This window comes from Oncorhynchus tshawytscha, linkage group LG03, assembly GCF_018296145.1.
Source record: "Oncorhynchus tshawytscha isolate Ot180627B linkage group LG03, Otsh_v2.0, whole genome shotgun sequence".
NCBI lineage: Eukaryota > Metazoa > Chordata > Actinopteri > Salmoniformes > Salmonidae > Oncorhynchus > Oncorhynchus tshawytscha.
In genome coordinates, this window is record NC_056431.1 from 48,011,223 (window position 1) to 48,083,311 (window position 72,089).

At 41.8% G+C, this 72,089-nt stretch overlaps 1 protein-coding gene across 1 annotated transcript; it reads left to right on the forward strand.

Annotated features, from left to right (window-relative positions):
• The first annotated feature begins 22,412 nt into the window (after positions 1 to 22,412).
• On the forward strand, positions 22,413 to 36,941 carry LOC112237646 (rho-related GTP-binding protein RhoE-like). The gene is made up of 5 exons (XM_042318437.1): positions 22,413 to 22,863; positions 22,991 to 23,078; positions 34,900 to 35,009; positions 35,504 to 35,629; positions 35,771 to 36,941. Exons 1-5 carry the CDS (start codon positions 22,759 to 22,761, stop codon positions 36,011 to 36,013), a joined length of 672 nt encoding a protein of 223 aa, XP_042174371.1. The 5' UTR covers positions 22,413 to 22,758; the 3' UTR covers positions 36,014 to 36,941.
• Positions 36,942 to 72,089: the final 35,148 nt, after the last annotated feature.

A 72,089-nucleotide genomic window follows, 5' to 3' on the forward strand; every position in this document is an offset into this window, starting at 1 on the left:
AGTAAACTATGGTCAGGGTGTGACATCCTGGAATTATGCTTTCTGTTAATGAGCTCTTTGATATAAATATTACTTCAAGCCAATTCCTTCCCTCCTTCCCCCATCCACTCTGGAAATATAATAGAGGTTCTGAGGGACCTGTGGATCTCTGAAGCCAACGTAGCACTTAGCATCTTTAAAGTTGACTGTGAATGACTGTTGGTTATGCAAGCTTCTTTTTAGACCTGCCAGAGAAGCATTCCTCTCTCAAAACGTCAAAACCTAAGAGAGGGAAAACTTACTGTAGGTACAGTGCATTCAGAAAGTATTCAGACCCCTTGACATTTTCCACATTTAAAAGGATAAATAAAAGAAGATAATTATCATCAATCTACACACAATACTCAATAATACTTACATTTTTGCACATGTGTAAAAAATAAAAAACTGAAAAATTATATTTACATAAGTATTCAGACACTTTGCTAGTTCTTTGTTGAAGCACCTTTGGCAGTGATTACAGCCTTGGGTCTTCTTGGGTATGATGCTACAAGCTTGGCACAACTGTATTTGGGGAGTTTCTCCCATTAATCTCTGCAGATCCTCTCAAGCTCTGTAAGGTTTGATGGGGAGCGTCGCTGCACAGCTGTTTTCAGGTCTCTCCAGAGATGTTAGATCGGCTTCAAGCCCGGGCTCTGGTTGGGCCACTCAAGGACATTCAGAGACTTGTCCTGAAGCCATCCCTGTGTTGTCTTTGCTGTGTGCTTAGGGTCGTTGTCCTGTTGGAAGGTGAACCTTCGCCCCAGTCTGAGGTCCTGAGCGCTATGGAGCAGGTTTTCATTAAGGATCTCTCTGTACTTTGCTCCATTCATCTTTCCCTCGATCCTGACTATTCTCCCAGTCCCTGGCTCTGAAAGCATCCCCACAGCATGATGCTGTCACCACCATGGATCAGCGTAGGGATGGTGTCAGGTTTCCTCCAGACGTTTGGCATTCAGGCCAAAGTGTTCAATCTTGGTTTCATCAGACCAGAGAATCTGTTTCTCATGGTCTGAGAGTCCTTTATGTGCCTTTTGGCAAACTCCAAATGGGCTGTCATGTGCCTTTTACTGAGGAGTGGCCTTTTTGATTGGTAGAGTGCTGCAGAGATGGTTGTCCTTCTGGAAGGTTCTCCCATCTCTAAAGATGACCTCTGGAGCTCTGTCAGAGTGACCATTGGAAACTTGGTCACCTCCCTGACTAAGGTTAACCACAGATGGACTCCAATCAAGTTGTAGAAACATCTCAAGGATGGTCAATGGAAACAGGATGCACCTGAGCTCAATATCGAGTCTCATAACTTACGTAAATAAGGTATTTCTGTTTTAAAATGGTATTATACTTGAAAAAGAAATGTCAACCTGTTTTTACTTTGTCATTATTGGGTATAGTGTGTAGATTAACGAGCAAAACATTTTATTTAATCCATTGTAGAATACGGCTGTAACGTAACAAAATTTGGAAAAAGTGAAAGGGTATTTGGTATTTTATTAGGATCCCCATTAGCTGTTGCAAAAGCAGCAGCTACTCTTCCTGGGGTCCACACAAAACATGAAACATGACATAATACAGAACATTAATAGACAAGAACAGCTCAAGGACAGAACTACATACGTAGCCTACATATCAATGCATACACACAACCTATATTGGTCAAATAGGGGAGCGGCGTTGTGCCGTGAGGTGTTGCTTTATCTATTTGTTTTAAACCAGGTTTGCCATTTATTTGAGCAATATGAGATGAAATAGAGTTCCATGCAATAATGGCTCTGTATAATACTGTACGCTTTCTTGAATTTGTTCTGGATTTGAGGACTGTGAAAAGACCCCTGGTGGCATGTCTGGTGGGGTACGTGTATGTGTCAGAGCTGTGTGTAAATTGACTATGCAAACAATTTGGGATTTTCAACACATTAATGTTTCTTATAAAAAAAGAAGTGATGCAATCAGTCTCTCGACAACTCTTAGCCAAGAAAGACTGGCATGCATAGTATTTATATCAGCCCTCTGATTTCAGTGAAGAACACAACGTGCCACTCTGTTCTTGGCCAGCTGCAGCTTAACTATTTTTTTCCTTGCAACACTGGACCACACGACTGGACAATAATCAAGATTAGACAAAACTAGAGCCTGTAGAACTTGCTTTTTGGAGTGTGGTGTCAAAAAAGAAGACCATCTCTTTATTACAGACAGACCCCTCCCCATCTTTACAACCATTGAATCTATATGTTTTGACCATGACCATTTACAATCTAAGGTAACACCAAGTCATTTAGTCTCCTCAACTTGTTCAACAGCCCCACCATTCATTACCAGATTCAGCTGAGGTCTAGAACTTAAGGAATGAATTGTTCTTCATTTTAGAGATGTTCAGGATCAGTTTATTACTGGCCACCCATTCCAAAACAGACTGCAACTTTAAGGGTTTCAGTGTCTTCATTAGTTGCTGATGCGTATATGGTTGAATCATCATGCTTTGTTTAATGCCAGTGGCAGGTCATTGGTGAAAATAGAAAAGAGTAGAGGGCCTAGAGAGCTGCCCTACGGTACATCACACTTTATATGTTTGACATTAAAGAAGCTTCCATTAAAGAAAACCCTTTGAGTTCTATTAGATAGATAGCTCTGAATCCACGATATGGCAGAGGTTGAAAAGCCATAACACATACATTTTTTGGTCAATGATATCAAAGGATGCACTGAAATCTAACAGTACAGCTCCCACAATTTTCTTATTATCAATTTCTTTCAACCAATCATCAGTCATTTGTGTCAGTGCAATACATGTTGACTGCCCTTCCCTATAAGCATGCTGAAAGTCTGTTGTTAATTTATTTACAGAGAAACAGCATTGAATTTGGCCAAACACCATTTTTTTACAACAGTTTGCTAAGCGCTGGCAGCAAGCTTATAGGTCTGCTGTTAGAACCAATAAAGGCCGCTTTACCACTCTTGGGTATCAAAATTAATTGGCTTCCCTCCAGGCCTGAGGACAAAGACTTTCCTCTCGGCTCAAATTAAAGATATGACAGATAGGAGTGGCTATACAGTCAGCTACCATCCTCAGTAGCTTTCCATCTAAGTTGTCAATGCTAGGAGGTTTGTCAATAATTTGAACAACAATTTTTCCACCTCTCCCACACTAACTTTACAGAATTCAAACGTGCAATGGTTTTCTTTCATTATTAGTTTTTTTTATGCATGAATACGATGGCTCACTGTTCATTGTTGTAATTTCCTGCCTAAGTTTGCCCACTTTGCCAATGAAGTAATCATTAAAATAATTGGCAATATCAAATAGTTTTGCAATGAATAAGCCACCTGATTCGATGAAAGATGGAGTTGAATTAGTCTTTCTGCCCATAATTCCATTTGAAGTACTCCAAAGTTTTTTTCCATCATTCTTTATATCATTGATCTTGGCTTCATAACAGTTTCTTCTTCTTTTTGTTGAGTTTAGTCACATCATTTCTCAATTTGCAGTAAGTCAGCCAGTCAGATGTGCAGCCAGACTTATTAGCCACTCCTTTTGCCCCCATCTCTTTCAACCATGCAGTTTTTCAATTACTCATCAATCCATGGAGCCTTAACAGTTCTAACAGTCCGTTTCTTGACAGGTGCATGTTTATCAATAACTGGAAGAAGCAATTTCATAAATTCATCAAGTGCAGCGTCTGGATGCTCCTCAATAATCACGTCAGACCGATAAATCTTTTTTTAAATCATCCACATAAGAGTCACAGCAAAAAATATTTTGTATGATCTCTTATACACTATTTTAGGCCCAGCTGTTGGAATTTTGGCTTTCCTGGATATAGCCACTATATTGTGATCACTGCATCCAATGGGTACGGATACAGCTTTAGAACAAAGTTCTACAGCATTAGTAAAAATGTGGATGATCTTGTTTAAAAAAATATATATTTTGGATTTAACCTTTATTTAAATGTTTCTGTAAAGTTGTTCCTGTAGTGTTTGTAAACACCCTGGTAGGTTGATTAATAACCAGAACCAGATTACAGGCACTGTTTACAGTAAGAAACTTCCTCTTGGGCAGACAGCTTGATAAAAACCAGTCAATATTCAGGCCCCCAAGAAAGTAGAACTCTCCGTTTACATCACATACACTTTTAAGCATTTCTCACATATTATTTAGATACTGATTGTTCGCATTTGGTGGCCCACAGCAACACCCCAAAAGAAAAGGCTTTAGATGTGCCAAGTGAACCTGCAACCACAACACTTGACATAAGATCTTCTCTAAGCATTACAGGGATATGGCTCTGAATATATACAGCAACACCTCCCCCATAAGCATTTCTGTCTTTTATATAGATGTTATATCTTTGTATTGCTACTGATGTATCATCAAATTAATTATCTAAGTGAGTCTCAGAAATGGCTAAAACATGAATATTATCTGATGTTAACAAGTTATTGATTTCATACACCTTATTTCTAAGGCTAATCAGGGTTATTTTCAGCCCTTTCCTGGGTCTGAATACTTTCCGAATGCACTGCTTGGATGGTAATATGTACTGTTTGCCAGGACAGCCCCAAGAGCTTTGAGGTACGTTTGTTTCCAAGTATATGAAAACTGTGTTGTGTGTGTTAGTGTGTGTCACAACAGACAGTGTTGACCGCAGGTGCATCAACACCTGAGGGTGTGTTTCATTCATTGAACCGGTGAGCCTGATGACACACTCGGTGGGCATTACCTGCTTTCTGAGCTTCCAAAGTGAGTTCCTGCCTCCACATAAACAAGGAATGGACATTTGACTTCAGCAAAGCGCATAATTATTGTTTGTGGTGTCTGTTTGATGTGTTTGATAGCACTGCAGTGTCTACACTGATACTGGTCTTTCATCTCCAGATAAGACAGCTGCTTCAGGGGGAAAGGACTCACATGGATTAAATGATGTTGCTGCTGTAAAAAAAAAGGTTATTCCTAGAGCAGCACTGGACCCCCGTGGCACACATTGGCAAAGGGTTCAGCACGTGTGGTGTGCTCTATAAAAAATCGGACAAATGTGTGACATTGGTGTTGGGCTGCGATAGCATCAATAAAGATTTGTTTTGCCTTCATATCAGTATGCAATGACCCATTTTCTCTGGCGATCTTGTCACCTGTTCTTTAAAAAACGAAACAAATGCGTTGTTAATAGGTCAACCATGTGTTGAACAAAAGGAAAGTCTTACTTGAAAAGACTACAAAGGCCTAGGTTAGTTCACACTGGATAGTGTGTGAATAAATGAGAAGGGAACTGTTTGCAACTGTCAATTAGCAGGCTCACAATAAGACCTGGGGTGGGAGTCAGTGTTGAGCTGTTCTGCACGTCGGTAAAAATCCACCTGCTGTGTTTCTTGTCCCGAGGCATTGTTTACATTTCAACTCGGTAACACTGAGAAACTTTTCCTAAATCCCTGCTGCCTCAAAGCACTTGAACACAGCTCAAAAAACTGGTCCTTGAAACGTTCCAAGAATATTACTAGACTGGAAAAATATACACTTATTCATCAATGTTAATCCCAAAATATGTATGAAGGAAAACCACAACACAAGACAGGAAATGTTTTCTTATTTTCCAAGCTGCTAAAGTAGGTCTATGGCTCACAGATTTCAGTAGCAAAATCATGGGTATTTTTGCATTCTATTTTGCCTTCTCACAGGGCTTGTGTTATTTGCTACTCAGTCAGGTGTTTTAGATTAAAATCTGAAAGACTTTGGCACACTTTTGAATACATTCTGAGTAATTCTGAATTGACCATGAAAAGATTGACCTAAGATTGCATCGATTAGATTTCCATGTCATACCACACATATATCCATACCATATCCATACCACATATACCTCCCTTGTTTTTCTCTCATGTCACATGTTCAGACAGTACACTATGTCCTATTCAAACCTGTTTGTGGTGATAAGAAGAGTGATTTTTTTTTTACATTGAAAACCTTGTTTACTCAGTTATAAGACTTGCAAGCTGTCAGAGAGGAAACACACACACACACACACACACACACACACACACACACACACACACACACACACACACACACACACACACACACACACACACACACACACACACACACACACACACACACACACACACACACACATACATACAATCTCTTCTGGTTCTGGTCTTATTGCCTGTACGTTGGCAGAAAAACAGAACAAAACTTCAAGGGCAGTCCAAAATATATTATTAGATTCACAAACAACACCACTGTGTTCTCCCAGCCCAGGCTTAAACACTGTAGCAGTATCTGTCTGGAGCAACTGGGGCAAAAGGATAGACATCTAAGAATAAGGCCTTCTTGCTTGGTTCATCCATTATAGAGGTGGATCAGATGATTTTTTAAATAATTAGTTTATTCGTTCTTTCGTTCGTATTTATCAACCAACATAGAACTGGGAGGTGTCAGGCATCCCAGTGTGTCAGACACTTTTAGATGACTTCACCTCGTGTCCCTCGACACCCTTGATACACTCCTGTGTCGCTGTGACATTATCAGCATCCAGCCCCTCCTAGGAAACCTCCCTGTCCTGGCACCACAGAGGCACCAGACTCCAGGGGAAAACATCCTTCATGCCTACACAATGTGACAAGTCCCTTAGAATCACCCAGGGAGAAATGAGAGAGAATTCTGCTACGAGAAAATTAACTTTTGGTCAATGGCTCACATTGACAGTACTTGACATATCTGGGTCTCTGCTGTGGAGAAATACTGGTAGTCATTATTCACAAAAGCTTGGGAACAGGGACCCTGTTGAAACAAACACTTTTATAAAGTAACCAAACATTATTTTCAATTTCTGTCAAACTGTAATTTAACCACCCACCTTCCTCATTCCTGTGTGAGCAAGAGTTAACTTAGAGTTTTAAAAAAACGCAACAACAAAACTTTCCTCAGTGTAGTACAAACTCCAGTAGAATGGAGAATGAGTCACATTCAGAAGTATGAAAGTATGTGAAAATAACATTGTTTTGACTAAGTTTCTCTTGGCATAGTGTCGGGTATGGTGTGTTGAAAACGCATGTCTGGGCTTGAAATAAGGAGGAGACGAGACAAACTTGTAGGCACTTGGCATGTTGCCAACACGGGGGGAGTTTTCAAAATCATTTAATTGGCTTGATGGTCTGTCTGCACTTTAACCACAAGGTGCTCTGTGTGACCATAAATGTGTATAACAGGCACATTTGCATGTTTTACTTAACGTTAGCATTCTCTTCAGTCTCTTCAATGTCTTATTTATTTGAATCTAATACAAATAACTTTATCATCCGACTGCTGATGTTGTCAAATACAGCAGGGTTGAGTCAGGTGAATAGGTTGACAAACCAGATCTATGAAGTAAACAGATGGTCTGATTTAGCCTGCCAAGTCAACCTGTATGTAATATAAATGCAAATATGCACCAACCATAGCTGCTAACCGTGACTCTCTATAGGCAAATATTTTCACTGGAAAATGACTCCACAACAATTGGATGACATTTAGTATGACAGCAGTTGGCATTTCAGAAAGGTGCCCTATATCTTTCATCTCTGTAGAGGTATGGCAGCATTCATTAATGTAAATGTATTCATTGGGTGAGTATATACCCTGGTGAAGGAGCATAAAGGCAGTTTCTGTTATCATGGAAGTACTACTGAACTCAGCTATCCCACGTTGGCATGATCATAACAAAGGAAACCGCCTTTTAATCTGCTGGAATTGATGATGACATGTTGACAATATGATCAAGGACATTCCTTTGTTAGCAACAGATCCGATTCTTTGTTCCTGTTTTGTAACATGCTATTTCACCCCTTGTCGGAAACAATGTCAGCAATGTTTTTGAGGCAGCAAATAACAAAACACCACCAATGGATGGATTTACAGAACGTACAGTATAGAAAGTTTGACTCACAGTCTGCCCTGCTAACACAATCTATAGAATGAGCCACGAGTATTCAAAGCAGTCCTTCTCCACAGCCATTAAATGCAAACAAGTTTGCCCCCCTCTCGGTCCTCCAACTAATTCTCTCTTGGACAGAGAGAGAAGAGAGATCTTCTAAAGATCCTGCACAGACATGGTGGGTGTCTCAGGATTAATGATGTTTGCTCTCCTCTCCGGTTCTCTCTGGGAGCTGGTGAATAACACAGAAGGAGAGGTCAGCAGCGAGGGTCGAGTCAGAGCTGCTCTGCTCCCTGGAGCCTGGAGCATGTCTTAGCCCAGACTCACATCCACCCGGGGTATAGGGGGGTTGAGGAGGAAGAGTCAATGGGGGTTTGGGGCTCTTGCTTGAATTTGGTGGCAGATGACCTCTGTTCTGTGTGTTACTCTGTGTAGTTGGTGTTGAGTGTTTGTGTGTTGGGGAGTGTGTGTCTGTGTATGTGTGCGTAGATGTGGTTGCGTGTGTAAAGCAACCCTGAGGGAGTCTGTGGCATTTCACACACCGATATAGAGAGAGAGGGAGGAAGAGAAGAGAGGGCCGGAGGGCGGGAGGTGTGGAGAGGAATGGGTAAGGAGTGTCACCGTAGGGAGGTCACTTTCACAGAGCTCAAGGTCTACCGCTGCTGAACACCCCTGTGAGTATAAAAAGCTGCAAACTAATTGTCTATGACTTCATTCCACTTTAGGGAAAATTAATGTCAGCGGCAGAAAAAGATGCATTGAATCCCAATGAAAAGATTTCAAATGAAATAAAGCTGGGACTACATGTATACCTAGACAGCACACATACCGTGTTCCATTTAGAACGTCGGCGGGAGGTTGGCTGTGAGTGTGGGAGGTCGAAATGCATGCGCGCTGCGTTGTCACATGGCCGCTCAGCATCACAGTCGGCCTTAGATGGTGTAGACATCGACATTGGGACGAGTGTCACAACGCTTGAATAGTTGCCTTCTCTCTATGCATAATCATTCCTCACCCGCAGGGGCATGTTTCACATATTTTAGGCATAGCCTACCAATGGATCGTCAAACATTTTCAGCTTGGTTTAGCCAGCAGCATTACCACCCTGCATCACTGGCTTGCTTTTGAAGCTAAGCAGGGTTGGTCCTGGTTGGTCCCTGGATGGGAGACCAGATGCTGTGGGAAGTGGTGTTGGAGAGCCAGTAGGAGGCACTCTTTCCTCTGGTCTAAAAAATATTCCAATGCCCCAGGGCAGTGATTGGGGACACTGCTCTGTGTAGGGTGCCGTCTTTCGGATGGGACATCCCGTGGCACTTATCTTAAGAGTAGGGGTGTTAACCCCGGTGTCCTGGCTAAATTCCCAAGCTGTCCCTCATACCATCATGGTCACCTAATCATCCCCAGCTTACAATTGGCTCATTCATCCCCCTCCTCTCCCCTGTAACTATTCCCCAGGTCATTGCTGTAAATGAGAACATGTTCTCAGTCAACTTACCTGGTAAAAAAAAAATTGGGTTGGCAATAATTTTTGTCAGAAAATATGTTTAAAGCCTATAGGCTTAAATAAATTAATAAAATCGCATTTTCTGAAACCAGTACTTGTCCCATGCCAATTTAAATGATCTAAATAAATGTTTAGGCTTTCAAAACAATGAAACTGATGGGCCATAAACATTTTATTTTGTCTCTAGAGCGACTAGGGAGCATGCAGCTTTGACATGCATCGTCCAAACAGCGACTGAAGGGCGAATGGGATCTAATGCCGACATCTCGGCGACATCTTGCCAATGTACAAACACTCTTCGTACTAAATCGGCCTGATGTATCATGTAAAGATAGGGCCGACATCGACACAATGTACAGTGCATTCGGAAAGTATTCAGACCTTTTGACTTTTTCCACATTTTGTTAAGTTACAGCCTTATTCTAAAATGGATTAAATAAATACAAATCCTCATCACACAAAACACAGTAATGACGAAGCGAACTTTAAAAAAAAAAATGTTTGCAGATCTATTAAAAACAAAAAACAGAAATGCCGTATTTACCCTTTGCTATGATATGTGAAATTGAGCTCAGATGCATCGAGTTTCCATTGATCATCCTTGAGATGTTTCCACAACTTGATTGGAGTCCACCTGGGGTAAATTCAATTGATTGCACATGATTTTGAAAGGCACAAACCTGTATATGTAAGGTCCCACAGTTGATAATGCATGTCAGAGCAAAAATCAAGCCATGAGGTCGAAGGAATTGTCTGTAGAGGTCCGAGACAGGATTGTGTCGAGGCACAGATCTGGGGTAGGTTACCAAACAATGTCTGCAGCATTGAAGTGCCCCAAGAACACAGTTGCCTCCATCATTCTTATATTGAAGTTTGGAACCACCAAGACTTTTCCTAGAGTTGGCCGCCCGGCCAAACTGAGCAATCAGGGGAGAAGGGCCTTCACCAGGGAGGTGACCAAGAACCCGATGGTCACTCTGACAGAGCTCCAGAGTTCCTCTGTGGAGATGGGAGAACCTTCCAGAAGGACAATCATCTCTGTAGCACTCCCCCAATCAGTCCTTTATGGTGGAGTGGCCAGACAGAAGGCACATGACAGCCCGCTTGGAGTTTGCCAAAAGGCTCTCAGACCATGAGAAACAAGATTCTCTGGTCTGATGAAACCAAGATTGAACACTTTGGCCTAAATGCCAAGCATCACATCTGGAGGAAGCCTGGCATCTTCCCTATGGTGAAGCATGGTGGTAGCAGCATCGTGCTGTGGGGATGTTTTTCAGCGGCAGGGACCAGTCGAAGGAAAGATGAACGGAGCAAAGTACAGAGAGATCCTTGATGAAAACCTGCTCCAGAGCACTCAGGACCTCAGACTGGGGGCGAAGGTTCACCTTCCAACAGGACAAAGACCCTAAGCACACAGCCAAGACAATGCAGGAGTGACTTCGGGACAAACCTCTGAATGTCCTTGAGTGGCCCAGCCAGAGCCTGAACTTGAACCCGATCAAACATCTCTGGAGAGACCTGAAAATAGCTGTGCAGCGACACTCCCCAACCAACCTGACAGAGCTTGAGAGGATCAGCAGAGAAGAATGGGATAAATTCCCCAAATACCGGTGTGCCAAGCTTTTAGCGTCATACCCAAGGCTGTAATCGCTGCCAAAGGTACTTCAACAAAGTACTGAGTTAAGGGTCTGAATACTTATGTAAGTGTGATATTTCTGTTTTTTATTTTGTTTAAACGTGCAAAAAATTTAAGAAAACTGTTTTTGCTTTGTCATAATGGGGCATTGTGTGTAGATGGATGATAAAATAAAAACAAGTTAATCCATTTTAGAATAAGGCTGTAATGTAACAAAATGTGGAAAAAGTCAAGCGGCCTGAATGCCTTCTGAATGCACTGTATGTGTGCTATCTGGGTACAGCTTTACTCTAGTCTAGCATTCAATTCAAATTGAAAGAACATGATTTTTTTAGTTCTTTCTAGTTTGTGATTGTGCTGATGGCTAACCATATGTTTCACTCAACTGTTATCACAGGCTTAATCTTCACAGCACTCCTGCAAATTCCATTCTATATGCAAGTGCGTTTGATTTCACTCACCAAAGGGAACATCACTTTAAAGTGCTGAAATCCTATACATTTATCAGCTGCAGCATACGAGATCAGTTCTGACTTGTTTCACAGGGATTGATGGAATAGATTTTTTTCACGGCGTGTGCACTGCCTGGTTTTCTCTAAAAATGATTTAATCCTGTATATTTTCCCTGGAACAAGTTATGTCAAAGCTACTGCAGTCTCCACTGTGAGCTCATAATAAAGTTGAAAGCGTCTCTGAGCAGTCTAGACTCCAAAGTTTCGCTCACAAGACTGTGAGCTGCCGACCATTAGAACAAGCTTTTTTTTTGTAGCTGCTAAAGTTGGCCAAGCGTATGAAAGAACTGCAATGAGAGCAACAACTTCCTTGATGACTTATCTGGCTGGCTAACTGGTTCCAAGTCAGCTTACTGTAAAATAAATTATCAAAGAAACCTCACGGGCACTCGGAATTGTCTAAGACCCAAAACAAACAACTACATGCATGGAACCCACATTAACTAACTTGTTTAAGCGCTGTCTCTTTCTTTCATTCTCTCTTTCTTTCATTCATTCATTCTCTCTTTCTTTCATTCTCTCTCTCTGGAGGCAAGAAGAGACTGTGGCAAGATGATACTTAAGCAACAAAGGAACATTCAATATCTCCTTATTTTCACAGCAAATGTAGAAACAGTGAGACTGATCACCTCAAATTATTCAAACGTTTCTCACCACAGCAAGGCTGTCACGAGAGTACATGTCCTGTAGAGTAACTATTGTTGGTCTTACCTCACTATCTTCCTGGTGAAAGTTTCAGATGTTATTGAACGGATGACAACAACAGAAAGCTCACAGTAGAGAGCCAGAGAGGAGGAGAAAAATGGAAGTGTATTAATGTACCAGGCACCCTCTTTGATACCGTATCACTAACCGTGTTTGAAAACAAAGAACGTTCATGTACACTTCAGACAGACATTTTGCATCTTTAGAGATGCTCAACCACCATTTCTCAAGGCTCCACACACACCTGCAATATCATTTACAATGACGGGCGGACAGGGACACAAACACTTCTGAAAATCACAGTCAGTATGATTGTGTTTACATGCTCCACTGAATCTGTAGTGTTTCTATGACATAACAGCATTTCTGAATGGTGTTTTAGTGTAACTTCAAAGTGTTGCTGATATACGATGACTGTCATTCCCTGACTCTCAGCATATCATAACTGATCTGTGATTTGTCTGTGGATAGATAGAGACAAGTGGGGGATGAGATGAATAGAGGAATATTACTTCACTTGGCCCAGCTGGTGATAAAACATCTGCTTGTAGACATAACAGACGGGTTTTGTTGCCATCTTTTCTCATTTCCTGTCACTTGTCATCTCTTCTGCTGTAAAGCTCTGTTTCTAATGCATATTTATTCAGGCCAATCTCTGTCACTGTGACAGCAGTTTAATTAAAGGAACATTTGTGTGAAGGTTTTATAGATGCTGCATGTCTATGTCTAACCTAATTATGAGCTCAATGTGTTGTAATTTACTGTATCAGCTGAGTGTTTAATTCATGTATTGTGTATTAATCTAGACTTCAGGTAAGATTTCTGGACAAACCAGTTCAAGGTCTCTAAGTTAGTCCCTTGCTAAGCTTCATTCGTCTCAGAAACATAGAGTATTATTTCAGGAATAGAAAGACATCGAGAAGGCCAAGGTAGCCTAGCCTACCGATTTATCTTTACATCTCGAAATGTATTCTCCCATTCAATAGACAATCATCACCAGAGTAATTTCATTTTAACCACATCGGATAGCCTGGCCCCTGTGTTTGATAGAACAGCAGCCTCAGCTTGATGGGAATGTGCTGACATTCGGGTTGACTCACAAATGGCACCCTGTTCCTGGCACCCTATTCCCTATATAGTACACTACATTTGACCAGGTCCCTATGGGCCCTGCTGAAAAGTAGTGCACTATATAGGGTATAGGGCGCTGGTCAAAAGTAGTGCTCTATATAGCGAACAGGGTGCCATTTGGGAAGGACCCATGGTGGTGATAAAGCTAGTCTGGAAGGCCTGTGATAACTCTGTTAGCCTTGGCATTGATTTACTGGAGGCCTACTCTACAGCATTATTACATTGTCCCATGATTGAACATGTATATTTGGCCTGTCTAGATAGGCTAGCCAACTTTGTATCAATGTGGAGAGAGAGATGGTGCTTTGTCTCGGTAATGTTGCTACAAATTAAGTGTAGTGGTACTGTAGCATTCATCTGGGTTCGCCCAGCAGTCCAAAAGGCTGACCACTGTGTTGTAATTGACCATACTTCCAGGTTATTCTTGGCAGGATACGAAAGGGGTCCATCACAACGGGCCTATCTGATGCTAACTATTATACACTTACAGCTGGCAATCAGCTGGACTGAGAGTGGGGTATGTTAGACCACTTTCTGGTATGTTTCCTCTGGTACGTCTGAGGATATGACATGTCTGAAATGTGTTGTGTGCCCCATACAGAACACTCTGTTGTCATCTAAAATCAAATTAAAAGGGGAACAACCCAGGATTTTACTAATGACAGGGTAGTTCCAGCTCCCTATCAGTAGTAACGTTCATGTTTGATTACCCACAGCAATGGGAGGGATCGTGATTGGTTGCCATGGAGGCAACCCTAGAGTGAGTTTCTGTCAACCATTTTGTTTCGAGGATTTCTCTCCCCTGTTGATTTATGACATTATTTTCCCTCTGAGTGACCTGAGGCTGAATCAAGGCTTTGACGTGGCAGGACTGGAGCCAATGTCTGCGGTACCATGAGCTCTGACAATGTTTTTTCCCCCTTCAGAATTAGAAATCAGTGGAAAAAGTGAAATATCCCAATCAAGAATTCATGTCTATGAGTGTGACAGAGAATGAGAGAGCAAGAGAACTAAGAGTGTTGCTTAGAGATTCTCTTTCATGGCCTCTGTGGTACAGGATCAAGGCTGAAGGAGCAGCACTGCTGACTATGAACCTGGCTGTGATCTCTCCTGTCTCCTCAAAGACTGACAAGGTCACAGGGTGCCACTGGAGGTGATGCATTGACTGGGGTTTGGTGCTGTAATGTTTTGATATAGTGAACTAATTGATTTTTCTGTCAGCATCAAAACATTTACTTAATTGAAGAACGATCCTTCTTATGTGATCATTATGAAGGAGCTTTTCTTCATTCAATGTTTTTTTAAACAACGAAATACTGTGTGACTTTATTCCACAGAAATAGATGCAAGTGAATGGAAGTGACTCCAGATGTGCTGCTGTGGTTGAACGGAATTGGCTGAATCATCACCTCATTATCCCATAAATGAGTAAGGGATGAATAGAGCTGTAAAGCTTTCCAGAAATAGAAACATGGATGTCGTTCGATAGGTAATTGCTGTTTGGGGAATTAGAGGAGCAGGTCTGCTGTTTAACCTGAAACCCTGGGTAATAAGTGGACGAAGAAACGACTCCTCGGAGTGTATTCTTTACTCTACTTAGAATGGGGAAGCCGTATTTCAACTAAACAAAAAAATGATTAGGGGTACTGGAAATAAACAATTCACGAGAAGATTGCGAAACGTGGTATATGGAGAACGAAATGCTATGTGGCCATTGATAAGCAGCCACCACAAAATGTATATATAGTTGATTTTTAAAATAACGTGTTAATTAGCCCATGCTTTTATGTATAATATTTGATTGGCTGTGTATACATGCAGCTATGGTTTGTTAGTTTTTTTTATGCTACTGTAAAAGCAGCTGGTAAAACCTCAGCCGTTTCTTCTGACTTAAATACAAATGTCACCAGTACCACAGAAACATTTTTACAGACACTTAGCAGTGTTGGGTACGGATTAGTGTTAGGAAGGTGACGGTGTAGGTCGGCTTATTCACTGGACAGTGACCCAAAGCTGAGGTGCGAGATAACATGAGCACACGGGTACTTGTCAAGACACACAACACTTGCAGATCCCCATGTCTGCATGACTCTCCCATCAGTGACGGTGTCTCAGGACCTACCACATTACATGGCACAACATCAACATCACGCTAGGTCCATAGGGAGTCATGGAGTAACACAGAAATTCATCAAATAATGTACCTGTTCACTTTTGTTGTATCTGTTCACACATTTAGATTTGTGCTTACATGTTATTATTGAAACTGTTGCTTTGCTATTTCCCCTTCCAGTTCCAGGTTTGCTACTTTTGTGGCACAAAGTACAATGGTTACAGAAGGGGGAAATATACAATTATTATTGCTTCGTATTTCGTTATGAATGCTAATCATGGTAAAGTAGTCCATCAGTGTACAACCAGTACAACATGAGCATTAGCCTAATAACCAAGTGAACTGAGCTGGAAATACTGAATATTAATGAGTTTCAAGGTAAATTGCTCACAAAAGGGAATCCAAAATGGTTCATTCGAGTTAGATAAGATTGCAAAACCTGAACCTAAAAGAAACAGGAGAAAAAGGGAAAATATTAAGGATGTGAGGATTAACGGTGTGAACATAAACAACAACACGTGCACTTGTGATAACATGAAACAACATTCAAATGCCACAAAACCCCCCACAAATTCAGACTATCAATCAAAAGAGGTCCACCTCCCGATGATTTTAAGCATTCAGTGTTCATTCCCTTTCCACCAGAATACTCTCTGGCTGTGAATCCACCACAGGAGCACAGGCTTGGGGCACACGAGGTGACAGAAGTTACGCCTGTAAAGTCTCGCTGTGCCCGCGCCCCAGCACCTCTACAGTATACTGTGACTTCACAACCTTAACTGGGGCTGAGTGACGGAGATGCAGCCTGACAGCATGGTGGGAATCCTAGAATTGGTGCCCACAGAAATGTCATTTTTCTTTTTCATCCCATTTTTGTTTAACTTCCCAGTACAGCCTTGCTTGGGTTGGCCGGCAGCTAGGCTGGTCAGCTGACATAGCGTGCCACTGTGGTGGTGAGGGGTGACAGTGGTGTTTTAACTGTATAACTGTGTGGTAGTCTTTAGAACAAGGTTAAGATCATTGAATGTCATACTGTGAAAATGAAATGCTCTGACTATCAGGTCAGGATATTGTTAATAACAATGGTACATTGTAATTACCTACATTTGCAGTGGTTCCATTTCTCTATAGATTTTTTTAACTCTTTCTCCCCAATTGGTAGTTACAGACTTGTCCCGACACTGCAACTCCCCTACGGACTCAGGAGAGGCGGATGTCAAGAGCCATGCATCCTCAGAAACACAACCCTGCCAAGCCTCATTGTTTCTTGACACACTGCTCACTTAACACAGAAGCCAGCTGCACCAATGTGTCGGAGGAAACACCGTCCAGCTGGCAACCGAAGTCAGCTTGCAGGCGCCAGGCCCACCACAAGGAGTCACTAGAGCACAATGGGACAAGGAAATCCCGGCCGGCCAAACCCTCCCCTAACCCAGACGACGCTGGGCCAATTGTGCACCACCTCATGGGTCTCCCAGTCAGGGCCGGCTGTGACACAGCCTTGGATCAAACCCGGGTCTGTAGTGACGCCTCAAACACTGCGATGCAGTGCCTTAGACCGCTGTGCACTCAGGAGGCCCACCTTCTCTCTTTGAATGATAGAGAAAAAAAGGAAAGCCAGAGCGTTGTTCTCATTTTCTCACAACAGAGTCATTGCATCCAAACACAAGGCAATGTTTAATTCACCAATTAGAATGCATGACCATAAGAACACGTTGCCCCTTAGGTTTCTGAAATGTTGTTTTCATGGTTCTGTAGCTGGGTGAACTCATGTGGACTGAGCAGTTTGAGTGTCAACAACAACAACAACAAAATCGCTACTGTAAGTCACTCTGGATGAGAGCGTCTGCTAAATTACTCAAATGTAAACGTAAAATGTGTGGTGTAACACATTCTTATTAGTCTGACATTCTTAAATTAAATGCTCTACAAAAACTGTAAAAACTTATGAAACCACAGTCCAGTGAGGTTGTGTTCTTGAGGTGTTTCACAAGTCAAATGTAAGCGAGAAAATACACTATATCAGCTTCCACTGATGTCTCTTCAACACTCTCACATCCAACACTCTCTGTCAGTACAATAGATGACTGTGAGTTGGGTGTTATACAAGTGCAAGAACACTGTCGTGTAAAGAATAACTTCTGAGTCTGGTTCTGACATTTTCTTTCTTCAACAACATGGCATGAAGAGCTTGCAAAACTTTGGGAAAAAAATCCATCGTTATTTAATTCAAATGAATACACAATTATCATACATACTAGGTAGGATCCCTTAGCTGGCTGTGACTTTTCATTTTAAGCCAAACATTTCAAGTCAGTGGAGCCAAACCTTCATTACGAAGTCTGTATTTACCCCCAATCAACGATGCCTGTTGAGGAAAATAAACATGACATTATACAATCCGAACTGTGATTGTCCGTATCAGAGCAACCTTCCCAGGGCCATTTCGGTGGAAGTACAAGCTGTAGTCAGCATCCAGCATCTCTGTTTGCACACAGGTTAAACAGGAAATCATATTTTTCTCTTTGTCTGGGGGGTGTCAGCACAAGCTGCTTTGTATGGACTCAGCTAGGTGCCTGTTGAAGGTGGGTCCCCCATATTGAGCTGCTTCCTAGCCTGGTCCTGGCATCAAACAGAGAACCAAGACAAAAAAAGTATTTGTCCTCAATGGCACCCTTTTCCCTGTATAGTGCATTACTTTTGACCCAGGCCCATTGGGCTCTGGTTGGAAGTAGTGCACTACATAGGGAATATAGGGCCATTTGGGGCAAAGACAAAGAAAGGATCTCACTCGTCTGAGGAAGTGATTGCTGGGAAATCAACTAAGCAGATACCCGATGCTGCTCACCTGCAAAATCCAAACTGACAGCAGTTTTTTAATGTGAAGAAAGGTCTGCCCACAAAGGAGACACGTGCTCACACGTTTCCTTTGACATTTCCTTTGACTTTTCCTTTGACATTTTTCTGTCTTTGCGGCTATATTATTGCAAATTTAGGTGGCTGACATTGGTAGCAGGTCGGCTTTAATACAGGTTGGGAATAATTCCTGGTGCCAGTGTTATCAAAGCCATGTGTATCTGTTGGGCTCCTGAGTGGTGCAGTGGTCTAAGGCACTGCATCTCAGTGCTAGAGATGTCATTACAGACACCCAGGTTTGATTCCAGGCTGTATCACAAACGGCCGTGATTGGGAGTCCCATAGGGTGGCACACAACTGGCCCAGCGCTGTCCGGGTTTGGCCGGTGTATGCCATCATTGTAAATAGGAATGGGTTCTTAACTGTCTTTCCTAGTTAATTTTTTTTTAAATAAAACATTTATCTGTGAGTGAGCAGCCTCTCCCATTGTCACACTTTCAATTGAAAATGGAAAACAAAAAGATGTTGGGAATAACTCACTCCAGCTGGGAACAAAACCTTTATGAAACTTTGCAAAGTCACACTGCATCCCTTAATAAAACACAGAATCCACTGGTTTATCAACTTTATAGCAAAATTGGTACAAAATTGTACCATAGCCCATGTCATTTTTTTTTACAGTTACTATAGAATTCTGCAGTAAACTGTAGTATACTATAGAATACTATAATCCACACTCTAGTAGCCCGAGTGTAACGGCTTTCTTCCGTCGAAGGAGAGTCGGACCAAAATGCAGCGTGGTGGTTACTCATGTTCTTTAATGAAATAGAACAAACGAACAATACAAAACAACAAACGGAACGTGAAAACCTATACAGCCTATCTGGTGAATACAAAACACTGAGACAGGAACAATCACCCACAAACACACAGTGAAACCCGGGCTACCTAAATATGGTTCCCAATCAGAGACAACGATAATCACCTGACTCTGATTGAGAACCGCCTCAGGCAGCCATAGACATTCCTAGACAACCCTACTCAGCCACAATCCCTATACCTACTAAAACCCCAATACAAAAACACACCACAAAATAAACCCATGTCACACCCTGGCCTGACCAAATAAAGAAAGAAAACACAAAATACTAAGACCAAGGCGTGACACCGAGATCATGTGTAGTACTTGTATAGTAGAATTGTTTTGTATACCTTGACCGTGTAGTGCTTACTATAGAATCTTGCAATATACTGTAGAAAATTATCCCTTGACCGTGTAGTGCTTACTGTAGAATATATATATATTCTACAGTGTATACTGTAGAATACTATACTACACACTGTAGTATCCATTGATTATGTAGTGCTTACTTTAGAATATTGCAGTATACACTCGAAAAGGCTTCTTCGGCTGTTCCCATAGGAGAACCATTTTTTGGTGTCGGGTAGAACTAAAGGGTTCTGCCTGGAACCAAAAAGGTTTATCCTACAGGGACAGCTGAAGAACCCTTTTAGGTCCCAGATAGTACCTATTGTTTCTATGAGTGTACTGTAGAATACTAAACTCCACAATGTAGCATCTCTCGATCGTGTATTGCTTACTATAGCATTTTGTAGTATACTGTGGAATACTATATTATACACTGTAGTATTCCTTGATTATGTAGTGCTTACTATAGGATCTTTCAGTATCCATTCAGAGTCTGGTCCTACCTACCTACAGGTTATGGAAAATGTGCTATTTTTATATTTGTGCAGTACGTTTCCTCAAGGAGAAAGACCCGCTATGCCCACTATGTCAAAGATAATAAAACAAAAACACTACAGTAAATACTACAGTAATGTCAGCAAAACACTACAGTAAAAACTATAGTATACAACAGTAATATGCGCAAAAACAGTACAGTAAATACTACACTACAGTCATGTTGTCAAAGACTCCAGCCACCCAATCCATAGACTGTTCACTCTGCTACCGTCTGGAAAACGGTCCCGGAGCATCGGCTATCAGACCAACAGGCTCAGAGACAGCGTCTATCCCCAAGCCATAAGACTGCTAAATAGCCGTAAGACTGCTAAACAGCTGATTAATGGTTACCCGATCTTGCACTGATTCTATGCACAAGACTATATATACACGCTGACACACACACTACATTTGCACTCTCACACAAAACCCATACAGATTCACATACACTACATATGCATACACGCGAACACACACAGACACACACACAAATATATGCACACACACGCGCACACACATTATTTTGATGGGGTGTCCACAAACTTTTATAAATATAGTGTACCATGTGACTAACAATATGTAAATGCTTGACTCATTAAAACTGCACTGAATCTGTGTTATTAGAGTGAGAGAGAGATAGCCATTGTTTCCATAAACTACAATGGTGTCCTCTATCTTGGTAGGCCCCGAGATGCTGTCTCAAACGGCCACCTTCTAGCTAGGTTACAGATGACAACAAAGACTATTCTGTGTCAGAATCCCTGTGTGTTCCACAGAATGTGTTCCGACCACAATGGAGGCTCTCGGGGAGGAAGAAACTGCAAAAATCTGTAATTGAAAGGTTCTGATTTTTTGGCGAGGCCTACTATGTAGCCTGACAGAAAAGCAATCAGAGTCTGAAAGAAGCTTGAGTCATAGCTTTCCTCAGAGAAAGAAACAGTTTAACTCACTCTTATCTAGCTGACTGTGTTTGAAGTCACCGCATTACTATGCAAGACCATGTTTCTTTACAGTGAAGACCGCCATAGAAAGAAACTATTACAGCATCGGGCCCTTTGCTAATACATTCGCTAATACAGCAACACTCCATCACCACACCTGAATAATGTTATTGAGTGATATTTGTTATTTCAAGATACTGTATTATTTTAAAGTACTCATAACATAGCATTATGTAGCTACTGTACACAGTGTACTCTACTGTACTTGCCCTACATGTTGCACTTCTTCAAGGAGAGAAATCATCTTTAATACCTGCTACCACAGATACCCCAGCGCTGATTATAATTCCTTTCAGGTCGGGATTAAGATGAGTCTGCTGAGTCTCCTGTTGTGTTTGCTTCAGGACAATATGGGAGCTTGAGGGAGGCGCTCCTCTCTCAGCAGGCATGCACAACTTCAGCTGTATTCATCACTCTCAAAGTTATTGATATGCATTGCAGGCAAACATCACAGTGGCTTCAGTACTACAGTCAGTGAAAGAAAGTGCAACCCTTCAACCCCTTTAAAGTGGTTATAAACATATAAAGCTAAGAAATAAAAGTATTGAGGCTAATCCAGACAGCTCATTCAAAGTCCAATGAACACAAATAAAACTAACAGGAATACATTATAAGTTCCAAAGGATCCCAAAATTACATTATTTTTTAACATTTTAGATTATCCTTTGATTTACTGTTAAAAAAAACAAAAAAAAAACTTCACTTCACTATTTATACTTTTGACAACTTTTACTCTTACTTTACTACATCCCTAAAGACAATAATGTACTTTTTACTCTATACATATTCCCTGACACCCAAAAGTACCCATTACATTTTTTTTAGCTTAGCATGACAGGAAAATGCTCAAATTCACACCTGCTTTTTTAAGAGAACATTCATGGTCATCTCTACTGCCTCTGATCTGGCAGACTCACTAAACACAAATGCTTCGTTTGTAAATGATGTCTTGGAGTGTGCCTCTGGCTATCCTTAAATCAAAAACACCAAAATGGTTCCGTCTGGTTTGCTTAATATAAGTAATTTTAAATCATTTATACTTTTACTTTTGATACTTAAGTATATTTTAGCAATTACATTTACTTTTGATACTTTAGTATATATCGTCATTTCCTATTAAGGTATCTTTACTTTTACTCAAGTATGACCTTTGCGTACTTTTCCCACCACTGCAGCTGCGTTAGCTTCTCATCTGAAATACATGAGAGACTTGGTCTGATGCATAATGGGCTAAATAGCTTACTTGCGCAACGCCCTCCCTGACTTGAAATAGGAATGACTCTCCTCAAACTCCTTCAAACTTACACTGTCTGTGGACCGTTGCGTCTCATAACTGGTCTGGAGCTCTCGTATACCGGACTGGCTACGACCCTTGGAATTCGCAGTATTTCACTCTCCTAAGGGATCATGTTAATTATTTAAAGGTTTTCTATTTTGACAATTTTTAAATTACTGTGCCGTCGAGACGTTCTCATTTCAGAATAGATTCTTCTGCGCAGCTGACTGATGCAGTCCGCTCATACATTTTGGGAATCATACAACCTTCGGATTTTCTATTGATCCCGACTTCATTCTTCTTTATATTTTATGGAAAGAAGGCGAGCCATATCCCACACCGTTCCAAAATGGATTTAAATCCAAGCATAAAATGCAAAATAGTGGTCGTTGGGGATAGTGAATGTGGAAAAACCGCTCTACTAAATGTGTTTGCAAAAGATTCCTTTCCAGAGGTGAGTTTTATGTGACATATTTTTATATTTATTGGCATGATAATTGCGCGTTATCAATCAGCTCGCAACTTTTTAACATGTCTAAACTGCATTGATGTTGACAATGGATATTGTCTTTCATTTGTAGGGCTACATTCCCACGGTATTTGAGAACTACACGGCCAGTTTTGAAATCGATACGCAGAGAGTTGAACTCCGTCTGTGGGACACTTCAGGTAAGGACCCTTTGCGCATTATTCGCGTTCTGAAAACGTGCGTCACTGTCAATCCTGCTGTAGCTACTAAATGCCATGAAAAATCGAGAGTTTTCGACATCAGAAGACAATCATGAAATCCTGATATGCAGTACTGGCCACATTATATGCTTTACAGTAACTGTCATTCACTCTGAGGGGAACAGTCTGATGCTGCCTTTCTGGAATGTGAGGGAGAGGGTTAGATAGGGAGTCAGATAACAGTTATGGAAACCGTGTGTACACCACCAGCATTCTGTAGCCTACATCTGAAACCAACCACCCTCACACCCTTGAACATGTAAGACTGATAATGTGGGAACTCAGACACTGGTGTTGACTGTATAAAATTGTACATCAGTCTTGGGAAATCACCATCTATTAGGCTACTTTCTGACATTTATTTTTGTCATCTGCACTCCGAGGTAATGGCAAACCTTGCATTTGCGCCTGTTTTGTATGCTACTATATGGGTAGATTTGTGATATATTCTTTCAGCTGTCTATTAGGAGAAAAGCTGACGCTAAAGGGCGGTAACAAAACAAGACACTTATTTTCCTCTGGCCAACATACACAGATTTTCAATCCAAGAGCTTGCATTACTTGTTTAATAAAGCCGCTCCCCCTCACAGCCTGACACACAACAGGAATCCCATATAGAGGTCCCTGTGGGATCTCCTTCCAGCCCCAGGTCTGGAGGTAATTACCTTCTATACTACAGCCTCAAAGCCCTCCAGTCTGGCTGGGTGATTGTGTGGCTCCAGTGGGGTGGAGAGTGGTTAGTAAAGGGTGAGGTAGTGCTTTGGGCTGCCTCTGTAGGGTGGAGAGGGGGGTCTAGAGAGGGGGTAGCGGTGGGATGAGGGAGTGCTTTGGGCTGCCTCTGTAGGGTGGAGAGGGGTCGAAGGGTGAAGAGGGGGGTCTAGAGAGGGGGTAGTGGTGGGATGAGGGAGTGTTTTGGGCTGCCTCTGTGCAGTGTGGTGTAAAAGGGGAGAGTGAGAGACTGTTCTGGGATGCCTCTCATCTGCTCTGTGACTTCCAGCTGATTGTGGCGCATCCCTTGGGTTTGTCCAGGACACGACTCAGTGATTACACCACAGCTTCAAGAAAAGCTGAGCTCACCACACACACCAGGGCTGACTGACACACTCATCTATTGTTCCTGTTGGGGACCACCTTGGATACACCAGGGAAGATTACATTACACACACACAAACCAGACCTCACCACATACACCAGGGCTGACACACCTCTAAGGACTTCCACTGAACCGGCAGCCCCCTCTCTAGTCACAACATGATGGTGTGATAATGTTGATTTGTTGGAATTGTTTTGATAACCTTGTGGATAGCGTGGCACGTTTTGAGCTATATGATAATGTTGTTTATTGTTATCACAAATGAGTCTCATGTGGAAATTGGAGTACCACAAGTACAGTATATGGCGCTGCAATGGGTAGCTGACATTTTACTGGCTCCTGGCTATTTTGTGTTTTTGTGCACTGATCTTAACTTTTTTTGTACATAATGTTGCCGCCATCGTTTCCTATGACCGAAAAGACATCAGAACAGGGATCACTAACCTCTATTTGGATGAAGATTTCTATTTCAATGAGTCGCCGGGGCAGGACATACTGCTCACCCCAGACCAGGCCCTAATCCCAGAGACTTGGAAAAGGAAAAGACGGCATATGAGAGGTCAACGTGCGGGCACCTTGACGAAACTACGTTGGCGAATAAACAATCCGCCTCTACCCTATGTTCTATTGGCGGACTGACATACACTGGAGAACAAACTGGATGAACTCTGTTCGAGACTACCCTATCAACTGGACCTAAAGAACTGTAATGTCCTGTTTCTCAGCATCGTGGCTAAACAAGGACATGGATAATATACATCTAGCTATTTTTTCTATGCAATGGCAGGATCAAACGGCAGCAATGGGTAAACTCAAGGGGGAGGTGTGTGTCTTTGTTAACAAAACCTGGTGCGCAATCTCTAATATTAAGAAAGTCTTAAGGTTCTGCTCACCTGAGTTAGAATACCTCATAATAAGCTGTAGACCATACAATTTACCAAGAGAGTTTTCTTCTATATTTTTCATAGGTGTCTATTTACCACCACAAACCTATGCTGGAACTAAGACTGCACTCAACAAGCTGTATAGCGCCATAAGCAAACAAGAAAGTTTTCATCCAGAGGCGGCGCTCCTAATGGCCAGTGATTTTAATGCAGGGAAACTTAAATCAGTTTTACCTCATTTTTACCAGCATGTCACCTGTGCAACTACAGGAGACAAAACTGTAGATCATCTTTACTCCACATACAGAAACACATACAAAGCTCTCTCTTGCCCTCCATTTGTCAAATCTGACCATAACTCTATCTTCCTAATTTTTGTTTACAAGCAAAAACTCAACCAAGAAGTACAAGTGACGCGCTCAATACAGAAGTGGTCCGATGAAGCGGATGCTAAGCTACAGAACTGTTTATCTAGCACAGACTGGAATATGTTTCAGGATTTATCTGATAGCATTGAGGAGTTTACCACATCAGTCACCGGCATAATGAATAAGTGCATCGACGATGTCGTCCCCACAGTGACCGTACATACATACCCCAAACAGAAGCAATGGATTACAGGCAACATACGCATTGAGCTAAAGGCTAGTGCTGCCGCTTTCAAGGAGTGGGACACTAATCTGGACACTTATAAGAAAAAAGTATATTATCTGCACGACAGAAGTCAATGGATATCTGCTGATGGAGTTCAGTCAAATTTTCTTAACAAAACTAAAGGAGTCCCACAAGGCTCAATACTAGGCCCTTTACTGTTCACTCTTTACAATAATAATGTCGGTCTGTCCCTGAATAATAATAACTGGGGCTTACATCTCTATGCGGATGACACAGTTATTTATTCCTGTGCCCCCTCACTGTAACAGGTCATTCACGATCTTCAGCTTGGCTTTGATTCAGTTCAATAATTGCTCAGCAATCTTAAATTAGTGCTAAATGGTGATAAAATCAAGACCTGTGTATCTGTACCTTGAGAGGAGCCCAGATTGAGCTAGTCCCCAATTATAAGTGTCTAGGTATTTGGATTGATGATAAACTGTCCTTTGTCCTCTTAAGGATTACCCCCTTCTTTTCAATTTTCGCCTAAAATGACATACCAAATCTAACTGCTTGTAGCTCAGCCCCCAAAGCAAGGATATGCATATTCTTGGTACCATTTGAAAGAAAACAGTTTGAAGTTTTTGGAAATGTGAAAGGAATGTAGGAGAATATAACACAATAGATCTGGTAAAAGATAATGCAAAGAAAAAAACAACCGTTTGTTTGCATTCTTTTGTACCATCATCTTTGGAATGCAAGAGAAAGGCCATAATGTATTATTCCAGCCCAGGTGCAAATTAGATTTTGCCCAATAGATGGCATCAGTGTATGTGCAACATTTTAGACTGATTCAATCAACCATTGCATTTCTGTTCAAAATGTTGTATCAAGACTGCCCAAATGTGCCTAATTTGTTTATTAATTACTTTTCATGTTCAATATTGTGCACTCTCCTCAAACAATAGCATGGCATTCTTTCACTGTTATAGCTACTGTAAATTGGACAGTGCAGTTAGATTAACAAGAATTTAAGCTTTCTGACAATATCAGGTATGTCTATGTCCTGGGAAATGTTCTTGTTTACTTACAACCTCATGCTAATCGCATTAGCCTAACGTTAGCTGCACCGTCCAGTGAAAGGGACACCAATCCCGAAGAAGTTTTAAAACACACATTGATAAACTGACTAAAAAGTTGCAGGTAAAGATTGGTTTCTTATATAGAAATAAATCTTGTCTCACTTTTGAAAGGGAATATTGTTCAAGCAACACTTCCAGTAATTGACTGTCGCGACCCAAACTACATGCAAGCAGCAGCCTCATTAAGTTTGCTGATGACATGACGGTGTTAGGCCTGATCCCCAACGACGATGAGACAGCCTAAAGGGAGGTCAGAGACCTTGCATTGTGGTGCCAGAGGAACAACCTCTCCTTTAAAGTCAGCTAGACAAAGGAGCTGATCGTGGATGACAGGAAACGGAGGGCCGAGCACGTCCCCTTTCACATCGATGGGACTGCAGTGGCGCGGGTCAAGAGCTTCAAGTTCCTCGGTGTCTACATCACTAAGGATCTATCATGGTCCACACACACCAACACAGTCGTGAATAGGGCGCGACAACGCCTCTTCCCCTTCAGGAGGCTGAAAAGATTCCGCATGGCCCTTCAGATCCTCAAAAAGTTCTACAGCTGCATCTTGACTGGCTGCATCACCGCTTGGTATGGGAACTGCATGGCATCCATCCACAAGGTGCTACAGAGGGTAATAGTATGGCCTAGTACATAACTCGGGCCGAGCTCCCTGCCATCCAGGACCTATATACCAGGTGGTGTCAGAGTGTCTGGTGGTGTCAGGTGTCAGAGTGTCAGGTGGTGTCTGACTTAGAATACGTGGACAACTACAAATACTTAGGTGTCTGGTTAGACTGTAAACTCTCCTTCCAGACCCATATCAAACATCTCCAATCCAAAGTTAAATCTAGAATTGGCTTCCTATTTCGCAACAAAGCATCCTTCACTCATGCTGCCAAACATACCCTTGTAAAACTGACCATCCTACCAATCCTCGACTTTGGCGATGTCATTTACAAAATAGCCTCCAATACCCTACTCAACAAATTGGATGCAGTCTATCACAGTGCAATCCGTTTTGTCACCAAAGCCCCATATACTACCCACCATTGCGACCTGTACGCTCTCGTTGGCTGGCCCTCGCTTCATACTCGTCGCCAAACCCACTGGCTCCATGTCATCTACAAGACCCTGCTAGGTAAAGTACCCCCTTATCTCAGCTCGCTGGTCACCATAGCATCTCCCACCTGTAGCACACGCTCCAGCAGGTATATCTCTCTAGTCACCCCCAAAACCAATTCTTTCTTTGGCCGCCTCTCCTTCCAGTTCTCTGCTGCCAATAACTGGAACGAACTACAAAAATCTCTGAAACTGGAAACACTTATCTCCCTCACTAGCTTTAAGCACCAACTGTCAGAGCAGCTCACAGATTACTGCACCTGTACATAGCCCACCTATAATTTAGCCCAAACAACTACCTCTTTCCCAACTGTATTTAATTTTAATTTATTTATTTATTTTGCTCCTTTGCACCCCATTATTTTTATTTCTACTTTGCACATTCTTCCATTGCAAAACTACCATTCCAGTGTTTTACTTGCTATATTGTATTTATTACTTTGCCACCATGGCCTTTTTTGCCTTTACCTCCCTTCTCACCTCATTTGCTCACATTGTATATAGACTTGTTTATACTGTATTATTGACTGTATGTTTGTTTTACTCCATGTGTAACTCTGTGTCGTTGTATCTGTCAAACTGCTTTGCTTTATCTTGGCCAGGTCGCAATTGTAAATGAGAACTTGTTCTCAACTTGCCTACCTGGTTAAATAAAGGTAAAATAAAAAATAAATAAATAAATAAAGAGGAAGGCCCTAAAAATGGTCAAAGACTCCAGCCACTCAAGTTATGGATTGTTCAATCTGCAATCGCATGACAAGTGCTGCCGTTGCACCAAGTCTGGAACCAAAAGGACAGCTTCTACCCCCATGCCACAAGACTGCTAAATTGTTGGTTAAATAGTTAAACAAATAGCATGGACCCTTTTCATACATTTTTGCAAATGTATTAAAAATAAAACAACTGAAATATCACATTTACATTTTTACATAAGTATTCCGACTCTTTACTTAGTACTTTGTGGAAGCACCTTTGGCAGCGATCACTGCCTCGAGTCTTGCATGATGCTACAAGCTTGGCACACCTGTATTTGGGGAGTTTCTCCCATTCTCTGCAGATCCTCTCAAACTCTATCAGGTTGGATGGGGAGCGTCGCTGCACAGCTATTTAAGCGTCTCTGCACAGCTATTTTTCTTTCTCTCCAGAGATGTTTGATCGGGTTCTGGCTCTGACTGGGCCACTAAAGGGCCTTCAGAGACTTGTCCAGGAGCCACTCCTGCGTTGTCTTGGCTGTGTGCTTAGGGTTGCTGTCCTGTTGGAAGGTGGACCTTGTTCCCAGTCTGAGGTCCTGAGTACTCTGAGCAGGTTTTCATCAAGGATCTCTCTGTACTTTGCTCCATTCATCTTTCCCTCAATCCTGACTAGTCTCCCTGTCCCTGCCGCTGAAAAATATCCCCACAGCATGTTGTTGCCACCACCATGTTTCACCGTAAGAATGGTGCCAGGTTTCTTCCAGATGTGATGCTTGGCATTCAGGCCATCTTGGTTTCATTATACCAGATAATCTTGTTTCTCATGGTCTGAGTCCTTTAGGTGCCTTTTGGCAAACTCTAAATTGGCTCTCATGTGCCTTTTACTGAGGAGTGGCTTCCGTCTGGCCACTGTACTATAAAAACCTGATTGGTGGAGTGCATCAGAGATGGTTATCCTTCTTGAAGGTTCTCCCATCTCCACAGAGGAACTCTGGAGCTTTTTTCAGAGTGACCATCGGGTTCTTGGTCACCTCCCTGACCGAGGCCCTTCTCCCCTGATTGCTCAGTTTGGCCAGGCGGCCAGTTCTAGGAAGAGTCCTGGAGGTTCCAAACTTCTTCCATTTAAGAATGATGGAGGCCACTGTGTTCTTGGGGACCTTCAATGCTGCAGACATTTTTTGGTAATCTTCCCCAGATCTGTGCCTTGACACAATCCTGTCTCGGAGCTCTGCAGACAATTCCTTCGACCTCATGGCTTGGTTTTTTCTCTGACAATGCGCTGTCAACTGTGGGACCTTATGTAGACAGGTGTGTGCCTTTCCAAATCATGTGCAATCAATTGAATTTACCACAAGTGGACTCCAATCAAGTTGTAGAAACATCTCAAGGATGATCAATGGAAACAGGATGCTCCTGAGCTCAATTTCGAGTCTCATAGCAAAGGGTCTGAATACTTATGTAAATAAGGAATTTCTGTTTTCGGTTTGTCATTATGGGATGTTGTGTATAGATTGCTGAGGAAAATGTTTTATCCGTTTTGGAATAAGGCTGTAACTTAACAAAATGTGGAAAAAGTCAAGGGGTCTCGATACTTTCCAAAGGCAGTGTTCTATTAGATAGGTACTAAAGTATATCCCCCCTAACCCACCTCACTGATAGATAAGCCTTATGTTGAATGACGAGAGATGTCTTCATTACGTTGATTGCCATTGTTACACTGTTCATTATTTGTCTCACAGTGACAGATACAACAGTATCTCTTTGTATACTTTCCTCCAGCTCTGAAATACCCATTTCTAACAGTCTGTGTAGTAGGTTACTGTGTAACTGTAACTGTAACTGTAACCCCATTTCCATCAGCTCAATCCTACAACACTATTTTAATGTTTCCATAGAAAATCATTCATACCAGAAGGGAGACATTCCACATCTCTCACGCATCCTGGTCGAGCCGTTTATAAGACTTGAAGTTTAGGCTATGAAAATAGGGATCTTGTGACTGTTTGTTAAACCTACAGGATCTGCTTCGCAATACCTGAAAATATTTCAGAATTGTTTACATATGCTGGTGTGGATTTGTTTGTGAAAATCATTCAGGGAAGTGGTAGTCTGTGTCAGACCACAGCGTATGCTTCATAGGCATTCTACTCAAATATCCAAATGGGCCCACTTGTATAGAAGTTTACTCCTGGGAATTCAAACTGGGTATAATTGTGTTTAGGTAAATTAAAAGTTCAAATTAAAAAAGACAGATGGTGATGGTGTCATTGGTGTTTTAGTCCTTATACTGGTCCACATTGAGATCATCTGGATTCCATTTGTGAATCAAAACATATTTCTGGTTTGGGTGGGGTCGTTCGTTGTAAAGCCAGCTTCAGAAGTAGTGGATCCGGTTTTGAGGGATTGTTATGATTTCTTGTCATGATGTGAAATAGCATAATTGCCGCTACATTCTTTAGAATTCAATGGCACAATTCAAGAACCAAGTTATTCTACACTGCTTTGTATTCTAAAGTAAAGTCCCTTTGGCATGGAGCTTATAGAGAATGACACAAATATCTCTTCAGAATGAGGAACTGTTTCCTACAATGGAGACTGTTTGAAAGGTCTATGATATCCGGAATCCTTGGAACATCCCTACCCTAAACCCTAACCTTAATCCCTATGCTAACCGTAACATAACCATAACCATAACCCTTACCTAACCATAACCCTAACCGTAACCATTTTACATTTCAATCTCAATGGGGTAGGGACATCCCAAGGATTCTGGAAAGCACATACGCTGTTTGAAGTATGTGTGAGATATGACGGTTTCCTCCCTAGACAGTAGGGATTAAATGCAGTATTTAAACAGTATTTAATGTGGGTGAGGGAAGACCCCTCCCACTGTAGACCACTGTACCTTGGGAAACTAGAAAATCCTCCCCATTTCTCACAGAGGGACAATGGGGAGAGGGGAGTTTCCTGACATTGGTGTTGGTTTGGTTTCTTTACCTGGATGCAACGTGACCCAGTCCACCACATAACGGCCCCAAGGCTTCTCTGTATTCCATAGTACACCCACTACTACCAAAGAAAACACTGAGGTCGCCGTACGGCAGTGTTCATTTCGTCAACAAAAATAGTGAATAAAATATTAGTGAAAAACCTATTTTTTCAGTGCCAATTAACGAGACTATAGCTGGCTAAATATACCCAAGAAAAAACTATCACTAAATTATCTCTGTGACTAAAATTGGACTACTAAGAGGACTGGACAAGAGTTTTTGGAGAGATTGAGAGTGTTTCAGTGTTAAGCACAATTAATATTAGCAGCACAGATGCACAGCACAGTTCTGTTCAGCAGTGGGAAGGACTCGTCACACCTGACAAACACAGCCTACGTCAGCTGGTGACCTGCGGGAGAGCAGGTGATGAATGTGTGCAGACAGGGTCCCCTCCGTCTCCGCCTCCGATTATACATATTGCGCAGGCGACTCCAGCCTTCTAGTTAGCTACCCTTTGACACAAGCTGCTTTTCAAAATGAATAACAATAGCAGCATTGAGTTTAATAGTAAAACAACAGTCTCGCTGTGTTTTTCTCTCTGTTGAGTAGGCTATAGAAAAGTAGTCTGACTTGGAATTTGTAGTCTCGCTCAACCCTCCCACTTTTCCCACTGCATTTCATATACAGGTTCTGCAGCCAATGTAGCCAAGTCTCCCTCTAGCCCTTTTGTCACGACTTCCACCGAAGTTGTTCCCTCTCCTTGTTTGGGCGGTGTTTGGCGGTCGAGGTCACCGGTTTTACTTTTGTTTTGTCTGTTTTACACACCTGGTTCCCATCTCGTTATTATGTTCCTTATTTAACCCTCTGGTTTCCCTTTCTGTTTTGTGCGTGATTGTCTTTCGTGTGTTGGAGTTCGTATCTTGTTTTGTGTTTGTTTTATAACGGGATTTTTGTTCTGTTCTCGGATGGAGTAAATACAGTGGTTTTACTCTTACCTGTGTCCTGCGCCTGACTCCTTTCGCTATCCTCTAGATAGACTCTGACACCGTTCAAAAGACATGACCCATAATAACGGCGCTACGTTTTTTTCTTTATATTGTGCATAAGCCATATTTTACTTTTGTAAAGCATATTGAGGGCCGTTCTAAAACCAGGCTACTTGCAGACCGGACCATTAACCATTTGTTTAGGCCACACCTTGTTCAGCAGGACGAAACATTTTGGAACGTTCAGATAGAAACAGGTTATGTATACTAAACAAAAATATAAACTCAATGTGTAAAGTGTTAGTCCCATGTTTCATGAGCTGAAATAAACGATCCCAGAAATGTTTCCTGCTCACAAAAAGCTTATTTCTGGCAAAAGTTGTGCACAAATTTGTTTACATCTGTGTTAGTGAGTATTTCTCCCTTGCCAAGATAATCCATCCACTTGACAGGCGTGGCATATCAAGAAACAGATTTAACAGCATGAATATTCCACAGGCACCTTGTGTTGGGGACAATAAAAGGCCACTCTAAAATGTGCAGTTTTGTCACAGATGTCTCAAGTTTTGAGGGAGAGTGCAATTGGAATGCTGACTGCAGGAATGTCCACCAGAGCTGTTGCCAGAGCATTGAATGTTAATTTCTCTACCATAAGCCGCCTCCAAAAGTAGTTTTAGAAAATTTGGCAGTACGTCCAACTGGCCTCTACCACAGACCATGTCGTGCCATTGTCATGCCATGTCGTGCCATTCATTCACCGCCATCACCTCACATTTCAGCATGATAATGCACAGCCCCATGTCGCAAGGATCTCTACACAATTGCTGGAAGCTAGAAAAATTCCCAGAACTTCTATGGCCTGCATACTCACCAGACATGTTACACCAGATACTGACTGGTTCTCTGATCCATTCCCCTAATTTTTTTTAAAGGTATCTGTGACCAAAAGATGCATATCTGTATTTTCAGTCATGTGAAATCCATAGTAGGGCCTAATGAATTTATTTCAATTGACTGATTTCCTTATATGTTTGTTCAGTGTAGAACAAACATACCTCTCTTACATGTTGAATAAGGAATAACGTCGGCTCTATTCATGGCTTTTTTCTGCAACATCTGATAACGTTTTTCCAACTGAACGTGGCCCTGGTAACATTACAGGTACCTATATGCAAACATATGGAAAGAAAGGAAAAGGGATAGAAAACAATTTATTGACTAAATTCGTCTTGCCATTATGCTATATCTAACTTTATTTTGAGTTAAAGTGGACACAGGGACTCAAACTTGAGCACTTGGACCAGGACTCGAGCACTGGGACTCGGACTCCAGCCATAGGGACTCGTGACTCGACTATTGGTGACTTGGACTCGAGCACAGTGGACTCAGTTCGGACTTGAGGTGTAGTGACTCGACTACATCACTCGGCGAAACAGTCAAAGTCATTAGCCCCCGTTGTACTTTTGGACATCAATGTGGCTGCCGTGTCTGTGGAACGTTGATAACAATGGCAATGACGTGACTGAGTGATGGAGGTTCAACCCATACTGCCAATAATTTGTGGATTGTGTTTTTTTCTCTCTCTCTCTCTCTCTCTCTCTCTCTCTCTGCTTGTGTGTTGTAGGTTTGTTTTGTATGTGATGTACAATATCTATCCAGGCTGATTATGGAATTTACATGGAATTAGTCATTTATTATTTTTTACATATGTTTGTCATGTTTCTGCTGTTGGGAAGAGAATGTGATGTTATGCAGAAAACTATGTTGGTAAGACAAGGCAATGTATGTTTGTGCACATGGAAGTCAGTGATACATATTTACTATAGGTTAATGAGGCAATACAAATGTAATGTGACTAAAGTGAGAGAACATTTAGTTGACTAAAAGGGCCCACTGTTTTCGTCATTTTCACAATAACTAGACAAAATCATTATTCAAAAGACAAAAATGTGACTAAGACTAGACTAAATCTAAAACAAAGAGTGCCAAAATGATCACTGCCATAGAGTTATGTTTAAGATGTTTAGTGTACACTAAGTATGTCACAAGTTTATATTATAAAATAACTTTCACTTATCCTGTTTGGAATGGAAACCACTGCAATCTGACCCTGCTCTGCAAATAACCTTGTCATTGTTTGAGTCAATGCATCTGTGGAATGGGAAATGTTTGTTAACTTACAGTAAGTTGCAGGGATTTGAGGAAGAACTGTGACTCACTTACCACATAGATCCACTTTCACTTGACAACAACATGGTGATGTTTTTTTGCAGGCTCAGCATACTATGACAATGTGAGGCCTCTCTCCTACCCTGATGCTGATGCAGTCCTCATCTGTTTTGACATCAGCAGACCAGACACCCTGGACAGTGTACTGAAGAAGGTGAGTGTTATGTGGTGATGTAGCCTACTCTTGTCCGTGAAGCTATAGTGGCCTGTCCCAATGGCATTTTCACTCAGTCCCCTTGACCCATGACCCTTTCTGAAAAGGCCTCCATTTGTGTTTCTGGGGGAAGTGGCCTTTGAAAATCCCTATTCTGCTGAAAACTAAGGCTGTATCAATGAGAGAAGGGTCTAATACTAGGGCAGCACCAATGAGAGCGGGGGAGGATGGTGAAAACAAACTCATGTGAGGCTCAGAAGTAGTCTAACAGGCCTTGTTCACATGTGGTCTCCAAGACATGGCCATTGTGTGACTCAGTGCCCTCTGACCTGGGATGTCACTTAGGCTCAGTATTGTGCCAGCTGAGAGGAGTGTGGTCCAGTGAGAGGGGGAGTGATCCTTCCTCTGGAGAGAGCATAATCACTTTAATCCCCCTCCATAGGGTTCCAATTCTAGACTAATGTTGATCTCTCCCTTTTCTTTCACCCATATAGTGGAAAGGAGAGATTCAGGAATTCTGTCCCAACACCAAGATGCTGCTGGTGGGATGCAAGTCAGACCTCCGCACAGACCTCTTTACCAAATCTAACAGTGGACATACGCCAGTGTCCTATGATCAGGTGGGTGTCGTGTCTTTCTAAATTTTATTTAAAATCATGAGCTTAAACATAATCATGTGTTAAAAGTGCTGGGAACAATTCGTACTAGACAGCTCTCCAGACTGATATCTTTGTGTTATTCTCTCTCTCTCTCCATCTCAGGGCTCCAACATGGCCAAGCAGATCAGTGCTCCCTATATAGAGTGTTCATCCCTGCAATCTGAGAACAGCGTCAGAGACATCTTCCACGTGGCCACGCTGGCCTGCGTCAACAAGAGCAACAAGAACGTCAAATGCAACAAGCCCTCCAGGAGCACCAAGAGGATCTCACACAGCAGACCTGACCTGCCCACAGTGGTGTCAGACTTCCAGAAGACCAAAGCCAAGACCTGTGCTGTTATGTGACTGCATGGGCTGTGATTGGAATCTTGGATTGAAGGACAATGTTGAAGGACATTATAATGAGCATATAATCTTTGGATAACTATGAAGGGCTTTGTGCACTATTAGAAGACTATCGATCTCCACAGCTATTGCCAACTGAATGAGAGATGGTGTTTAGGTAGCGGCAGCAACTATGCTGTGGTATGTCATGTACGTTATCTGTGGTTGTACCCTGCCTTTTTACAAGTTAAATGAGGCATAACACCAAGTAGTCAATGTACTTACACAAACTGGATATATTCACCTGGAGTTAACTGGGATTTATCAGTCAGAACTAAGAACTGACTGGTGTTAGTGACTTGATGCCACAGAATCTGAGAAAATGTATCTTGGACTTTGTTCATGAACTCTCTGGGGAATTCCACTGAAATGACACAAAAGAGCTGTACTTAAATTCTAGGTTTGAACTGGAATACCATTGGTGGAGAATTTTATTTTATTTTACCTTTATTAGGCAGGCAGGGTTGTAGAATCCTGATGATTGAAAAGCTTCATTTTCAGAAGTGTTCTAGGTAGCAGTGTTTCGGATCTTATGTTCTTAAAAGCAAGCAAAATAGTTTGGGGGAGAGACAGTGAACGATATGAGATAAGTTTGTGTGTAATGTTCTGAGAAGCACAGATGATAACCAGGATACTGTTACCCATTCTCCACTCCATGCTGTTGAAGGCTCCTGAATGTCATGTGTCGTGTGTCACCCTTTAGGCTACTCCTTCCTTTCTCATAATTTGTTTTCTAAATCTGTTCATTCTAAGTTACTCTGAGATTTATTCTAAAACAATGACAAAATAGTTCATTTCAGAACTGTCAATTTCCCATGTTTAAATGTACTGTATTCATGCAAATGTAGTAAAGGTTAGATTTGATGCTTATAAATGTATAAGCCCATCATTGATGCCTCAATGCAGCTTTTATTGACTTATGGGAAGTACACATATTCAAACTAAATTCTCCTATTTAGGCTTATGAGAACTACTACTGTGCACGATTATAGGGGCAATAAGTGAAATTTGGTTGGGAGCCCCCCCCCCACCCATCCCCACCTTGCCTAAAGTTTTAGTGCCCCTCCCTTGATCTGTAACTCACATTTCTATGTGAATTTGGTTGGGTCGCCCAAAAAGTTACATATTACAGCTTTAAATGTTATTTCCTGCAATTCTACACATTTTGCCATGGAGTGTAGAGAGATTTCCTGCATTTGAATGAAAAACCTGTGATGAGGCGACTCCGGGATGCTGGCCTTCAAGGCAGAGTTCCTCTGTCCAGTGTCTGTGTTCTATTGCCCATCTTAATCTTTTATTTTTATTGGCCAGTCTGAGATATGGCTTTTTCTTTGCAACTCTGCCTAAAAGGCCAGCATCCGGAGTCACCTCTTCACTGTTGACGTTTTGGGGGTACTATTTAATGAAGCTGCCAGTTGAGGACTTGTGAGGCATCTGTTTCTCAAACTAGACACTCTAATGTAATGACCTCTTGCTCAGTTGTGCACCGGGGCCTCCCACTCCCCTTTCTATTCTGGCTAGAGCCAGTTTGAGCTGTTCTGTGAAGGGAGTAGTACACAGCGTTTTACGAGATCTTCAGTTTCTTGGCAATTTCTTGCATGGAATAGCCTTCATTTCTCAGAAAAAGAATAGACTGATGAGTTTCAGAAAAAAGTTTCTGGCCATTTTGAGCCTGTAATTGAACCCACAAATGCTGATGCTTCAGATACTCAACTGGTCTAAAGAAGGCCAGTTTTTTTGCTTCTTTAATCAGAACAACAGTTTTCAGCTGTGCTAACATTATTGCAAAAATGTTTTCTAATGATCAATTAGCCTTTTAAAATGATAAACTTGGATTAGCTAACACAACGTGCCATTGGAACACAGGAGTGATGGTTGCTGATAATGGCACTCCGTACACCTATGTAGATATTCCATAAAAGATTTGCCGTTTCAAGCTACAATAGTCATTTACAACATTAATAATGTCTACACTGTATTTCGGATTAATTTGATGTTATTTTAATGGACAAAGAAATGTGCTTTTCTTTCAAAAACACATTTTTAAGTGACCCCTTTTGAACGGTAGTGTGTATTTGGCCTTACTGCTATTAGCCCATACAAACGCATTGAATAACAGATTCACTACATGGAACAGATAGTTCCCCCCCAAAAAATCTAAAAGAAGTTTTTTCTGAAGTGTCTGTCCTATGTCTGAGAGATATAAGACAGATCAGGAAATATTTGTTATTATATAAAAATGTACATGTATTGTTGTCACTCAAACAGTCGGCATATACAGTTGAAGTCGGAAGTTTATGTACACCTTAGCCAAATACATTTAAAATCAGTTTTTCACAATTCCTGACATTTAATCCTAGTAAATATTCCCTGTTTTAGGTCAGTTAGGATCACCACTTTATTTTAAGAATGTGAAATGTCAGAACAATAGTAGAGAGAATGATTTATTTCAGCTTATATTTCTTTCATTACATTCCCAGTGGGTCAGAAGTTTACATACACTCAATTAGTATTTGGTAGCATTACCTTTAAATTGTTTAACGTGGATCAAACGTGTCGGTTAGCCTTCCACAAGCTTCCCACAACAAGTTGGGTGAATTTTGGCCCATTCCCCCTGACAGAGCTGGTGTAACTGGGTCAGGTTTGTAGACCTCCTTGCTCACACATGCTTTTTTAGTTCTGCCCACAAATTGTCTATAGTGTTGAGGTCAGGGCTTTGTGATGGCCACTCCAATACCTTGACTTTGTTGTCCTTAAGCCATTTTGCCACAACTTTGGAAGTATGCTTGGGGTCATTGTCCATTTGGAAGACCCATTTGCGACCAAGCTTTAACTTCCTGACTAATGTCTTGAGATGTTGCTTCAATTTATCCACATAATTTTCTTTCCTCATGATGCCATCTATTTTGTGAAGTACACCAGTCCCTCCTGCAGCAAAGCACCCTCACAACATGATGCTGCCACCCCCGTGCTTCACGGTTGGGATGGTGTTCTTCGGCTTGCAAGCCTCCCCCTTTTCCTCCAAACATAACCATGGTCATTATGGCCAAACAGTTATATTTTTGTTTCATCAGACCAGAGGAAATTTCTCCAAAAAGTACAATCTTTGTCCCCATGTGCAATTGCAAACCGTAGTCTGGCTTTTTTATGGCGGTTTTGGAGCAGTGGCTTCTTCCTTGCTGAGCGGCCTTTCAGGTTATGTCGATATCGGACTCGTTTTACTGTGGATATAGATACTTTTGTACCTGCTTCCTCCAGCATCTTTACAAGGTCCTTTGCTGTTGTTCTGGGATAGATTTGCACTTTTCGCACCAAAGTACATTCATCTCTAGGAGACAGAACGCATCTCCTTCCTGAGCGGTATGATGGTTGAGTGGTCCCATGGTGTTTATACTTGCATACTATTGTTTGTACAGATGAACGTGGTACCTTCATTGCATTTGGAAATTGCTCCTATGGATGAACCAGATTTGTGGAGGTCTACAATTTTTTTCTGAGGACTTGGCTGATTTCTTTTGATTTTCCCATGATGTCAAACAAAGAGACACTGAGTTTGAAAGTAGACCTTGAAATACATCCACAGGTCCAACTCCAATTGACTCAAATGATATCAATTAGCCTATCTTCTAAAGCCATGACATCATTTTCTGGAATTTTCCAAGCTGTTTGAAGGCACAGTCAACTTAGTGTATATAAACTTCTGACCCACTGGAGTTGTGATACAGTGAATTATAACTGAAATATTATGTCTGTAAACAATTGTTGGAAAAATGACTTGTGTCATGCACAAAGTAGATGTCCTAACCGATTTGCCAAAACTATAGTGTGTTAACAAGACATTTGTGGAGTGGTTGAAAACAAGTTTTAATGACCCCAAACCTAAGTGTATGTAAACTTCCGACAACAACTATATACTTCCATAAATGTTTTCAAATGGTACCGGGGGACCTTCAGACGAGTCTTGTGAGGCCTGTTGGCATCCTTTTGCAAATGTACGTATCCGTGAGAGTCTCACCCTTCCACAGAGGGGTCCTATTAGTGTGTAGCCCAAACTGTTCGGACGCTACAGACAAAAGTTTGCAGATCGGCTGTGTCGACTTTAGACGAGTCCCAAAACGGAGAACACCATTGTGAAGTGAGACATCGGCAAATGGATGGATTGAGTTGCATCAAATCCCCCAAAAAACAGCTATTTCTAGCTTAAATTGACATATTTTTATGGAGGTTTTTTTAATGGTACTTGGATTTACATAGGGGCGCGGATATCGAGTTCTAGGGGTTAAGAACATGTAGGCCCATGGAAGCCCAGTCAATTCCGGTAGACACACATGATCCAGAGAGTGTTGAACTCTCTGGATCATGTTTTTTTCCTGTGAAATAAGTTACAAGATAGGATTTGTCATTTAGTTAGTGAAGAGAGACATCTACTGGGAGTGACATCCTGCTCTTTCTGCCTGTCACGCCATCCTTGTTATCAGAGCTGTGACTTTGCTGAAGGCTTTCACGCTCTCCTCTCCTCTGTTCACACGCTGTGGGAGGTCTGGTCACATGATGACACACTCTGGGTGAACCATAACTATCCCTCAGCTCAGCTGTCTCTCTGTCCTATCAACCCATTCCCTTTTGATGACAGTTCTTTTGATGGAGGTTTCCATAGGCACTGTGTCAGCTTCTTAGGGATAATTCATCTTTTAGGGGCATTAAGAGTTGGTCTCCCCTTTTTATTCTGCTTTGCATTGACATTTGGGTCTTTTTTAAATAGTTTTAATTCAGAAACCCCTCACCATGCCAGAACAAACATGTAGTTTGGACTATATTTGTATGTTAATTATGAATAATATTATTGTTGCTTCCAAAGAGAAATCTGAGAAAACACACAAACAATATATACATGAATGAGAAACAATTACCTTGATCACATCAAATGTGACCTGTGGTGAAGCTGCCAAAACATGGGCCAATCTTCCCCAACAATACAATATACACAGAGTGTACAACACATTAGGAACACCTTCCTCATATTGAGTTGCACACCCTTTTTGCCCTCAGAACAGTCTCAATTCATCGGGGCATGGACTCTACAAGGTGTCGAAAGCGTTCCACAGAGATGCTGGCCCATGTTGACTCCAATGCTTCCCACAGTTGTGCCACATTGGCTGGATGTCCTTTGGGTGGTGGACCATTCTTGATGCACACTGGAAACTAAATGAGCGTGAAAAACCCAGCAGCTTTGCAGTTCTTGACATACTCAAACCGGTGAGCCTGGCACCTACTACCATACCCCGTTCAAAGGCAATTAAATAATTTGTCTTGCCCCTTCACCTTCTGAATGGGGCCCATACACAATCCATGTGTCAATTGTCTCAAGGCTTGAAAATCCTTCTTTAACCTGTCTCCGTCCCTTCATCTACACTGATTGAAGTGGATTTAACAGGTGATATCAATAATGGATCATAACTTTCACCTGGATTCACCTGGTCAGTCTATGTCATGGAAAGAGCAGGTGTTCCTAATGTTTTGTACACTCAGTGTGTCTGCCACAATGATACATTAGGATATGAATCCAGGTGACTTCTGAGATGTGACATATTAAGATGTCATTATGGGGAGATCCTTAGCTTAGCTATTTTTTTTACAAACAATGTATTGCTGTTATTTGTCGGAACAACAGTTTACAATAACCAGGACAAAAGGAACATATTGCTCAGCGTGTAACATGCAAGACTGGTTCTTCCATCATCACAGAGCCGCTACATTTTGGCAGGATTGGTCTGGTGTTGTGGTACTTTGTGTGACCACCTCCCTAATAGTGCCCCATTCACTGACACGAAAGGTGACCTAGGGAAATCTGTGCTCCGTAATATGGAGGAGATGGCCATTTTTATGCTACAGCATACCTAATGGAGTATAGCGTTTCAGCTTCATTGAAATATAATGGCCCATTTGGCTTTTGTGAGCGTAAAGATCCATTCTATGGGGCGGCAGGTAGCCTAGTGGTTAGAGTGTTGGGCCAGTAACGGGAAGGTTGCTGGATTGAATCCCCGAGCTGACAAGGTAAAAAAAACTGTCGTTCTACCCCTGAGCAAGGCAGTTAACCCACTGTTCCTCGGGCGCCAAAGACGTGGATGTTGATTATGGCAGCCCCTCACAACTCTCTGATTCAGAGGGGTTGGGTTAAATGTGGAAGACACATTTCAGCTGAATACATTCAGTTGGGCAACTGACTAGGTATCCCCCTTAATGCTATGGAGATTATGGTGAAAAGACTTTTATGCTCACTTTTGTATTCATTGCAGTTAGATTCAGGGTAATAGCAAGAGATTGTCTCACACCGATTTAAATTGCAAGCTTTATTTCAACACTCCAATACTTGTAGTAGTATTTTGAAAAAGCCTATCTTTAAAAACTTTATTCAAATGAGTTAATTTGACTGTTTTTTCAGAATTCCAACTTTTAACTTGTGCCATAACATAAAATGAAGAACATTTGGTTGCTTGACATGATAGAGTTGCCATATAAAACCTATGGCTATGGTTTGTATCTGTTCAATTCATTTCTCAGCCTTGGAGAGATTAAACCACATAAAAATGTCCGTTAAAAGCAAGTGAAAGTTTAAATGAATGCTCATGAATCTTCCTTATTTCCTATTATTATGAATGGTAGGCCTACTTTGAAAAGTAATAATATGGAACCTGAATCATCACCGAGAGGTATTTGTGATTAAAAAAATATATTGGCTGCCAGCTTGCAATTTCACGCCCCATTGCAGGATTCATTAAAACACTAGACCACGATTTTGACCTACTGATAAAATGCTTATTAGCCTCTTAAAAACAAAATGCTTGTTTGCAGATATTTGTACCCTCTAATTCAATTGTATTTACAAATTGATCCCTCTACAAAGGTATCGATAGTGTGTTATAATGACTAGATGAAGATACATTGGTAACACCCTGGGTTTGCCGTTTGTTCTGGTATGGTGCATCCTTCACAAGCTGCACCAGTGTGTTTTGTGATGATGACCTTATACTGCATAACCTTATAAACGCATCTGGCTTCACAGCCCACCTACCACGCACTCAGATTTGGTGAGCAGATGTTTCACACAGCAACACCACATCTCCTAAAGCTTTGGCCCATGTCAGCGAAATGGAAGAACGGACAGTCAGACCTAGCGCTCTGCTCAAATTCCATCAAGGGAGATGTGTGAATGGATTCGGACAAAAGAGAGCTCTCCTCTGAATAGGCTTGGCTGAGTGAATGGGGAAATATTCTGTTTGGGCTGAAGAGAAAATAATCCCCCACAGACACACCCAGATTTCTCAAGACACAACCAAGATGGCTGTTGGGATAGGATATAGCCTGAGTTCTCAAATTCATTTCTTGTTTGTTTGTTTCAACGTGGAAAAATGTTATGTAACAAGCTAATTCTTTACCTGGTATGGTGCAAATATTTCTGGTGCCACAATTATTTTTAATAATCTGCTTGGAAAAGTTTGACAGTGTGAAAGATGACAGTGGATTTGATTTATATGAGAAACTTTATTTTTTGCAGTTTACAGTCCAGCTCATCTTAGTATCAAATTCCTGTTGCCATATAAATCTGTCAATCAGATCAGGGGGTACATAATTTCACAGCCACTTCTCAGTAATTGGTAACTATAGCAGCTTTCCCCAACAACATCCGCCTCCGGCACTTGGCAGTAACCATAATATATTCTATGATTAAAGCAGTAATGTGAGAAAAGATAATCTTATTTGAACTGCATTTTGCACGGATGCAGCGATATTCCACCCAATACACATTTCCACTTCACTGTACCCCTCCGGACCTTTTCTCTTCCTTACTGCCCTGCTTTGGTGAAATCTCCTAGGATCCTCCACTGCAGGGCTGAAGGCTCCTCTTCCTCTGGCTGGGAAACTGGAGTTTAATCAGACTGCACCAGCAGAGAGGCTTTCTCCACACACACACACACACGCACACACACACACACACACACACACACACACACACACACACACACACACACACACACACACACACACACACACACACACACACACACACACACACACACACACACACACACACACGCACACGCACATGCACATGCACACACACACACACACACACACACACACACACACACACACACACACACACACACACACACACACACACACACACACGCACGCACGCGCACATGCACATGCACACACACACACACAAGCATACACAGGCATTACAGTACCTTAGGCAGCTTCAGAAAGAGACTGTAGGAGTGAAACTGCTGCTGTCTTACGGATGCAACTGCAGGAAGAAGAGTCAAAGAAAACACTATGGACATTTCCATGTAAAGGACCCATGAGCACCAACATGTGGAGTTCGTAGAAGCACATCAAATTTGGTGTCAAATGAAACCTGAGTTTCTTTTTTGATTTTATATTAAGGCATGCAGTATATACATTTTTCAACAACAACAAAACTATCCTACGAATTGGGAATAAGCAAAGTATTTAATGTCAAACAGAAAACATCTACCAGAGAAGCTCTTAAAATATGTAAGCAATACATCAAAACACAAGAATGTTGAAGACCCCCTGTGAACTAATGTCAACACTTATATTTTAGCTTAGGAAAAACATTTCTGCCTTATGTCATTTTAAGAAACATTGTTTTGTGCCTTGAAATTCAGTCACCAAAAACCCACATATTTTTAAGATATTTTCTAATTTCTCTCCCTCATGAGGAGGGAGGATAATGAAAGTTCACAGAAGTAACAAGGTAGACCTATCAATTAGTTTGTGTTTTTACTGATATCAATTTTGTTTATTAATTATTAAGTGATTAAAACTTGAAATTCTGTTACCAAATTGGTAACATAATTTCTGGGAAAAATCTGAAATGGAATTTTGGCAATTGAATGGGCTACAATGGGAAATCATAGTAGCCACAAACCACAGTTGGGTCACCTGCGACTGTCCTCCTGTCCATTGGCATTCTGTTATGTTCAGCTCATAACTGTTTTCTTTATCTTTCTGTTGTCTTGTGGTCAAAGCCGGAGTGTGAAAAGCCTGGACAACCTCTCCCTCTCTCTCCCACTCTCTCTCTTTTCTCTCTCACTCATTGATGTCTCCTCTCCCGACTCTTAGCTGACACCTACCAATGAGCCCCCTCTCTTTCCATTTACTGTAACCACCATCCTCACCCACTGAGCACCGACCAACACCAGACATCCATGGACGTTGAAAGTTTAAATTTGGTACATGCTGGCCTTGATATCAACGTCCACATAAGTTGTTTTTTGGTCCGATCCGGACCAGCCTTGATTTCAACATTATTGGACCAAATCTGAACCAATCATAGACGTCTATGTTTCACAGGTTTGGATAGCACAGTACAGCATATTATGCAGTAGAGCAAGTACCTGTAGTACAGTAAAGAAAAGTAGAGTATAGTTCAGTACTGTACAGTACAGTCCTGTACTGTACAGTAGAGTAGAGTAGAGTGGAGTATAGTTCAGTACAGTACACAGTAGAGCAAACTAGAGTAGTGTACAGTATAATGTACTGTACTGTACTGAACTATACTTTACTGTACTGTACTCTACTGTACTGTACAGAACTATATGATACTGTTCTGTACTCTACTGAGCTCTACTGTGCTGTACTTTGATGTTCAAACTTGTGAAACATAGATGTCTATGATTGGTTCAGATTTGGTCTGGTCCGGACCAACCAAATTTGGTCTTGTTTGGTGGCAGAGCTCATTAAAATAGTGTGTAGAATAATACCCAAATATACAAAGCAGGATATTGGATATTTCTACCTTTGCATTCCTATTTAGGAATACATCACCATGAAGAGAATGACATTCATATCCATAATTATGCATTTCTGTGTAGTACAGATCAGGGACCCATGATGAAATTCCGTTATCACAATTCTGTTACCGGGTGTAAATCCACTTCACTTACTGTAGTGCAATAACCAAAGGATACCATGTTATAGCCAACACCCCATTCTTTCTGCAAACATCTTAGAATCTTAATTCGAAGGAGATATTTAATACTTATTTTGTACATAATGTTTACATTAAAAACTACATAACAGGACATTAAAAACTGTAATATCTTATGCTTCACCGAGTCGTGGCTGAATGATGACATGGATAATATACTGTTGGCTGGGTTTTCCGTGGATCAGCAAGACAGAACAGTTGCCTCCGGTAAGACAAGGGGTGGTAGTCTGTGTCTAATTGTCAATAACAGCTGGTGCCCGATGTCTAATATTTAGGAAGTCTCAAGGTTTTGCTCGCCTGAGGTAGAGTATCTCATGATAAGCTGTTGACCACACTATTTACCAAGACAGTTTTCATCTATATTTTTCTTAGCTGTCTATTTACCACCACACACCGATGCTGGCACTAAGACTACACTCAAAGAGCTGAGCCCAAAGAGCTGAGCCCAGTGACACGAACCTACCAGACGAGCTAAATTACTTCTATGCACACTTCGAGGCAAGCAACACTGAAGTATTCATGAGAGCACCAACTGTTCCGGACGACTGTGTGATCACGCTCTCTGTAGCCGATGTGAGTAAGACCTTTAAACAGGTCAACATTCACAAGGCCGCAGGGCAAGACGGATTACCAGGATGTGTACTCAGAGCAAGCGCTGACCAACTGGCAAGTGTCTTCACCTACATTTTAAACCTCTCCATGACGAGTCTGTAATACCTGTTTCAAGCAGACCACCATAGTCCCTGTGCCCAAGAACACCAAGGTAACCTCCATGATGGACTGCAGACTCATTGCATTCAAGTCTGTATCAACACCATCATCCTAGACCCATTCCAATTTGCATACCGCCCTAACAGATCCACAGACGACGCAACCTCTATTGCACTCCACACTGTCCTTTCCCACCTGGACAAAAGGAACACCTATGTGACAATGTTAGACAATTTGTTTTGACATAAAACACTTTTGCGATTTTACCGAAATTCTGTTACCAAACTTTGCATCTGCATAATACTTCCAGTAAATGTGTTTTTGTCAAATGTGCAGTGTAAATTGTTAAAAGTAGTCCTTGTGAATATGGTTTGTTAAACTTTGAAATCAATGGTTTTTGTTTTGTATACATTTGAAGTGAAAAACAGCCTCAGCTCAATTCCGTTACCATGGAATTGGCATTATACAAAATATCTGTACATTAAATTGCTAAGGGTCTTCTTCTGTGTTGAAACTTTGCCACAAATTCCTGACTGAAGTTGCCTCCCTTCCCCCCTGTTTCATATAAGCAGGTTTGATGTCATAAACCAAAGAGACTGTTAGTGATTATATTTCAGTAGGGAATCCTCCTCCACTCTGAGGGAATGAACAGCAACACCACAGAGGAGCAGAATCTCCCTGCCGCCGTCGGCAGGTAAGACAAGGAGTGCATCCTTATAAGAACCTTCAGCTCATAAAAATACAATCAATATTGAGGCATCTCTTTGTGACAGGGGAGAAACTGTGAGCACAACACAAATAACAATTTTACCAGGTCAAGGGAAGAAACAAACAAAACAAAGACTGACAGTTGCTAATTGTGTTCAAAACACTGTGGAAATAACATGACCATGATCATTGTGAGTATCAACCTGTTAAACCATAATCATCATAATAAGCATAGCACATTGTTCATTACAGCAGATTAATCAATAACCTTGAGAATGTGTATTGAATAGGACATAGAGAGCCTCTGGCGCGCTTTCCTCCTTCTGGTATGGGCGACCCGCCACTCACTGCAGCCATATTGACTGGAAGCTAAAACAACAGGGAAGTCATTGTGTGAGAAGAATGTGAATCACCTGTGTGTGTTATACCCCTTAAAGGGGAAATATATTAATACATCACACAGAGATGTACAGTAGCTTCAGCTTCAAGTCACTTGTAGTGAGTAGGTTATACCTAGGAATTCCTAGCTATAACCACTCAAACTCAGATCAGACATCATTAGAGTACACAGATAGTATTATAGCAATCCGATAAATGAATAGTATATTACTTACTGGTACACATTATGATTCTGTATTATTATTTCGTTATTGTTAAGACACATTTCATTCTGTCACACACTCCCCTTCAAAATTAGCTATCGCCTCAATAACAACACCATTGACCTTAAGTTCTGTATGAATGTGTTACATTCAGGAACTATTTTTTGATGTTCTTTGAATTTACATTCTTTGTATGGCTCTTTTGTAAGTATTTGACCGTATATGGCTCTTTAAAAATGATTTTTCCTTATATATGCCTCTTTAGACATTCTTATGTCTTGTATGGCTCTTAACCTAACATATCAGCAGGAACTTTTTTCTCTCTCTCTCTCTCGCGCATAGCAACAGGAACTTTTTTATAAAGGAGTTACAGTAGTACTCAACTATATCATATATTTGTTTCTGTACTCGGCCCTAATATATGTCCATGAGCACTTTCATATGCTTTACATACTAAACAGCCTATTTCTGTTTTAGCCAATACTTCTCTCTTTTAGATTCTATAGATATACTGCTGGTAATGGTATGGTTGAACAGGAGTTGTCACTGAGGCCATTGCTTGTGGGTTTGCATAGTGCACAGGCTGGTACTGTTACAGGACATTGTTTGTTGGTCCTGCATTGTAATAGGTTGGAGTTCCAAGCTTGTCATACATGAAGAACTTTGGCGTTCTGCGTTCTCTCCTAGGCAACTGAGACTTTTGCTCTACTTCACTGTTGCGGTCACTTTGAGCTTATGACAAAGGAGCTGGAATTTCTTCATCCACAGGTAAGTCCATTGATTGTTCCACTTAATCAATCTCTTCTGGCAGAGGCATTGGGTTGTCCACATGTGTGTCCTGTTCAGGTCAACTGCGTGTTCTGCAGGTTCTACAGCAGTACTATTGCTTCTTTCTGGGTACGCCCAAGATGGTATTTCATATCTGTAGTTTTTATCATCGTTGTCGTCGTTGTCCTGTTCAAGTTCTTTCATTTGTCCGTTACTTTGGTTTGTTCCTCTTTTCTTTGGCTTGGAGTTTTGCTGTGTTTAAACTTCCAGAGGCAGGTGGTCACACGGTAAGAGCAGGTTGAAATGCAAGTTTCTGGACTGTCCTTTTCCTTGTTTAGGTTTCAGTTCGTAGATCAGAATGTCTTGTGAGCCGTGCACCCTTTTAGGAATTCCTAGGTATAACCAATCAAACTCAGATCAGACATCAATAGACAACACAGATTATTATCAACATTCAGATAAATTTATAGCATATTCACTTACTGGTACACATTATCATTCTGTGTTATTATTCTGTTATTATTAAGGCACATTTAATTCTATCACAAATTTGGGCATCAGATAACCTTGACAAGCCTGGTGGTCCAGTCTGTTTGTGCTTCAGCCTGTTTGAACTGTTCTCTGTGTTCATTTGCTGTCATCTATGGCAAGACAAGTAGCAAAAATAAAAGAGTTGGCTACAGCATTTTGGGACCAGCAAGCTAAGCCTTGACCATAGAGGTGGCATGAATCAGAAATGACTGTCATAATCAATAAGAGAGAAAGTCAATAGTGGGCAAACACACATAGATCCCCCAGGTGTTATGCATTTGCTGCTATGCATTTGATAGTCATAACACACTGCAATTGGATTTCAAATATTGATTGGGGAACGATTTGCTGAGGAATGTGTTTGTTTTGTATGTGCAAGGCTACCTTGCAAAAGAGACCCTGATCTCAATTGTCATGTTCGTAATAAGGATGGGACCAAGGTGCAGCGTGTGTTGAGTTCCACATCTTTATTTGCAGTGAAACTTCTCAAAAAAACAATAAACCAACAACGAAACATAACCTCAGTGGTGCTACAAGCACATACACAAATAATATCCCACAAACACATGTGGGAAAATGGCTACCTAAATATGATCCCTAATTAGAGGCAACGATTACCAGCTGCCTCTAATTGGGAACCATACAAAACACCAACATAGAAATATTGAACTAGAACACCCCCTAGTCACGCCCTGACTTACCACTCCATAGAGAACCAAGGGCTCTCTATGGTCAGGGTGTGACATCAATGCTGACCCCCTGTTAAAATAAAGAAATAAAAGAAAAAATAATTCACAACATACAGTAACTACCTGACATACAAGACCATAATAACTGCCTGAACGAAGAGGCATTTCTGAAAACCAGCTCTGCTGACGGAATAAAACCGGTAGACATGAGTTGTCATAACTTGAAATAAAACAGTGTGTTTGTGTGGGTTCAGGACATTGTACTGTATTCTATTGACCCGTAAATCTAGTGAGGGTGTATATTAACTGTCATTGAGAGCTGCTTCAGGACATACCATACGAGTTGTCTAATACCCTCAAGAACTGTATAATAGCTCTCAGCGAATGTTGTGTCAAGTTAACACCAGTACGGAGGAGTGTTACATTAAGCTACAGTGTTATACTCTTACAAAGAAAATGCTATGTAGAACCTAAAGGGGTTCTTCGGCTGTCCCCATAGGAGAATAATTTGAAGAAGACTTTTTTGTTCCAGGTAGAACCCTTTTGGGTTCCATGTAGAGCCCTTTCTATAGGGGGTTCTATATGGAACCCAAAAGGGTTCTTGCTGGAACCAAAACGGGTTCTCCTATGGGGACAGCTGAAGAACCCTTTTGGAACCCTATTTTCTAAGAGTGTATGTTGTTTATCGGTTGCTTTACTGGTAGCTGCTACACCGATCCTGGAGTAACTTCCTCTTACACTTGTGTACATTATTGACCTGTATATGCATGTTCTGTGCATAATATCTGCACTTTTTTCAGTTAGTACTCAATTGCACGCTAGAGTTGAAGTAACATATTGTAATAATATTTGTATCTAGAACACAGCAAGGAAAATTCCAGTTAAATAGTCCCTCCAGTGACATTTAATCTGATAAAGAATGCTGGGTGCCATCCATGCCCTGAATGTGTGTTTGCTTGGTCAGGCAAATGCAATGACCTCCATCTACGGTGAACAGAACACATTCCTCTAAGCTAAGGTCTGGGATGCTTTTGGTGAATTAGATAGTGATAAAATGTATCTAACTATTGTTGACAATGTGGGTCCAACCACCAACCGTCACAGGTCGGATTTAGAATTTTCTTTTGCCAATTCAGCAAAAATGGTTGCAGTAAATTTGATACAGTGAGTATTTATTCTGTATGATTCAGTCTGGAATGCAAAGGGGGAATAAAGGATCTCTTAAGTAAGTAGGTGTTTTATCTCATCTATTTAGAGACAACACAATTAAATCCATTGCCTAGAGAACCTGTCACCTTGCTCCCCCTATCCTCCATTATTGGCTTTGTTAGCTCACAAAATTCCTTGCCAGAATGCATAAATATTGATTTCCTTTGTTTAAAAGAATGAGCCAAGACACTGAAATAAAATAGGTTGTCTGAAATCGTTGACCAAGGCAGGTTGTTTTCCCATCTCTGTTGACATAAAATAATGAACTCTTTTTATCTGACTTGCCACCCAAATTGGAGGTAACCCTTTGTTTGCCTATAATGACTGACCCTATTATAGGGGAAATGGGATGCTTGCTTGGGGGATCAAAAGGACAAGCCAGATCCCATCACCATTCACCCTGGCAGAATAAATGGGGCTGCCTGTCTGTCACTAAGTGAAACCATTGTAGGCTCCCTTGGTTCCTGATCTTTAAGTGCAAACAGTCAATGGCCACTTAGTTTGTTTGCCTTCATCAACATGTCTTAGGAGGATCTATGAGGAAATTGAGATTCACTGGCTTGAAAAAATTGTGTAGTTAATTTATACAGGCAAAAACAATTAATAATAATATATATGGATATTGTGAACCTGAAAAATCTGATACATCTTTTTACATCTAAATGATCATTTTTAAATGATCCTATACACTGTTTTTGTCAATACTAAACTTTTGACTGTTTGTATATCAAAATATGAGCACAATAACTAAATCTCTGTGAAAAAGGCCTACACTTAAAACATCCCAAAGCACATCAATTGAGTTGATGTTTGGTGCTTTTATAATAAAGATTTGCAGTAGCAATGTAGTGGGGTTGACGATTCTGACATTTTTCCACAGTGGAGACCCAGATATGTCATATAAACATGATCTGTTGGAGAAAATAAGATTTTTCTGACTGGACAGGATTAGAATTCCAGCACAGTAACAGGCTATTTCTCCCTGGTTGGTGCTCTGTCTAATTGCTTGTCACATTCTGTAACATAAAGACATTCAGCTTTTACTGAATGCTCTGAGGTTCTCTGAAGTCTTCCAGCCTGGTCCCAGATCTGTATGTGCTGTATGACATGACAATAATATTTATGGGAGTTGGCTAAAGCTCATACAGTACAGGTCTGGGACCAGGCTAAAGGAGACCTGGGAGGTGTAGATAAATAACACAGTGACATGGAAATGCACCTTGGGATAAACCACACAAGGGTATGTTTGTGTATGTTTTTATGTACTAATGACTGAAATATATTTTTTTAACTTTTTGGATTTTATCATTGGATGGTGTCTATTGTTGCCATATGAATGAATGATGTTTCATGATAAGTATGTTTTAATAACTCACTAATTGGATAAAGTACAATCAAATATCATCATGTCAAACTTTATCTGATCATCTTTAAACCGTGTGGATGAAGTTTATATTCACTGAGTGTACAAAACATTAGGAAAACCTTTCTACAGCCTCAATACCATGTTCCCTCTAAGCTGGGCACAGCAGTAGCCTAGCTGCCCCCAGGACCGCAATGCAGAGCGCAGAAGAAATATCAGCCCAAGGAGAGAAGCACAAAATTGAACATCACTCAACTTTTTAGAGTTTTCCCTGTTAGTTAGCACTATCAATGTTTCCCTTTACTGTGGTAATTGTGATGTAATCAACCCAATATTAGCCCCTTTAAATGTTAAATGCAACATACCGAAACAAAGCAAACTACGCAAGATATTTTGTTGAAGGCAGAAGGCATCAGAGCAGGATTCTATTGCATGACTCAGCCCGTACTCTACACAGACCAGCACAGCATAACCAATCAGAGCTGCAGTAGGCCTATATGCAAATAGATCATTGCCATATATGGATCTGCACCATTTACTTTGAACTGGACTGTGTTTACAGCTGTGGACTTGAGTATGTGTTCTTGTTTTGAGATCAAAGCAAGAGCTGCATGCAGCCACATGTGCACATTTTGTTCATATCCTTTGCTAGTTAGTGAGTTATTAGCCCAGTTATAGATCATTTGTAGTCAGCAATAGGGGAGTGATTGCTTCCTACAAGAGCACAACATGTGTACATTTCTATACATCTCTGAAAAACAAGTCAGGTAGAGAGCTTTGTTTTGTCTTAAAGGGGCAATGTTGTATTTTGAGACAGGCTTGAATAATCTAAGTAGACAATAAGCAGAGGGTAGAATAATTTTTCTGATTCTCTGTAATAATGGTATAATGCATTTTATTTTGTAAAGTGGTTTCTTGCATCAAACACAACATGTTCAGTCACGTCCTTGTCTGAAGGACAAGTGGATAAACAGGTCAATGTCAAGCCCTGCATGTTTTTTTCAAAAGTCTCATGAAATGTAGGTCTACATTGAACACCATACTTTTGCTTCTACTGTAGGCTGAATGAGAGAACATATATTTCCCTGTTAAAATGTTATGAGATGCATTTTCTCAATTTTCTACATTGGTTTTGATGGTAGGCCACTCTCGTAGGCCTACAATGTGATCAAATAGCCACAGTAGCCTACATGGCCACTGTTAAAACTGTAGCTTATAGCGGGTACAGTCTACACCGAATTTTCACAACATTCAAGTTTGTGCTCAGCAGACCTGAAATGAATTATAGGGAACATTGATGCTGACCCATGTTTACTCCAATGCTTCCCACAGTTATGTCAAGTTGGCTGGATGTCCTTTGGGTGGTGGACAATTCCTGAAGCATAAGGTAAATTGTTGAGCATGAAAAACCCAACAGCGTTGCAGTTCTTGACAAACTCAAACCGGTGCGCCTGGCACCTACTACCGTACTCGTTCAAAGGCACTTAATTAAATATTTTGTCTTGCCCAGTCACCCTCTGAATGGCACACATACACAATCCATGTAAGAATTGTCTCAAGGCTTAAACATCCTTCTCTCCATCATCTACACTGATTGAAGTGGATTTAAAAAGTGAAGGGATCACAGCTTTCACCTATATTCACCTGGTCAGTCTATGTCACGGAAAGAGCAGGTGTTCTTAATGTTTTGTACACTCAGTGTATGATAATATATGTGTTGACAGACAGGGTGTTTGAAATTCTGGTCACGATCTCCCGCCCCTCTCAAACAATAAAACCTGCCATTCCCATGTCATTAGCAGTCTGTTTGAAAAGCTTTGCTATAGGCTACTGCTGCACTCCATGATAATACCCACTACAATCATAAGTCAGTCAAGAGCCATTAATTTTTCATTGAGCACCCCATGCCTCTCCACAGAGGCATCATGCCCATAGGGGGCAGAGGAGCACATGCCCCCTCAAATTTGTCCTGTTTAAAAAATGAAAAATAAATACTACTAGTCACATAGCAATTTTATGAAGTTGGCTCTAGCTAGCTCAGATAGATTCCCAATCTCCCAACCTTATAACTAGCTACCAAAAAGCAATTTCAGGATATCAAGTTAGAGTAACTAGCTTGTCTAATTATCTTAGCTGGCATGCCTGCTGGCAAGGTTGGTAGACTTTAGAAAAGCAAGCAATAACTAAATAGTTATATAGTTTCCATGGCACCCTAGTAGGGGGTGGCAGGCAGCCTAGTGGTTAGAGCTTTGGGCCAGTAACTGAACGGTTGCTAGATCAAATACCTGAGCTAACAAGGTAAAAATCTTGAACAAGGCAGTTAAACCCATTGTTCCTAGGCCGTCATTGTAAATAAGAATTTGTTCTTAATTGACTTCCATAGATACATTTAAAAAGTAGCAGCCTAAGCACAGAGCTCCTGCAAATGTGTACATATTCAGTAATATTTGAGGTGTTTTCAATTGCTGTTTTTTAATCAGCTCTTTTGTTTTTGGTAACATTTACTTTATATTGCATACTTCTCACGTTTTTGAGCCACGGATTTGAAGACTGACTGACAGATTAACCGTTTTTGGCATCTGGACACAGTACCATCTTTTTTGTTTCACCTGGCTGCCAATTCCAGATCTTTACAAAACATCATTTGAGGAGTCGCCTGAAGCGTGAGAGGAATGGCAGATGGAGGATACAGCAGTGCTCAGTCAGAGGGCTCGTAGAGAGGACGACTGGCTACTATTCTGAACTTTGTGTGGTGGGCTTTCTGATGCCCCGAGCTGCTGAGGCATCACCCAAGTGGCGGCTACACAGAGAGGCAGAGGAGAAGTCCAGTGGATTTAAGACTTTATAAGATCATCAGCAGACTCCATCACCATCATCTACCATCCTCTGAACAGCTCCCTTCTCTCAAGCCACGAACTGACCCTCTCCATCTTCGGAGGACGCAGCTTTCAAAAGTTTGGGCCTCTATTGGTTGACCTGTCATGATATATTGCTTGTTAGTTTATTTGCTCTTGAAGCACTTTGAGATTCTACAAAAAGTGCTATGGGAATGTAATAAATGATTCTTATTATTAAATGTACTGAATAAAAATCCCATTCCTTTCAATCTTTTATGCAGATTTTAGCAGAGAAGCATATTTAGTTTATAAAAAAAAAAAAATAACCACCAGTCAGCGGGACAGGTCAATAGATATGCTTAGATATGTAAAAAAAGAAGAAATAAAGACATATTTGTACATAGAATTAAGCATAATTGTTATGGCTCTAGACTGCAGGGAAAAGCTGTTTCAGCGGTTTGAAAAATCCACAATACAGACCACCCTCTAGCTATCCTCACATACTTTGTGCCCCTCAGATGTTTAGGGTGCATGACGCCCCTACTCTCCAACAGACAAGATCTAGAAATCTCGCTTGATCAAAAGCAGTGCACAATTCTGTGAAACAAGATGTTTGAGATGGGTATAGTTGAAAGGCTCTTCAGATCGAGAATCTAACAGACTTGTGGATAACAGATCCTATTTTGCAGATGTGAAAGGTATTAAAAATAAATCCTTAAAAAAAGAAAAAGCAAGATTATCATCAACATTTTCATAGATTATGTAACTAGATCTCTCTATCAAAATCAAGCCATGACAGTTTTGATAATAATCAAATCAATCAAATACAACAGGTGTAGACCTTACAGTGAAATGGTTACTTACAGGCTCAAACCAATGGAGCGGGAAAAATAAAGGTGTGTGTGTGTGTGTGTGTGTGTGTGTGTGTGTGTGTGTTTGTGTGTGTGTGTGTGTGTGTGTGTGTAGGTAGGTAAGTAAAGAAATAAAACAACAGTAAAAAGACAAATGAAAAGAGAGTAGCAAGGCTATATACAGACACCGGTTAGTCAGGCTTATTGAGGTAGTATGTACATGTAGGTATCGTTAAAGAGAGGGTTTGGTGGGTGGTGGTGGGAGACAATGCAGATAGCCCGGTTAGCCAATGTGTGGGAGCACTGGTTGGTCGGGCCAATTTAGGTAGTATGTACATGAATGTATAGTGAATGTCTAGTTAAAGTGACTATGTATATGAGATTAACAGAGAGTAGCAGCAGCGTGGGGGCACACAATGCAAATAGTCCAGGTAACCATTTGGTTACCTGTTCAGGAGTCTTATGGCTTGGGGGTAAAAACTGTTGAGAAGCCTTTTTGCCCTAGACTTTGCACTCCGGTACCGCTTGCCATGCGGTAGTAGAGAGAACAGTCCATGACTGGGGTGGCTGGGGTCTTTGACAATTTTTAGGGCCTTCCTCTGACACTGCCTGGTGTAGAGGTCCTGGATGGCAGGCAGCTTTGCCCCAGTGATGTACTAGGCCGTATGCACTAACCTCTGAAGTGCCTTGCGGTCGGAGGCCGAGCAATTGCCGTACCAGGCAGTGATACAACCGGTCAGGATGCTCTCGATGTTGCAGCTGTAGAACCTTTTGAGGATCTCAGGACCCATGCCACATCTTCGTTTCCTGAGGGAGAATAGGCTTTGTCGTGCCCTCTTCACGGCTGTCTTGGTGTGTTTGGACCAATCTAGTTTGTTGTTGATGTGGACACCAAGGAATTTGAAGCTCTCAACCTGCTCCACTACAGCCCCGTCGATGAGAATGGGGACGTGCTCGGTGCTCCTTTTCCTGTAGTCCACAATCATCTCCTTAGTCTTGGTTACGTTGAGGGATAGGTTGTTATTCTGGCACCACCCGGCCAGGTCTCTGACCCCCTCCCTATATGCTGTCTCGTCGTTGTCGGTGATCAGGCTTACTATTATTGTGTCGTCAGCAAACTTAATGATGGTGTTGGAGTCGTGCCTGGTCATGCAGTCGTGGGTGAACAGGGAGTACAGGAGGGGACTGAGCACGCACCCATGGGGAGCTCCAGTGTTGAGGATCAGTGTAGCAGATGTGTTGCTACCTAACCTCACCAGCTGGGGGCGGCCCGTCAGGAGGTCCAGGATCAAGTTGCAGTGGGAGGTGTTTAGTCCCAGGATCCTTAGCTTGGTGATGAGCATTGAGGGTACTATAGTGTTGAACGCTGAGCTGTAGTCAATGAACAGCATTCTCACATAGGTGTTCCTTTTGTCCAGGTGGGAAAGGGCAGTGTGGAGTGCAATAGAGATTGCATCATCTGTGGATCTGTTTGGGCGGTATGCAAATTGGAGTCGGTCTAGCGTTTCTGGGATAATGGTGTTGATGTGAGTCATTACCAGCCTTTCAAAGCACTTCATGGCTACGGACGTGAGTGCCACGGGTCTGTAGTCATTTAGGCAGGTTTCCTTTGTGTTCTTGGGCACAGGGACTATGGTGGTCTGCTTGAAGCATGTTGGTATTACAAACTCAATCAGGGACATGTTGAAAATGTCAGTGAAGACACCTGCCAGTTGATCAGCACATGCCCGGAGCACACGTCCTGGTAATCCGTCTGGCCCCGCAGCCTTGTGTATGTTGACCTGTTTAAAGGTCTTACTGACAATGGCTACGGAGAGCGTGATCAAAAAGTCGTCCGGAACAGCTGATCTCTCATGCATGCCTCAGTGTTGCTTGCCTCGAAGTGAGCATAGAAGCGATTTAGCTCGTCTGGTAGGCTCGTGTCAATGGGCAGCTCGCGGCTGTGCTTCCCTTTGTAGTCTGTAATAGTTTGCAAGCCCAGCCACATCCGACGAGCGTCGGAGCCGGTGTATGATTTCAGACTAAACATTGACTAACACCATCCTTAAACAGAGACCTACAGTAACATGTTTGCTTTTGATTCTTCCCTAGACTACCATTCTAAATTGCCTGCTTAAATATAAACGAGTCAGTGACACTTTTAGAGGTCGACAGCTACATTTAAAACACACCGCTTGTATAATAGGTTCATCAAATCAGGGATTAACCCCAGAGAAAGACTATTGATTTATTAATCCCATAACCCCTTGTCCACTCTCAGACAAAGGTGCACAGCATTATGGATTTTCAATACATGACAGCACACAGATGCTATCGAAAGTAAATATGCATTGCAATTATAGTGTTACCATGGCATGTTGTGCATTGATTCAAGAAAACACATTTGGCGGAAATGGGTGTTCAAACTGCACATGTCAAGCACACGCCCACCCACAAAAGTACCAATTTAATGTTTATTGAGAGGGGGAGGAGGCAATTATGGTAGAGAAATCAACATTCCCCTACATGATCTATTCAGGCTGAGTAAATAGATAGGGTCAGTCAACTGTGAATTTCTACAGAGCAGAGCTGTGACATTTTCCATAAGGTCAAATGTTTTATGGCATCAATAGTGAAATCCAATACGAGGTTACTGTAACATAACGCCCTTCCACCATCACAACAATTACTCAGAGTGAGATTGTGTGTTTTGACTATATAAAACGACAAATAAATAGCCTATGTGTTTGAATTAATTGTTGGATGAACAACCATTTCGAAAGGCATTTAATTCCTGTGCATAGCATGTTCTAATGTATTTGACAAGACATTTGGCTTATACAAGCTATTTATTCCAATACCATAGCATCTATATGTCGTACCAGGAAACAGATACTCAATGGCAACACAAAGAGAAAATCAAGAATTAAGAGGGTCAATTGCAGGGTGGGGGTTGAAGGTTAGGCGTGAATAGCTTCCCATGTTATGAAGTATCCTATTGTTCCGTCAACTATCTACTATCAGGGAGACATTGGGGACATCTGATCTGCGCTTCGATGGTTTGATTCATGTCCCACAGAGGACAATAAGAACATCTTCTGTGCTGTTACATTAGGAAGCAATACAAGACAATGGGCTTTTTCCATCAGGACTACTGTAATGACATCGCTCACCACCACTCTGTCAAATGACGATTACGGCATTCCTCCATGGTACAAACAGGTTAATCAGTCTTATGAGCAACATCTCTAGCGAGGCCATGTTCAATCTAACGTGTGTAGAATGGAAGTATTGACATGGACAATAGTCAGCATAATTAAACCCAAATTCAATCTAAGGATTGATTCATATCATTGCTTGAGTAATATAATCATTTCAGCTCCCTAGGGCCTTATCTGAGTTACAAAAAATGTGCAGCCATGTCACATTCCTCAGACTGCGTTAGTTGATGTGTGCCCAATGAAGTTATCAGCATGTGTGTATAGTGTGCCATTATCTAAATAAGGTTAATTTGTGACCAACAGACCAGAAGAAGAAATCTCCATAATCAGTTTGGCTCTTATCTGCATATTCCTTTAATTATTCAAAGGAAGAGGGAACACATTAACTGCAGTTTCATTATAAGCCAATTAGTCCTGTTCCTCCATCAGTGTGTGTGTGTGTGTGTGTGCGTGTGCGTGTGTGTGTGTGTGTGTGTGTGTGTGTGTGTGTGTGTGTGTGTTTGTGTGTGTGTGTGTGTTGATCTTTGTGAACCTCTCAGAGGCATCCTCTGGATCATGTGTAGAGGATTGGCCGAGAGCAAGACAGGAGTCTGTCTGAGGGCTGCTAAGGCTCATGGGAAATTAGAGTGTGCCATTGGTCTTCCAGGCAAAATACAGGAAGCATACACTACAGAGCATCAGGTAGTGAGAGCGTTGTGAAACTTGAAATATTAATGTCCACCTCTCAGGGGATATTAGTAACCTTTTGGCCTCAGGAAATGCTGATTTGTGTCTGCTGTCTTTGATCTTTGGAAACCTTCTATATTTCCATTTATTTGAAAACGAGAAAAGTAATTTTTCCTAGGAGTAAAAAGTTGAATCTTTAATTTTAGCCATTGGGACCTTTACACTAATTAAGAATTTAGTAATGAAATACTACTGTAAAAATTTGCATTTAGTTAAAAGTTGAATAGATTGTTTCCAGATCAACACACATACAGTACTCATACAGGCTGCAATTTTCAACATACTAAAAAAGACCGATTACAGATGTCATATTTTCAGTTGAGTGATGCTGCTCCAAGAAAAATGTTCTCTTTCTGTCCACAGCTTGTTTTGAAATATAGAAATAACCAATTTCCCCTCTTTGAATGTTTTTTTGCTTTTCTTTCCTCTCTTTTCCCCCCTCCCCACTCTTTTAGCGAAACCATTAGGAGTCTGTTATGATTCCCTGACAGTCTTCATTAAAAGTAAAGTACTTTGAGTGAACATTTCAAAGAAAATGACATTTAAAAAAAGGCAGCTGTACTGCTGTCATCAGGGGTCATACACTAAAACATGAATACTTTGTGGCTGTGTGTAAACACATCTCTCTTGCCTTCTCTTTAACCTCTGGACAGACTTGGCTAACTCAACTAGTGGTATCTGCTGACTCAGTGAATCTGTGTGTATTCTGTGTGTATTCCTCAGAGTTCTTCACGGTTTACAATACCCTTCAGGCCCTCACAGCTGCACTGGACTCATTATCTCACTCCATTATCTCACTCCATATCTAACATACCTTACATAACTGCTTTGTCTGCATAATATAGGACATTATATGACATGACTTGACTGGGCTCCAGACCAGAGCTCCTCTATCTGCCAGAGTGAGTCTAGGGCCAGAGGACCCACCTAGCCCTGGAGAATATGGGATATGCCGCGCTGTCCTGTCTAAGGACTTGACCGGGTCAGGAGAGTTTCTCCAGTACTATTCCCACTTTCCACTACAACCTTCATACAAAGCAGATTGCCTTTAAACGAGCCTGACCTCTAACTCACATCCTGTGAGGACCCGTCAAACCACCAGATATGGAGAAATGGAGAATTACATTTTCTAAGAATGATTACCTGCTATTGAGTTAACTGTTCAACCACCCCATTTGTCAAAAAAAGATTCCACATTCAAATGTTTATAACAATGTGTCATGGTGGTAATATGCAGAATATGTGAGTGGGTTTGCTCATAAGTGATGAAAGGAAATGTGATCCTTCACATTTAAATGTGGCATAAACATCCCTTATTTCTGTTTACATATCACCTCTAATACGGCAAACATTGTTCCCCTTTTACACAGGGGTGTGTATATGTTTCTGTCTGTGCGTTTAGATTTGTAGCATCAATGCGGGTGCAGTCTGATTAAACTCCAGTTTCCCAGACAGAGGCAGAGGACCCTGCAGCCCAATTTAGCCTGCAGTGGAGCATCCTGAGAGATGAACCTGGATACAGGGGTAGATGTAACGTGGTAAAGTTCAATCCAGGACTCTCCAATTAGCATGATATGTTACGTTTTGTATGGTATGTATTAATTTGAGGATGTCCATCATCCATTTAGTATGATATGTTATGAATTTCAATTCGTATGTTAAGTTACAAATTTCAATTTGTTCGAAATGTTAAGAATTGCAATTCGTACAATATGTTACCAATTTGCAAAACGTATGATGTGCTACAAATTGCAATTTGTTGTGGCCCAGTTCTTCCATGGCCTGCATACTAAACAGACATGTCACCCATTGAGCGGGTTTGGGATGTTCTGAATCGACGTGTACGACAGCGTGTTCCAGTTCCCTCCAATATCCAACAACTTTGCACAGCCATTGAAGAGGAGTGAGACAACATTCCACAGGCCACAATCAACAGCCTGATCAACTCAATGTGAAGGAGGTGTGTCGTGCTGCATGAGGCAAATGGTGCTCACAACAGATGCTGACTGGTTTTCTAATTCGTGCCACTACCTATGTTTTTATGGTATCTGTGACAAACAGATGCATATCTGTATTCCCAGTCATGTGAAATCCATAGATTAGGGACAAATTAATGTCCTTATGTTAACTGTAGCTCAATAAAATCTGTTACAAGTTGCATTCATATTTGTGTGTTTTTTTAATTCAGGACATAGAGATAAACAAATGGTAAAGAGGTAGGCATTAATATGTTACCATCAATGCAATAATGTGAAATGCAAAGTCCTTATTCACTTTACAATGTTTTTGCTTGATGCATTTTAATCATTTCTAGCATGCTTTAATATCTTGAACATCCAGGTGTTTCTTTGGGAGATTCTTTTTCATTATTCTTTCCTGGAATTTCTTCTCCATTCACTGGGCTCTGTCTGAGAGGAGAATATGGCCATTTTAAAAGAATCCATTCACATGTCCTAAAAGAATGTGGTCCTAATCCCATTCCCACCCCAAGACAATACGCTATTCCTTCTCCCTGAAAGATTCCCCAAAGCATCTATCCTTCATTAAACAGCCACTATGCACAATATTGGACAACAGCGGGGATGCATGTCTCCACCAACGTTTTCAATATGATGGATGTCCCACCAAGCCTTTATTAATATAAGTCTAGGATTCTAGCTGGACTGGGGGGGGATCACAGATCAAAGACTGTGTTGGATCTTTATATCATCGACTTCAAATGGAAATCCACCATTATTTACTGGTCTCCAGTGAGATTCCAGTAGCAGAGGGCCTTGGGCAAAATGGAGGGACTGACTTGTGATCATACTGGGAGGGCAGGGACTCAGCTGGTACCCATAAGGCCTTTGAGTGAAACAGGGGAGTTGAAAGGCAGCTGTCATTCATACAGTAGACGCTATTTACCTGAGAGAAGATGGAAGACAGGACACCGAGACAGCTAGAGACTACAGATCTGCAATTCTCATTTTGTAAAGGGAATGACAACATTATTTTCATGTCTTGCAGACTAATTTTAAAAAAAATCCTGGGTTGAGGAGTTCATGTTCTATAGAACCGTTTGACAGATTATACCATGCAAGGATCGTATGTATCCCCTGTCATGTTCTATTAACACATTATTCTATAATAATAATCGCTTTATATCATATAGTGCATTGCAAACAGAATCTCAAAATTGCTTTATAAAAACAAACAAAAACGAATTCAGGGAGCTGTCAGTTCATGGGAGATGGTCTTCCACAGCTGGATGAGGATGGTGTTCAGTACAGGAGTAGCTTGAGTGAAGGTGGTGTCGATGGTCCAGCCAGGGGGGGAGAAACATTGTTTGGACAGGCAGGCTTGTACATGAATGTGCTCCTGTGTGTGTAGAGTCAGTATAAATGTGTGTGTTGGAGTGTCAGTGTGCGTGAGTGTGAAGAGTCCTGTGACTGTGCATAGAGACAGTGGACAAATATAATTTATATTTAAATGGTCAACTCAGATAGTCTGTGTAGCCATTCTGTTAGCTGTTTAGCAGTCTTATGGCTTGGAGATGGAAGCTGTTCAGGATCCTGTTGGTGTCAGTTTTGGTGCACCAGTACCGTTTGCCACGCAGAAGCAGAGAGAACAGTCTATGACTTGGGTGATTGGAGTCTTTAAAGCTTCACCGGGCCAGTGATATATTGAGCTGTCCACACCATCCTCTGTAGTGCCATGTGATCGAAGGCGGTGGTGTTTGCCATACCAATGCTGCAGCTGAAGAACTTTTTGAGGATTTTAGGTCCCATGCCAAACCTTTTCAACTTCCTGAGAGGGAAGAGGCTCTGTCACGTCTTCTTCATGACTGTGGGTGTGTGAGTAGACCATTTTAAGTCCTTAGTGATTTGGACATGAGGAACTCAAAGCTCTCAAACTGCTCCACTGCAGCCCTTTTGATGTGGACTGTGGTGTGCTCGCCACCCCGTTTTCTGTAGTCCACGATCAGCTCCTTGGTCTGACTGACGTTGAGGGAGAGGTTGTTGTCCCGGCACCACACAGCCAGGTCACTGACCTCCTCCCTGTAGGCAGTCTCATCATTTCCGGTGGTCAGGCCTACCACCGTCGGTTCGTCACCAACGTTGATGATGGTGTTAGAGTCGTGGGTGAACAGGGAGTACAGGAGGGGACTAAGCACACACCCCTGTGGGGCCCCTGTGTTGAGGGTCAGCGTGACAGAGGGGATGTTGCCTTCCTCACCACCTGGGGTTGGCCCTTCAGGAAGTCCAGGATCCAGTTGCAGAAGGAGGTGTTCAGTCCCAGGGTCCTAAGCTTGGTGACAAGAGTGGAGGGGACAATGGTGTTGAATGCTGACCTGTAGTCAATAAAAAGCATTCTCACATAGGTATTTCTCTTATCTAGGTGGGTGAGGGCAGTGTGGATCGCAATTGCTATTGCATCTATGGATCTGTTGGGGTGGTATGCAAATTGGAATGGGTCTAGGGTGTCTGCGATGATGTGTGCCATAACCAGCCTTTCAAGGCATTTCATGGTTGCAGATGTGAGTGCTAAAGGGCGGTAGTCATTGTGGCATGAAGCCTTAGAGAAATGTTCCTTGGAAACAGGAATGATGGTGGTCATCTTAAAACATGTGGGGATTACCGACTGGGACAAGGAGGAGTTGAAAATTACAGTGAAAATGCCTGCCAGATGATCTGCAGTACGCGGCCTGTAATACCGTCCGTTCCCGCGACCTTGCGAGTGTTGACCTGACTAAAGACCTTACTCACGTTGGCCTCGGAGAGTGAGATCACCCTGTACTCTGGATCACCCAGCACTCACGCACAGTATGGTGTTGTTATTGTCGAAGCGTGCATAAAATGCATTGAGTTCATCTGGAACAGATCGTCTGGGTCTTCCTTTGTAATCCGTAATGGACTGTAGCCCCTGCCACATGGGGTGGATGTCAGAGCCTGTGTAGCATGACTCCACCTTATTCCTATATTGTCCACAGTTCAATGCTGTGTGCTGGGAAACCTTGGTAGACCATGGGTGGAGTAGGCATTGTGATGCTCATGTGAATTTCCAGACCAATGACTACTTATCACTTACAATTTTGTTTTTTGTTTTCACTACTCTTTCTCTCTCTGTGTTGCTGTAACTGGAATGAGAGAAGTAGATGAGAAACAGAGAGAGAGAGAGAGAGAGAGAGAGAGACAATTAGGACAGATCTATTGTGTGAGAAAGAAATCAAAAAGATAATACCATAGAGTTGGTCTTATTAGAGGGCTTCCCCCTCCAGGCCGGTGACCCAATGAGGATGCATCATGATCCACATGCGTTCCAGATGGCCTGCAGGCTAACTGGGTTAAGGTGCTATTCTTGGATGCATATTCCTCTTGCATGTGCTCCAGGGAGCTCCACCACAACCAACGGCTAGATCTGTGAGCTGTTACTGTATGTTCCTAGGTTACCACCAACAGAGAGCTATCTATACCAGATACTGTACTACATTTAGAGACCCTAATAGACACTGTGTTAGTCCATACAAGCTTATTTCAGATGGGATGATCTAATAGTTATTGAAGTAAATGTACTTGAGACATGCGATATGTCGATTTAGATCCACTTTTAGTAGTGTTATTTAAATATACGGGGTCAGAGAAGCAGCTGTTTGACTTTTGAGTGTCACTGTTGACACCTCAATCAACGCAACTATCAAGCGAACAGGTGTGAATGGGTGTCTGTCTATGTAATCATTATAAACCATCGCCTCCCAAAGAAAACCACACCCAGTTAGAGATCTTCAGGGCATACATCCCCAGGTGTGACGAGACTCAGCTGTAAGGCAGGCAAACGTTATGATAAGACAGGGACCACTGTCACAGAGAGGCCTAGTGTGGTCCCTAAGTTGTGCTGTTCAAACACAGCCCATTGATATTCACAGAGCTGCTGATAGGAGGTGTTTGTGTTCAAAACATGACTCAGTTCATTAAGCAGGTGGAGGCAGTGCTAAGAAGGATGCCTAAGGGCGATCCAACCTACTCTGAAAACACTGCATTGTTTTACACTATATTATCTAGTTCTGCTACAGCGGCGTTTGCCAAACTGTGTCCTGGGCAGACCCCAAGAGGTACACATTTTGTTTTTTGCCCTAGCTCCATACAGCTTACTGAAATAATCAACGCTTGATGAGTTGATTGTTGAATCAGCTGTTTAGTGCTAGGGCAAACGCTGTTGTAGCAGCATAACTAGATAGTATAGTGCAAAACAATGCAGTGGGGGTGCTGTGCTGCAGTAGTCTTTGTTACTGTACTAATACTGGAGCGCTATTGGAAAACTCTGCCATATCTCTTTACATTGTCTTATCATCAGCTGGAGGATCCATTCTTCACCATATGAAGATTATAGCCTACTCTCTCCACATTCCATTCCATGAGAGATAAATAAGAGTTCTGACATCTGTTGTCTGACTTAGCCTGTACAGTATTTTGCTTGTGGGCGAATAAAGACTGAATTGTAACACTGATTTCACTGTTGGACAAGGACAAAGACTAACACTGTTGAACATTACTTTGATGTGTGTGTCTCTGTGTCTCTGTTCTGTATATGTGAATACACACTTGTGTATACATTCTGCACACGGGTCCACGTGGTGCAGTCAACACGGCCACACATTAATCTACATATCACCTTTGGGGAGAAACCATTTGCCCTTCATTTGCCTGGAACGGACCAGATTAATCACTGCATATAAAGCACAGCTGCTAAACATCACCCAGCTGCTTCCCCAGAGAGAGAGACAATTCAAATGTCCCATTGCGTCCATCTCATCAGTTAAAGAAGAGCGGAGAACCCTGTCCCCATGTCCTAAATGAAGGTTTGCTCAGGTCAGTTTGGTTGGTTAAAAACCAAAACATTTCAATTTCCAGAATACTGAAGACATTCCTGCTGCGTGGACACAGGGGAAGTCCCCCACTGAGACCTATAGGCTACACTCTTAGCCCCTTGTTTTCTATATAGAACCTAAAAGGGTTCTTCGGCTGTCCCCATAGGAGAATCCTTTGAAGAACGCTTTTTGGTTCCAGGTAGAACCCTTTTTGGTTCCAGGTAGAACCCCCTTTGGTTCAATATAGGACCCTTTTTCTAAGAGAGTAGCCTTTAGAATGTTTCAACAGGCCCAGATGCTAAGGGTCACACACGCACGCATGTTTGCACGAACACACACACACACACACACACACAGAGCCAGGCTAGACATTAGAACGTTTCAACAGGCCCGCTGTTACAGGTCACATCCAGAACATAGGCCCCATGGTCCGGGGAGGTCTTGTAAAAGAGCATTATTTGTTTGGACTATGCATTAGCCATGAAAGACTGCTTGTCTGGGAAGTCACTATGGGGCCAGGGACCACATACCTGGACATTACCATTGTAATAATATACAACAAAGGCTATAGGCCATAAAGCCATAGACAATAACTACACATAAGAAAAACTCCATTAACTTTAAAAAATAACGTTGTTTCTTTTCTTGTTTATGAGATACAGCCAAGTTGTTTCGCATGACATCTTATTGCTTTTTTTGTTGTTGTTATATTTTTAATATAATCTTTATTCATTTGGTATATACAGTATACATTTTCAATCAATAATTAATACAATTCATGACTTTACAATATTTTTAAATACATAAACTTGCTTTGCCTGGTGGGGAAATTGCCCTGGATGAGCTCAGCTGGCTATGCTAATCATGCATCTCTTATCAGTGAGTTGGTTTGTCTGCTTGATCTCACTACACTGTCTAGCTAGGCTGCCCGTTGTTATCTTATCTAAAGTGCCTTCCCTCAGCTCACCCGCCAGCCGCAGCATTCATTTGCAGTGTGTGTAAATAGCAGGTGACCCTGGGTTCAGATTCATATTGGATGCACTGCAGAACACAGCAGCTATAGAACAAACAGACTTGTTCTCGGTTGAATATGTGTCATCATAGGATATCACACCTTACATCTCCATTCCCAAGCAAAGAGAAACAGGGACCTCTGTGTTTGCTGGTAATTGCCAATGCCAAAGCCATTTTTGCACAGCCAATGAATCAGAGGGTGTAACAAAGGTTTGCCATTATGAATGGCTATGCTGCAATAAGATACATACTACATCCTCTGTAGAGTTGTATCACTTGAAATTATGAATGTACTCTTATCTCTCGAAAACTTAAATGCTGTCTCCATTATGCTGTTTGTGTAGTCTGGAAGTGACCAAATGTCCTATTGTTAAAGTGGTATAGAAATTACTGTTAATTTCCAATAAGTTATTTTAACCAACTGTGTGGTAGTCTAAGATTTCATAAATAAGTGCTGCTGAGTCCCATTGGGCTGATCTTGTCATTGTTCAAGACATTGATGAACGATCCTGCTGGTAGATCCATACCACATTGACCAACCTGGGTGGCAATGCAGGTCAAACATGAGGCAACTGCTTCTATCTATTCCAATCACCTGCCCTTTAGCAACGATCAGTAGCAGTTTTTACATTGTCTGCGGCCTGCCTTTGGTTATCAATGAAGAGTTCAGTACAGAGGTTGCATTCCCCCTGACAATAGACAATGGTCACGGACTGTGGTAAAACAGCTCTGCAGACGAGGAAGACACACAACAGAAACACATCAACAGACGTCAGTCCTGTAACAACGGACGTGACAGAGATTGTCTGACTCTGTCTTGTCTGTCACCTCAGTCACAGGACTGGTGTCTGTTGATGTGTTACTGTCGTGGGTATTCTCCATGTGGCAGAGAGAGGAAGTTTAGATAGATTGGGTGAAAATGTGCAGCCACTCTGACTGGGATGGAGAGAAGATAAGAGGGGGGCTTACAGGGGCTTAGACTGGGAGGCTATTTTTTGTCATCCACAGATCTCTCTCTCTCTCACACTCACACACACACAAATAGCATATTGCTCATTCCGTAATAGCCCAGCGTTCGCACCTGTCATTATGATTTTATTATAATGGCGAGAAGGACTGAAGATTATTCAAATTATGCACCACCAGCTTTCTGGGAAGTTCTGAGGCAAAATACCAAAGTCTACAGACAGAACAAAATACCAGTGGTGAAAGTTAAGCAGCTCTGACTCTTTTCAAGCCTCCCCAATCTTCTTTCTCCTCGTAATGGGATACAGACAGCAAGTGCAGTGGTATTATCTCTCCAGAAAGGAGACGGAACTGGGCTTAAATCGGACGACTCCTTGCCTTACAAAAGGCCTGGTTTGTCATACAAAAACACTACTATACAACTCTTTATTTGATGCAGCAAGCTATTGGCCAATGGGCGGGAAACCAATTTAGCTACAACGAGTGAATTGTGAGAAGACGGTGAAATATAATAGAAACCAACCATAAATTGATAAAGCTAACTCTAGTAGATCATAGACTTTACTGAACCTGTATACGAGCTAAGTGTCGGCACTTCTACATTAAACTGAGCAGGCCGTTTTATCAGATTGAGGTCAGCTATCACTAAAACCAAAATGTGATAATTCCATCAGTCTCCGTTATCAATAGAATGAGCAGAGACCAGTGAGGCGGTGTGTTTTAACCTGGGCATGGTTTCCTAAGGGGATAATCAATATAATATAATAATATAATATATAATATAATCAATCCCATATTCCAAGATGGCGTAGCAGTCAGGTGTCTTTGACTTTTGTCCTGTCGTGTCCCTTGTATATATCTTTTTACATCTTTTTACATCAGCAAACCTTTAGCTCGGAAATCTCTCGCCTGTTCGAACAACGTGACTCATACCAGAGCATAATGGACCTGTTTCTCTCAATATCCCCGGATTCCTACTGCAAACTCTGAACATTCTTCGCAACTAGCTAACCGCAATCCCGGGTGACCACTCCTGGCTAGCGTTTCCATCCCGGAGCAAGCACAAATTAGCCTGAAGCTAGCCCGGCCAGGGCTCCTGTGCTACCACCGAAGCCCACTCCTGGGCTACAATATCTGGACCCCTTCTACTGCCGGTACGGGGCATGGTACCCCGCCGATCCTCTACGACTGGAATACCGACATAATCTGCCCGAGGATTCCAACAGGCCCCTCAGGTGCGACGCCCGCTGAAAGGCCATTCTGAAAACCTGCTAGCTACCTGGAGCTACTTGGAACCATACTAACTCCACGACTGGTCTATCGACGTCACCGCACGAAGAGGCAAAAACAGACTTACCCCCATTGCGAAGTCCTCCAAAGGCTAACATGCTAGCCCCGGTCTACTAACTGCTAGCTTGCCTGCCCCGGTCTGCTAACTGCTAGCTCCTGCTAACTGCTTGCTTGCTAACCCGGTCTGTTAACTGATAGCTTGTTTAGCTCCGGCCTACTAACTGTTAGCGTGTTAGCATCGGCCTGCTAACTGTCTGAATCACCGTGTTCCCAGTCAGCCCAACCACTCACTGGACCCATATGTTCACTGGGCTACGCATGCCTCTCTCTAATATCAATATGCCTCATCCATTACTGTCCTGGTTAGTGATTACTGTCTTATTTCACTGTAGAGCCTCTAGCCCTGCTCAATATGCCTTAACTAACCATGTTGTTCCACCTCCTAAATATATATATATATTTTTACTAGGCAAGTCAGTTAAGAACAAATTCGTATTTTCAATGATGGCCTAGGAACAGTGGGTTAACTGCCTGTTCAGGGGCAGAACGACAGATTTGTACCTTGTCAGCTTACGGGTTTGAACTTGCATCCTTCCGGTTACTAGTCCAACGCTCTAACCACTAGGCTACCCTGCGATGACATCACCTGGTTTAAACGTCTCTAGAGACTATATCTCTCGCATCATTACTCAATGCCTCAATGTACTCACATCCTACCTTACCTTTGTCTGTACACTATGCCTTGAATCTATGCTATCGTTCCCTGCTCTTTTTACTCTCTGTTCCGAACGTGCTAGACGGCCAGTTCGTATACCATTTAGCCGTACCCTTATCCTACTTCTCCTCTGTTCCTCTGGTGATGTAGAGGTTAATCCAGGTCCTGCAGTGCCTAGCTCCACTCCCCAGGTGCTCTCATTTGTTGACTTCTGCAACCGTAAAAGCCTTGGTTTCATGCATGTTAACATTAGAAGCCTACTCCCTAAGTTTGTTTTACTCACTGCTTTAGCACACTCTGCCAACCCAGATTACTTAGTTGTGTCTGAACCCTGGCTTAGGAAAACCACCAAAAACCTTGAAATCTCCATCGCTAACTATAACATTTTCCGCCAAGATAGAACTGCCAAAGGGGGAGGTGTTGCAATCTACTGCAAAGATAGCCTGCAGAGTTCTGTATTACTATCCAAGTCTGTGCCCAAACAATTCAAGCTTCTACTTCTAAAAATTAACCTTTCCAGAAACAAGTCTCTAACTGTTGCCACTTGTTATAGACCTCCCTCTGCCCCCAGCTGTGCCCTCGATACCATATGTGAATTGATTGCCCCCATCTATCTTCTGAGCTTGTGCTACTAGGTGACCTAAACTGGTACATGATTAACACTCCGGCCATCCTACAATGATTAACACTCCGGCCATCCTACAATCCAAGCTTGATGCCCTCAATCTCAACAAATTATCAATGAACCTACCAGGTACAACTTAAACACGGGCACCCTCAATGTCATCCTACCTAAAAACACCTCTGCTGTTTTCAATCAAGATCTCAGTGATCACTGCCTCATTGCCTGCATCTGTAATGGGTCTTCCACCAAACGACCACCCCTCATCACTGTCAAACGCTTAAAACACTGCATTTCTAATTAACCTGGCGTTCCTGGAATGACATTGACCTCATCCCGTCAGTAGATGATGCCTGGCTATTCTTTAAAA

Excerpts from the sequence above, each read along its gene's own strand:
- LOC112237646 (XM_042318437.1), top strand. The coding sequence starts at position 22,759 with ATGGATTTAAATCCAAGCATAAAATGCAAAATAGTGGTCGTTGGGGAT. Across the intron at positions 22,864-22,990 it reads CAAAAGATTCCTTTCCAGAG|GGCTACATTCCCACGGTATT; the intron begins GTGAGTTTTATG and ends TTTCATTTGTAG. Across the intron at positions 23,079-34,899 it reads CCGTCTGTGGGACACTTCAG|GCTCAGCATACTATGACAAT; the intron begins GTAAGGACCCTT and ends GTTTTTTTGCAG.